A 66,978-nucleotide genomic window follows, 5' to 3' on the forward strand; every position below is an offset into this window, starting at 1 on the left:
TGAAGTTCATTTCTGATTAGGGCCAGTTCTGTTCTTTTCAGGATCCGTTTGGTGGCTGCAGAGTTGGAGTGGAATTTCAGTTGGAAAAATGTGGGGATTAGATTTTGATCTCGGCAGTTGCGTAGGAATGCAAGGTCGCATAAAATGGAAGCTCTTTGGACTTCAAGTTTTTCATAGGTCCTGGTCAGATGGCGGATTTCCTCCCCGTAGAGGTTTGATATTTGTTTTCTGAGGTTTTCGCAGGTATTTGTATGTAGGTCTTTGGTTGTTTGGGTTTTCTCCCGCGTAAAATTGGAAGTGTCTTGGCGACGTTTCGACGAAGTCCCATTCATCATCTTCAGGTGGTGTTTTCAGCTTCGTGCTTTGAGCAGCAATGTGTGGTCTTAGCTGTTTCTTCCTTTTAACTGCCAGGAGGGGTAGAAAATGATTGGATGGAGCTTGGCGTGTTCGATTGGGTGGAGGTGTGTTCTGAATGGTAGGGAGCTTGGCTTGTGCTTGATTGGAGGGGGAGTGTTCTGTTTGAGTGTGATCAGGTTAGTCTTGAGTTGCAGAGGGGTTTAAGATTTTGGGTTTAGGAGTCGTTTGTCAATAAGGGCGGGTTTCCAAATGGCTGGTAGGCGGGAGGTATCATCTCGCTTGTTCATGCTGTGTGGGCGTTTTTCTATCTCGATGGCTTCTCTGATTATTCTGTTATTAAAATGTTCACTTTGGCAATGGTTCTGGTATTTTTAAAGTCAATTTCATGTCCTGTGGCTTTAAGGTGTTGGACCAGGGAAGATGTTGGTTCCCCTTTTTTGACTGAGTTCTTATGTTCTTCAATGCGTGCACTTATTCTTCTGTTGGTTTGTCCGATGTATGTGGTGGGACAAGTGGTGCATGGGATTTCGTATACTCCTTGATTTTCTAATTCAATTTTATCTTTGGGGTTTCTAAGGATGGTGGATATTTTTCTGTTTGTGCAGAAAGCTGTTTTGATGTTGTGTTTATGGAGGATCTTACTGATTCTGTCTGTGATGCCTTTTATGTATGGGAGGATGGCTTTGCCATTTTCTTGTTCTTTGTCTTGGATTTTAGTGGGGGTTTCTTTTTGGATTAGGTTTGTAATCTTATTTCTTTGGAATCCATTGGATGTTAGTACATTGGTGAGAGTGGGTAGTTCGGTTTTTAGGTGTTGTTCGTCAGCTAAGCGTTTTGTTCTGGAGATGAGTGTCTTGGCTACAGAGTTGATCTGTGCTGGGTGGTGGTGTGAGAGAGCGTGCAGATAGCGGTTTGTGTGTGTTTTCTTCTGGTAGATGGTGTGTCCTAGTGAGCCATTGGATTTCTTGTAGACTAAGACATCCAGGAAGGGAAGTTGGTTGTTAGCTTCTGTTTCCATGGTGAACTGTATTTTGGGGTGTAGGCTGTTGAGGTGTGTGAGGAAGTTGTCCAGTTTTTCTTTCCCATGTGGCCAGATTCTGAAGGTGTCGTCTACGTATCTGAGCCAGAGTTTGGGTTTGTGATCCGATTTTTCTAGAGCTTGGGTTTCAAAGTGTTCCATGTAGAGGTTGGCAATGACAGGTGAGAGGGGTGATCCCATGGGTGCTCCTTCTGTTTGTTTGTATTTTTGTCCATTATAGATGAAGTATGTTTTGGATAGGCAGTGGTTGGTCAGATCTAAGATGTGTTTGGGGGGGTTATATTTGTTTTGAATAGCTGTCAAGGCTTCTTTGATAGGCACTTGGGTGAAGAGGGATATGACATCGAAGCTCACTAGTAGGTCGCTGGGTTGTAAGTTTTGTTTCTTTATTATCTCTATAAAGTGAATGAGTTTTTAACGTGTGGGTGATGGCTCTGCATAGGCGTAGTTGTTTGGCGAGAAATTTGCTAGGTTTGTAGAGGGAGCCTATGGAGCTGACTATAGGTAGAGTGGGGTTCTTCCTTGTGTATCCTTGGGGGAAGGAGACATAGAGTTTGGGGCATCGGAGATTTCTCTCTGGGAATGATTCTTTGCTGGATCTCTTCGCTAATGGGGGAGGCTTTTATTTTGGATCTGGTGGTTTTTTCCAGGTAGGTGGGGGGATCTGTATTTAGGGGTTTGTATGTGGAGTCTTGGAGTAGGTTGGTTAATTTGGTTTGGTAGTCAGATGTGTTCATAACCACCGTGGCGTTGCCCTTGTCTGCTGGTAGGATTATTATGCTGGTGTATTCTTTCAGGTTACGTAGTGCTGTCTGTTCCTCTTTGGGTAAGTTGCTTTTGGGTGGCTTGCTGGTACAGAGGATGTTGGTGATTTCGAGTCTGATTCTGTTAGCATCGTCGGGGTTGATTTTGGTCAAGCTGGTTTCAACTCCACATATAATGGTTTCAGTGGGGATGTGTTTGGGAGTGACTGCAAAGTTGAATCCTTTGGAAAGGACATTGGTTTCGGCTTTGGTGAGGATCCTATCTGAGATGTTATGCACTGTTTGTTTAATGTGTGGCTGTGAGGGAGGAGGGGTTTGTTTCTGGCGTTCTTGTAGTCTTCGGAGTTTGTTGGTGTGTGTATCTGTCTTGAGGGTGGTCTGTGTTTCGGCTCTCCAGACGGCGAGTTGTTGGGATTTGTCCCAAAGTGCGGGGTGGATCTTGGTGCTGAGTTTGAGGTGGAGTGTGAGGAGATCTTTGTTAATTCGGTCTAGGAGGAATCTTTTTGTGTGAAGTTCATTTCTGATTAGGGCCAATTCTGTTCTTTTCAGGATCCGTTTTGGTTGCTGCAGAGTTGAAAAAAAAAAAAAAAAGTTTGGAATTGGATTGTGGGATTTTGGTGTGTGGAATTGTGGATATGGTGGAATTTCAGTTGGAAACATGTGGGGATTAGATTTTGATCTCGGCAGTTGCGTAGGAATGTGATGTCGCATAAAATGGAAGCTCTTTGGACTTCAAGTTTTTCATAGGTCCTGGTCAGATGGTGGATTTCCTCCCCGTAGAGGTTCAATATTTGTTTTCTGAGGTTTTCACGGGTGTTTGTATGTAGGTCTTTGGTTGTTCGGGTTTTCTCCCGCGTAAAATTGGAAGTGTCTTGGCGACGTTTCGACGAAGTCCCATTCGTCATCTTCAGGCGGGTGTTTTCAGCTTCGTGCTTTGAGCAGCAATGTGTGGTCTTAGCTGTTTCTTCCTTTTAACTGCCAGTGGGGGTATGAACTGATTGGGTGGGAGCTTGGCTGTGTTCTGATTGGGTGGAGGTGTGTTCTGAATGGTTAGGGGCTTGGCTGTGCTCTGCTTGGCTGGGGGAGTGTTCTGTTTGGTTGTGCTCAGGTTAGTCTGAGTTGCAGAGGGGTTTAAGATTTTGGGCTGCCTTGCTATTTTTTGGCTTCGCGTTTGTGGTCGTGCCTCATTTTCATGGAGGGTGTCAGTTTGCTTCGTGTATGGATTGGAGGGCTTTGAAGTGGTTAATGATGCAGCTGTGGTCTGGCTTCTGGTTTGTGGTCGTGCCTCATCATCGGTGTGGCTTTGGGTTTGCTTTTTGCGTGGATGTGTGGTGGTGACATCCTGTGTGGTTTTTGTGAGTGTGGGTCTGGTATCATTTTTTGTGTTAGGGAGTCGTTTGTCAATAAGGGCGGGTTTCCAAATGGCTGGTAGGCGGGAGGTATCATCTCGCTTGTTCATGCTGTGTGGGCGTTTTTCTATCTCGATGGCTTCTCTGATTATTCTGTTATTAAAATGTTCACTTTTGGCAATGGTTCTGGTATTTTTAAAGTCAGAAACAAACCCCTCCTCCCTCACAGCCACACATGGACCAGTGCATAACATCTCAGATAGGATCCTCACCAAAGCCGAAACCAATGTCCTTTCCAAAGGATTCAACTTTGCAGTCGCTCCCAAACACATCCCCACTGAAACCATTATATGTGGAGTTGAAACCAGCCTGACCAAAATCAACCCCGACGACGCTAACAGAATCAGACTCGAAATCACCAACATCCTCTGCACCAGCAAGCCACCCAAAAGCAACTTACCCAAAGAGGAACAGACAGCACTACGTAACCTGAAAGAAGACACCAGCATAATAATCCTACCAGCAGACAAGGGCAACGCCACGGTGGTTATGAACACATCTGACTACCAAACCAAATTAACCAACCTACTCCAAGACTCCACATACAAACCCCTAAATACAGATCCCACCACCTACCTGGAAAAAACCACCAGATCCAAATAAAAGCCTCCCCCATTAGCGAAGAGATCCAGCAAAGAATCATTCCCAGAGAGAAATCATCCAGATGCCCCAAACTCTATGGTCTCCCCAAGATACACAAAGAAGGAACCCCACTCAGACCTATAGTCAGCTCCATAGGCTCACCTCTACAAAACCTAGCCAAATTTCTCGCCAAACAACTACAGCCCTATGCAGAATCCATCACCTCACACGTAAAAAACTCATTCCAGTTTATAGAGATCATAAAGAAACAAAACTTACAGCCCAGCGACCTACTAGTGAGCTTCGATGTCATATCCCTCTTCACCCAAGTGCCTATCAAAGAAGCCTTGACAGCTATCCAAAACAAATATAACCCCCCCAAACACATCTTAGATCTGACCAACCACTGCCTATCCAACACATACTTCATCTATAATGGACAAAAATACAAACAAACAGAAGGAGCACCCATGGGATCACCCCTCTCACCTGTCATTGCCAACCTCTACATGGAACACTTTGAAACCCAAGCTCTAGAAAAATCGGATCACAAACCCAAACTCTGGCTCAGATACGTAGACGACACCTTCATAATCTGGCCACATGGGAAAGAAAAACTGGACAACTTCCTCACACACCTCAACAGCCTACACCCCAAAATACAGTTCACCATGGAAACAGAAGCTAACAACCAACTTCCCTTCCTGGATGTCTTAGTCTACAAGAAATCCAATGGCTCCCTAGGACACACCATCTACCAGAAGAAAACACACACAAACCGCTATCTGCACGCTCTCTCACACCACCACCCAGCACAGATCAACTCTGTAGCCAAGACACTCATCTCCAGAACAAAACGCTTAGCTGACGAACAACACCTAAAACCCGAACTACACACTCTCACCAATGTACTAACATCCAATGGATTCCATAGAAATAAGATTACAAACCTAATCCAAAAAGAAACCCCCACTAAAATCCAAGACAAAGAACAAGAAAACGGCAAAGCCCTCCTCCCATACATAAAAGGCACCACAGACAGAATCAGTAAGATCCTCCATAAACACAACATCAAAACAGCATTCTGCACAAACAGAAAAATATCCACCATCCTTAGAAACCCCAAAGATAAAATTGAATTAGAAAATCAAGGAGTATACGAAATCCCATGCACCACTTGTCCCACCACATACATCGGACAAACCAACAGAAGAATAAGTGCACGCATTGAAGAACATAAGAACTCAGTCAAAAAAGAGGAACCAACATCTTCCCTGGTCCAACACCTTAAAGCCACAGGACATGAAATTGACTTTAAAAATACCAGAACCATTGCCAAAAGTGAACATTTTAATAACAGAATAATCAGAGAAGCCATCGAGATAGAAAAACGCCCACACAGCATGAACAAGCGAGATGATACCTCCCGCCTACCAGCCATTTGGAAACCCGCCCTTATTGACAAACGACTCCCTAATACAAAAAATGATACCAGACCCACACTCACAAAAACCACACAGGATGTCACCACCACACATCCACGCAAAAAGCAAACCCAAAGCCACACCGATGATGAGGCACGACCACAAACCAGAAGCCAGACCAGAGCTGCATCATTAGCCACTTTAAACCCCTCCAATCCATACACGAAGCAAACTGACACCCTCCATGAAAATGAGGCACGACCACAAACGCGAAGCCAAAAAATAGCAAGGCAGCCCAAAATCTTAAACCCCTCTGCAACTCAGACTAACCTGAGCACAACCAAACATAACACTCCCCCAGCCAATCAGAGCACAGCCAACCCCCCAGCCAATCAGAGCACAGCCACGCCCCTAACCAATCAGAACACACCTCCACCCAATCAGAACACAGCTAAGCTCCCACCCAATCAGTTCATACCCCCACTGGCAGTTAAAAGGAAGAAACAGCTAAGACCACACATTGCTGCTCGAAGCACGAAGCTGAAACACCAGCCTGAAGATGACGAATGGGACTTCGTCGAAACGTCGCCAAGACACTTCCAATTTTACGTGGGAGAAAACCCGAACAACCAAAGACCTACATATATATATATATATATATATATATATATATATATATATATATATATATATATACACACACACACACACACATACACATACACATATATAGTACACTATATATAGTACATCTCTTAATTTTTAAATTGAATTTTATTGTTATAAATTGCCACAAATCTGAGAAGATTTAGCAACATATAGACCTAGTAAATAAGGTGTTTATTCATTTTCTCAGGTCCCCGTCCCCCGGCATTCTGTTGGTGTGGTCATTGGGCGGAGTGGAGAGATGATTAAGAAAATACAGAATGATGCTGGGGTTCGAATCCAGTTCAAGCAAGGTGAGAAACCCAAATCTCTCCGTTACCTTCAGAGCCTGTATTTCAAATTGCAGGGTTAAATGTCAGGCTTATGCTTGTGTGCCTTTTCTGTCCACATTCCTTCAGTACAAATTCTTATTTGGTTATCATTATTGTTGCTAATTCAAATTTGTTTTTGTTCCTGTTTGTGTAAAATTATTTTCCCCAATGCTCTTTTCTGAAAATTGAGTGGGGGAGATGTAGTTTTCTCAGCTGTGATTTAAGGCAAAAATCTCTTAAGAGACATTTTAGATAGCTGAAAATCTATAAAACATTTTATTATTTGTTCAAACTGGGTACAATCCAGGTTTTTCAGGAAGTTGTGACTGAAACTTTGCAAGTTCCCATGTAAAAACTTGGGTCTATCAAGTTGTAGTTTCACTGCCTTGGATTGGGTCTTCTGAATTTTGGACAGAAGTTTTTCCTTGCCTGGAATTGCATACATCCCATCTCTACTTTTCTTCTATTGATTGCGTCTGTGAACTATACATGTTCTCCATGAAATCAGAGGGCCTTTTAGCTGCTGAGGAGGAAATCATTAATTAGACCGATGGCTGTTGAATGTGAATGTTGTTTGGTGTCTACACACACACACACACCAGTTCACAGATAAGGGTCCTAATTTTTAAACTCCAGTTGAATGTACAACTTGTTTTGGTTGTCATTTCAGATGATGGGACAGGTCCTGAAAAAATTGCCCATATCATGGGCCCACCTGACAGATGTGAACATGCTGCCAGGATTATCAATGACCTTCTCCAGAGTCTTCGGGTATGACATTCCTTGGGAGTTTACCTCATCCATCAGAGTGCTGGAATTGCCATTTAGTTGCGCTGATCTTGGAAACAAGAATTGCAAAGAATTAATTAAGCGACTGTATTATAGCTTTTGTAGATTTTGTAGATAAATTGTTACATTTATATATATATAAAACATATATATTGTTTAAAATATATAAGTTATATACAGGTAGTCCTCGACCTAACAGCCTTTTGTTTAGTGTCCATTCAAATTTATAATGGCAATGAAAAAAAAGTGATTTAAGACTATTTTCCACACTTAACAACCATTGCAGCATCTTCATTTTTTTTTATTGAAAAAGTTTTATTAACAATTAACAAAAAATTTTAACCCCCAAACCCACCCACCCCCCTACCCCCCCCCCACCTCCCAGAGCCGAATACAGGGTTATTACAAACATATTAAACAAAATCTAATTAACTTTAACAAATTATACAGTAACCAAATTCATACTTAACCCTTAACTCCCTTTAAACTTTAACATCATAATATTATAAACAAATCCATTTTAAAAAAATTATTATAAAGTACCATAATAACAGTAAATAAATTAAATAATTGCCATTATAAAATGCTATTAATAATAATTATTTAAAATTTAATCGTAAAATAAATGGAACTTTTTAGTTCCATACTTAATCTGAATATAATCTATCCATCTTCTCCATACAATAATATATTTTTCTTGTGTATGATCCTTTAAATAAGCAGAAATTTTTGCCATTTCTGCTAAATTAGAAACCTTGTGTCCATTCTTCTATAGTAGGCAACGAATCTTTCTTCCAATATTGACCTACCGATAACCTTGCTGCTGTTACTAAATTCAACATTAAAATAGTTTCTTTAACATCAAAATCCATAAAAATCCCTAGTAAAAATAGTTGAGGAGTAAACTTTATCTTCCTTTTAAAAATCTTTTGAATGTTCCACCAAATCATAATCCAAAAAGCTTTAATATTTTTACAAGTCCACCAAACATGAAAATAAGTTGCATCAGAACTACCGCATCTCCAACATTTAGGCTGTAAATAGGATACATACAAGACAACTTTTTAGGATCCAAAACATTTTGTAAAAATTTTCCCTTAAATTTTGAGCCTGTGTAAATTTAACATTTCTAATCCAAATTATCTCCCATAAATCCAATGGGATCGGTTCCTGGATATTCTGAGCCCATTTAACCATACAATCTTTAACCAAATCCATTTCTGAGTCCAATTCTATTAACGCATTATAAATTCTTTTTATGTGGGCCTGATTCTGATCTTTAATCTGAATTACCAAATTTTCATCTCCTAATGTTATTCCAACTTTCTTATCTAAAGTCCACCTATCCACTATTTGTAAATACTGAAACCATGACTGTAAAATATTTTCTTGCCTTAATACATCTAAAGATTTTAGTTGCCAGTCAGTACCTGACCAAATAAGTAATTCTTTATACGATTTTTTTTCAAAATTCATCCCCTTAGAAATCCCCTCAATTGCATGTCCAGGAATCCCCCAAATAGGTATTTTGTAATTTAACCTGTAATAATACTTCTTCCAGACTCAAAGTAAGGCATTTCTTAAAATAGCAGCATCTTCATTATGTGATCAAAATTCAGACACTTGACAACTGGGTCATATTTATGATGGTTGCAGTGGCCGGGGGACATATCACCTTTTGCAACCTTTTGACAAGCAAAGTTAAAGGGAAAGCCAGATTCACTTTACAACCTTATTACCAACTTACCAACTGTAATGATTCACTTAGCAACTGTGACAAGAAAGATCATAAAGTGGAGCAAAACTCAATTAACACCTGTCTCACTTACCGACAGAAATTTTGGACTTAATTAAGTCCAAAGGACTACTTGTATATAACTTGTATTGGGGGGGATTTGGTTTTAAGTTTTGTATGCCACCTACAAGTCACCTCAATGAAATTCATGACTTTATAAGTTTAAGTAAAAAACAATTTTAAGACATTTTCACTCACATTTGACTAAAGAGATACTAAAACATCTTAAGAAGCATAATCAAAATTCAATAGTACATTTGATAACCTCTGGAATTTAATTTGAACTTGGTTATTAGCAGTTTTTTCCATTATATTTTAATTCTGTCACATATAACCGAGAAAGGTATATCTCATCAGATTTTCAAACATAATTACTTCAAGGGTTTTCATTTTTCTGTGGTATGGAATTTCTATCCCATTGCATTTTCATTTGATTCAGCATACCAGGTAGCTTTTGTTGTCTCACAAACTAACAGTGCACCATAGAATAATAATTCTTTAGTGGAAATTAATATTTGGCGTTTTGGATCAGTTTCGGGATCTTGCTGTCAGTGAGGCTTACTTGAAAAGTGGGTGGAGTTGTGTTGGTACAAATATAAATAGAATTACATTCTTTCAAATGGAAGCCCAAATGGACTTAGTGTTATCATTACTGAAATTGTATCAGAAGATGAAATTTATTATTGCCGAGATAATGCAAAGTATTCTGATTCAAAACCACTGTTTTGAGCTCAAAACAAAGTATTGATCCATAGATTTGGTGGTGATTTTGAGAGAAAGCATGTTGGTTTTGCTCTGCTTTTAGAATAAGACAGGTGTTTGGTCATTTTGAGTGTTGTGATTATTGTGTTGCCAATTGTAATTGTTTTGTTTTCTAAAAAGTTTTCAGATTAAGTAGTACAGCAGTAGAGACCAGGGGAGAGAGCAGGGACTTACTCCAAATTCCTATATTTTCAAATGTCTGAAATACTCAAAATGTTTCCAGTTTTTGCAGAATACACTGCAGGAGAAATATCAAGCTGCCTTTCAAGGCAGTTTGAGCACTCTGGTGATTCTCATTCAGGAAAACACCTTTAGTGTAATTCTTAAATGCAACATTGACAACATAGTGAGAGCTCTCCCTTCTGGAAATGCAGGTGCAATGTTTTATTCTGTTTTCCCCATGTCATTCAAGTTGATTGGATTCTTGTCTTGTAGAGTGGCCCTCCAGGCCCTCCAGGTTCGGGAATGCCTCCCGGAGGCAGAGGTAGGGGCAGAGGACAGGGCAACTGGGGGCCTCCAGGAGGAGAGATGACCTTTTCTATACCTACGCACAAATGTGGTCTGGTCATTGGCAGAGGTGAGCATCTCCTGTTTTCTTTAGTCGTCCCAAGCAGGTGTGCATCAAGCATCTTGTTGCTACCTTTTCTTTGTTTTTTAGGTGGGGAAAATGTAAAGGCCATAAACCAGCAGACAGGAGCCTTTGTAGAAATATCTCGGCAGCTACCACCCAACGGAGACCCCAATTTCAAATTATTCATTATTCGTGGCTCACCTCAACAGATTGATCATGCCAAACAACTGATTGAGGAGAAGATTGAGGTAACTACCACCTTTAGTTACACAAGAAATCTGATTTGATATGGTAGTTCTGACTAACAGATTACATGTTTCTTTCTTAGGGTCCCCTCTGCCCAGTTGGGCCAGGGCCTGGACCTGGTGGCCCTCCTGGACCAGCACCCATGGGTCCCTTCAACCCTGGGCCGTTCAATCAAGGACCACCCAGTGCACCCCCTCAGTAAGTACAACTTCCTTCTGTTTGGGGAGTCTTTTGGCTGCAGTCAAGATGCTGACATCAGAACCTAGAAAAGCCTCTGTGGTGAACTGAAACAGGAAACCCCTTTTGACAAAACCTTCATGAAAAGCCCTTTCCCTGTTTGAAGGATTTTTCAAGGATTATGTGAATGGAGAAAAAAAGAATTGCATCCAAAGAGTTATGTAATAATGCTGTTAAGGGAAAGAAGCATGGTTTATACTGTGCATCCCAATTTTGATGTTTGGTATCTGTACCAAAGTTTTCACAAAGTGATTTGGCTTTTGGCTAATTGTGCCAGCAAACCATTCTGGCCATGGCCTACTCTAGAGAGAAATAGAAAGAACCATTGATGCGGAAACATAAAAACAAGCTGCCACTTCATATGGCTTTGTTGTCATGGTCTATTGTTAGTACCTTGATTGTAGCTATTGTAGCTAAACGTTCTCAAACAGTAATTTCCCAGTTTCCTTCTAGAAACTTAATTATCTTTAATGTTTATGTATTGCTAGATTTCTATCTTAATTTTATTTTGTATAATTCAAGGTACCACGTACAGTGCTTCTGCCTATTTTCCTTACAAAGGGAAGGGAATTGGGCTGAGGGAGAAGGGTTGACCCAGAGTCCCCCAGTCAGCTTTCATGCCCAAGGGAGGACTAGAATTCTCATTCTCTACCTAGCAACTTCACCACTATGCCAGACTGGCTCTCTCTTGGCCACTGGCAATTTGTTTTAATCAGTGATAGGCAAATTGGATGAATGATGATCCAGCACCCTATTCAGCAAGGGAAGTTGGCTTGAAATCCTGTACTATATAGGGCAGGAAGGAGAGCTCTCCAGTTTCTGCAAGCAGTAGTACTGTTTCTCTAGAGTAACTTCTTGGGCCATTTGCTACTTAGAAATCTCTATTGTACATCCTTATATTTGATCAATTATGCCAATTTCTCCCCCTCCCCCCTTTCAGCCCTGGGGGACCACCACCACCTCAATATCCACCTCAAGGCTGGGGAAATACATACCCACAGTGGCAACCTCCAGCTCCTCATGATCCAAGTAAGGTTTTGTTAAAATTTGTTGCTATTTTTTTTTAATGAACTCTACTGTTAGTCATCATCAGAGTGGATTACAAACTACAGTTATGTATTCAGACTGTCATCTGATTCCAGATAAAGCAGCAGCAGCAGCAGCAGACCCCAATGCTGCCTGGGCAGCATATTACTCGCACTACTACCAGCAGCCTCCTGGCCCAGTTCCAGGAGCACCACCAGCCCCCACTGCACCACCGGTGCAAGGAGAGCCCCCCCAGCCGCCCCCCAGCGGACAGTCAGACTACACGAAAGCATGGGAAGAGTACTATAAAAAACTAGGTAACTCTACAGGTGCTTCTCTTTTACTGGAAAAGAGCATTAATGGAATGATTGCTAGGCTTATAGGTAATGACTTGATTTAGAACACTTCAGGTCTTTTCTCTACCTAGTAACCTTTTCATTTTCTTTATCAATATTCTGGATATTGGGTACTTTGGGTTTAAGCTGATGAAACAAGCAAAGTTTTGGTAAAGTACACATTAGAAAACAAAGCAAAATAATTTGGTCTTAATAATTTGGGTATCTTGATCATAATTGATTTTATTCCCAAATATTCGTTTTTTATTTATTCCATATTTGTTGGAATATCTTTCATGATAATTCTGTCTTGCCTGCTGATTCCTCAACATTTTTGTCTTTGGCTGGGCATGTGAAAACTCCTATTTATGAGTTCATAAATTATGAGCATAACTCCCATAGTTCCAAAAGTATGATAAAATATAGCTCTCTTGGATTATTTAAAAAAATGCTGATCACAAAACAAAACCATTCAAGGCTTCAGCCTTTACTGTTTGGTTCTTGCACCTATAATTTTTGGCTGACTGCTAGGAACTAATGCCATCAGTAACTGAGACCCCCCTCCTTTTAAAGTTCTGGAGGGAATTGGCCTCTTGGGTGGTCAAAATGCTTTTCGGGTGCAACCAAGTCCTGTTATCCTTTGTTGTCCTACAGGCCAGCAGCCCCAGCAGCCTGGAGCTCCTCCCCAGCAGGACTACACAAAAGCCTGGGAGGAGTATTATAAGAAGCAAGGTGAGCTAACATACCACAGGCTTTCTAAGGCAAATTGGATTGGCTTTGGAATGCCAAACATTTTTTGTTGCTCTGTGCATTCTTATATAGGAGTAAATTGCACTGAATCAAAGTGGTGTGTGTGCGTGTGCGTGTGCGCGCATGCGTGAGTGTCCGAATAGTCATGGACGGGATAGACTAGAGACGCTCTTTTCTTTTTGGAAGCAGCTCAAGTAGCGACTGGGGCAGGGCCAGCAGCACCACCAGGACCTCAACCAGACTATAGTGCAGCGTGGGCAGAATACTACAGACAACAAGCTGCCTATTATGGACAGACACCTGGTGCTGGCGGACCAGTGCCACCCCCCACACAGCAGGGACAGCAGGTGAGTGAAGAAGGGGCTTGATTTAGCAGCTGATTCCTGTGATGTAATCTCTTCCATCTGGGTGTTTGTTATGCATATACTTTTAAGTTTAGCTTTGTATTTTGGCACTCTTGCTTCATCTGTGATACAGGGCACCCAGTTTTCTATTAGCACCTGCAAGATAGTAGGATGTAATACTCTTGCCATCAAGAATATTACAATGCATCAGGAAAAGAGTGACCCTATGCATCGTTTCTGACATTTGCTCATGGATGATATTAATGAGAAGGAGCCTGTTTGGTCTAGTGGCTAAGGCTCCAGGTTAGAAACCAGTAGATTGTGATTTCTAATCACATTTTAGGCATGAAAGCCAGCTGGGTGACTTTGGGTCAGTCATTCAGCCTAACACACTTCGTAGGTTTATTCTGACAGGGAAAATAGGAGGAGGGAGGAGTATTATATATATTCACCACCTTGAGTCACTTATAGAATAATAAAAGTGAGATAAAAATCAAATAAATACAATGTTGGTTAAATCAGAACCATAAGTTGTCTCTCTCCCCACCCCACCCCAGTGTAGTCTGTACAAATTGCACATCAAACTGGTATATCCTTGCTGGCTATTGATACAAAGGTTCCAAGAAGCCTGGCCTTCCTCTTGTTCAAAATATCAGTGTTTTACAAATGTATTTTTTGCAACCATGAAAACCTGATGGTTATTTTCATAATAGAAAACAGGAGCTTTCAGGTATGCTAATTTTTTTCTCCAGTACTAAATTCTGTGACTATGCTTCTGGTGCATCAGACCATTGCTAGGCTAGTGGCAATAGCATATTCTGTAAGGAAAGTCACTGACAGATGAGCAAAAAAGTCAAGTTGAAGGTCCTTTCTTCAAGCAACGGTTCTGCGATGACCTAGAAACAAGTAAAACTATTACTAAAAGCCAACATGGGTTTGTCAAACAGATCATCCCAGATAAATCTAATTGCATTCTTTGACTGAATTAGTGGATCACGGAAATACTGTGGTCGTAGTTTACTTAGAATTCAGGAAGGCATTTGAAAAAGGTGGACCTTCTTGGTAAAATAGAAAAGTGTGGGATAGGCAACATCATCACCAGATGGCTTTGTAACTGGTTGACCAGCCACACTCAACATGTAGTCCTCAATGGAACTAGACTGATATGCAGGGAAACCTGCAGTGGGGTACCCCAAGATTCTACCCTAGGCCCAGTACCTTTCAACAGCTTCATAAATGATTTAGAGTTAGACAAAAAACTTGAAGGGTAACTCATCAAATTTGCAAACACCAAGCCAGGAGGAATACTGAAGAATCTTGACAGACTTGAACTTTGTTCAAGTTAGTTCAAACTAACTTTATGGGTCCTATCCAACAAAATGCAATTCCATGATGAAAGTCTTACACTTAGGCAAAAAAAATAAAATAAAAAAAATCACAGGTATAAAATAGGTGGTCTCTGGCTTCACAGCAGTAACAATAAGAGGGATCTAGATGTGGTAGTGGACAACCACTTAAGTATGAGTCCAGCAATGTGCTGCAACTGGCTGCCAAAAAAGCCAATTCATCAACAGAGGGATAGTATTAAGATCAAGTGAAGTGATAACACTGCTTTGTACTGCTCTGATGAGACCACACTTGGATACTGCATGCAGTTCTAGCCACCATGGTACAAAAAAGATATTGAGACTCTAGAAAGAGTGCAGAAAAGTGCAACAAAGGTCAGTCTGGAAGCTAAGCTGTATGAGGAATAGTTGAAGGAATTAGGTATACCTAGTCTACAAAGAGAAGGACTAAGGCTGACATGATAGCCATCTCCCAGTACTGGAAGGACTGTCACAGAGGAGTCTGACCTATTCTCCAAAGCACCAGAGGGCAGAACAAGAAATAACAGATGAAGGATCCAATCTAGAATTAAAGAGCAATTTCCTGACAGTGAGAAAAATTAATCAGTGGAATGGCTTGCCATCAGAAGTTATGGGTTCTCCATTACTGGAGGTTTTCAAGAAGAGATTGGACAACGATTTGTCTGGAATGGTATAGGGTCTCCTACTCAAACGGGGTTGGAACATGAAGACCTTCAAGGTCCCTTCCCATTGTTATTTCGTGTTCTATGAAAGTCATTGGAAGATGAGCAAAACTGTAAAGTGGAAAGCCTTTTCTTATTCATTTTCTGCACGGCATTTCTTCAGGATGAGAGATGCTGTTGCCTCAATGACTGGCCAGGGAAAAAAAGGTTCTATGAAATACAAGAGAACTGAAGCATTCCACAGACTCCCTAATAAACAATGGAATTGGTGATGAACAGGAAGTTCTATCGGACACTGGGCTCATTTTGTTCCCATGCTGTTGAACTGATTGCTAAATGGAATGGTGGTGACATTTGGAACGAGACCAAATGATGAGCCAGAAAAAAGACAGAATTGCATGAATATTAAGCATATATTGCCTGTTTTATTGTCTACTGTTTGTGTTTATAGTACTCTATCGCATTACTGTATTGTGTTATGTTGTATTACCGTATTTTCTGGCGTATAAGGCGACCCAGCGTATAAGACATCCCCCGACTTCGGCGCCGATTTCAACGCTTTAGAAAGTCGTCTTATACGCCGGAAAATACGGTACAATAATGTTCAAGGGTGCTCCGAGCTTTAGCAAATGAGGTTCCCTACCTGAAACGGTGGGGTAAATACCTTGTCTTATTTCCTTTCTCGGTGACAGACTCCTTTGTGTTTTCTCCTTCCACAGGCTCAGTGAGCTGAATGTGACCCACCCCATCTCCGAGAACCTTTTGTTTTGGAGAGAGCTAGTGGCTGCTACTGCCACTGCAGGAAGTGGCAGGGTGGGAAGGGAACTGGCCTGTTGCTCTGATTGCTGGGTTTCTTCTGGGAATCTTGGCCATGCCGCCTTCATATCTCTCTTAAAATAAATCCAGATCTCCAAACCTAATGTTGAGCCAGCAGCCGTAGAAGATAGCCGACTAAAACCGTCTCCACCAGATCCCATCCTGCCTGACACGCACCTCAGTTTTTTCAGGGTAACACTTCTTTTTCTTTTCTGTTTTGTTTTAAAAATAAACTTTACAAGGAAAAGTCACTCTGCTTTTTAGTTAGAGTTGGAACATTCCTCGGACAAAGGTGTTGGTGTTTCAGACAACCCCATCCCTGCCCTTCCATTTTCTCCACTGCTGGGACTGATCGTGTTTTTGTCTGTTCAAGAGGAAATTGGAACAAACAATTATATGCTCAAATTTTTACTTTTTACCGCTCGTTTTTAACTTCACAAATAAATGATAACAAAACATCCCCCTGTGTCTGCTGGGTGGTGTCTTTCTCTCTCTGTCTATAGGGTTTTTTGAAGCTGATGTTTGTTCACGATATAGCTGTTGTAAAAGCCTGATAATGGTCATGAATTAAGAGCTTCCTGTGTTTTTATAGTTTGAGCAGGCATTTGTGCATTTTTGTTGAATAAAATGCTTTTTTGTTTTAAAGTCTCTGATGCAAATTGTGTATGTTTCCAAAAACAGGACCCAGAAGGTTTGAATGTTGCCAGGGCAGTGGGAACAGATATTTGATGTGAGCAGCGGCAGGCTTATTTCTTCATGAGGTTCCATAGACTGAACTGTGATTTGACTTGTGATAATCTTGAAATTCAACGTATGTAGAGTTTTGAAACAGCTTCGTTCTTAGGTATCAGCATATAGGAGTGGTACATCATAAAAGTGAATTTTCCAGCTTCTTGCACCAATGGCTGGAACCCCCTAGCAGATTATTCATCATTAAATCTATTTGGATAATTTGGTCTAAAATGCTTTGCAGGATCTGAGAAGATATTTGGAAATATACATGAGGGTACTCTTTCCACTAAAGAATAATTTTCTTCAGCATTTGGTCTCCCTTTGCTGCCTCCCATCTCCACCCGTTGTTACAGGCTGGGATAAATTACTTTGAGTCTGAGCTGGTATTACAGAGAGATTTTAAAAACAGACCAAGGACTATATATACAACTAAGGACTGAGGCCTACAAGATACTTTTTATTTTGAGTTGAAAGGGAAGGAAGTATGAAGGATGATGCAAGGCATTCACAAATCTATTGACATGGGCAATACAGATGGTCCCCAATTTACAACCACAATTGGGTCCAGAATTTCAGTCAGTAAGAGGTACAGTCATTAAGTGAATGTGACCAGACTTGATTTTACAATTACTTTTACTGCTATCTTTAAGCAAATCTGATTTCCCCAGTTGAGGTTGTTTGTTGGAAACCTATCAGAAAATGTCTGGGAAAGTCACATATTGCAATCACATGACTGTAGGATGTTGCAGCAGGTAAATGTGAGCCAGTTGCTAATTGCCTGACTTGCGATCAGTTGACTTTCGGGGTGGTGTGGCAGTCGTAACTTTTAGGGACAGGACATAAATCACTTCTGAGACCCATAATTTTGATCCATTGTTAACTGAATAGTTATTAATCAAGGACTATCTGTAGTCATAACTTAATGGAAGTGATGGGTAAATATGCAGTTGTTTTTAAAATGTCACCATACCTCCTGCTGATACTCATTTGTGATTTAGATCTATGAAAAGTATATATTAGAGTTCAAAAGTGTTGTGTTGGAAAAGTGCCCAATTATAATTATATCCATGTTCCTGATATGTACCATCACCAGCTGAAAATCCTTATGGCTTAGTAATTCCCAGAATGTCTTACCTTAGAATTTTGCTACCTCAGACATGATTTGGAGATATGATACTCTTTGAAAGTACAAACTTAATTCCAGAGATAAATTAAACAAGTGGGAATGTATCCTTGACTGAGGAATTTCAGAAAGAGCATCTCAATTAATAGAATGACCTAAGACTACTCTGTAGATCACAGCTTGCTTATATGCTGCAACAGTAATTCCCCTTTATTCTATGATTGCTTACTGTGAAAGTGATCTTTCATTCTTGTTTTGGCCAGCAGTTAACTTTGCTCACAGAAAACCATTTGCAAACATGGCTTTTCTTGGAGATTGCAGGATATAATTTAATCTAGATTTCTGAATACATTGTCATAGACAGGACCATTCTCTGTGCTTCAGATTATTAGATTATTGGGTGAGGTTGATGCAGTTCTGAATCAAGATCTTTTTTAAAAGGGGGGGGAGGGGTCTGAGGAAGGCATGCTAATAGACCAGAGCTTAAAATCTTTTATTTTTCTGTAGAACTAAATAGCTATACCACAGAGGTAGCTGCTTTTATCACATCATCAACAACACTGCAGCACTTGGTAAAGACTATTTCTGGGGGTTCCTCCCCAAGGATCTGCAAATACAAAAAACAGTGATGGACTCTTAGATGCCTCTTTTAGAATAATCTAGCCTCTTTAAGCTCTTTGAATAACACCCAAGTTTAGAAATAGGATTGCCTTAACTCATAGGGTTACAGTTATGGGGATGTCTAAACAAGCCTAAATAAAGTAAAATTTTCTTCTTGAATAAACTACTGCTATCTATTCAGATGCTGCTGGGAAGTATGGAAATAATCCATTAAACAGCTTCTCACCATTATGGGATACTGATATATATGTTCCTCTGAACACTGAGATCATCCAGAGATGTTATAGCCAAATTAAAACAACACCTAAATGGTCTTTTTTTTTCATCTTATGACAGTTAATTTACTATGCAAAATGTGATTTCAGTGAAGAAATGTTTTATGCACTTTATTTATTGTGAAGCTATTTTCTGTCAATGCTGTTGGGTGACTTTGAGAGGAATAAAAACATAAAATGAAAATTGTAAAAGCTAGTTAACCTGCAATATCAATTCATTTTTCCATATTTCATTTTATGCTAAAATATCCTTTTAGGGTATAGTATGATAATTTTTGCTTAAGAAATAATGAAATTAATTGATATTGGGATATATTCATGTGGAATGCTATGCTCTCAAGACAGCAATATGAGACTGGATAGATTATTTTAGCTATTCCAAGGGAAAAAATAAATACTCTTTTCATACTTTTAAGAATTCTATATAGAGCTTTTCTTTTACTGGCTCAAACGCAACATGTTAAACAAATAGAATGTGATTTGAACATTTAGGATTCTTATGAAATGCCTGCTGGTGAATAGAGGGAGCCAAAATACAAGATAAATATCTACGATACCACAAGTTTTAATACACAGTATTAAAAAGAGTAAATTAGGTAATGCTTCTAATACAATATCCCCACCAAGTTTCCCCTAAGTAATGTTCTCTCTCATTTCTGTTGTGTATGTGTGTGGGAAGGAGTATTTTGTGAGCTTTACTCCAACCAAATACAAATTTGTGTGACTTAATGTGAGTGTAAGAGTAACTTGCAAATCTATGTGATAGCAACATGTTAAAACATTTTCCTAATATAATTTCTACTTTTTGTATTTTAATTATGTCACATACTTCCCCCCTTTTACCGCTATCATTATATATCATTTATATTTATCATCGGCTTAATGGGAAAGAGAGAGCATCTTTGCTGAAAAGTGTTGCTTTAGTCCCAAACAGAATCAAACTGAGCATAGTCCGCCTATCCCAAGCAGCTAGGCTTTCTTTGCCCAGCATCGGGGGGGGAAGGGCAAAGGATAAGAGACCTACATTCCGGAGTATGCTTTTCTGCAGGTAGTAAGTGAGGACAGGGTCACACAGTGTATAGTGAGTCTCAAGCCGTTGCCGGATAATTCTCTCATGGTCATTCATTCTTTGGCCCAGCTGGCTTCTGATCATCAGCCGCTGGATCATAGTCTCTGTAGAACAGTCGAATACTATAACAATGTTGGGCAAACGTCCCACCTGCAATGGGAATGGCACAGGTTGGTTGGTTCACCCTTAGCTTTTTCATTAATATCTAACATATATTTGTTTTGGTCTAAATTAGCCATTTTAAGTTCTTTCCTAGAGTTAAAACAGAACAGTCCTAGGTTGAGCCAACCAATATATTACCAGTATTTACTTCCATATTCTCATCCAGTGACTCCTGTTGCAATTCACGACATCCTACGGAGAGTACCCATCTCATGAGGCCAGGTATAGGCAAGATAGTGTCAGTTTCTCAATCTACAAACATGACCGACAGTGAGGAATGATGCAGACTGAAGTCTAAACACTGGAAAGGCTACAGGTTGCCTGCATCTGCTGTAAACTAAGCCATCTTTTCATGCATGCACGCACAGACTGTACTTACAACTTCCTCAAACAGCCTGGCTTGATTGATTTCTCGGGGAAAGCCTTCAATAAAGAATCCTTTGAAATTTTCAGCTTTTAACATCCTGTCAGTCAGCAGTTCTAAGACGTAGCCCTAGAGAAAAAAGTGCAATGAATCTCAAAAGACTCAAAGATTTTGCAAATCGTACTGCTCTGTCTTCCTTTCAGGATAGGTATGGCTGTTTAATCCATTATCTTGATATCCAAAATTTTATGGTAACAAGTCAGGGAAAAAAAGTTCAGCCCTTTTATTCAAAATGGTAAACAGAGTTCACCTTTCTTGAACTTTGAGAATCAGCAAAGGGAAGATTAAAAATAAATTCCGAGAAAGGTCTGTCGTTGTCTCTAAAGCAGTGGTTCTCAACCTTTCTAATGCCGTGACCCCATAATACAGTTCCCCATGTTGTGGTGAGCCCCAACCACTTATACATCACCGGGTGCCAGGGGCGTGGCCAAAGAAAAGGGGAAAAAATGGCGGACAGCCTTGTTTCGCGACCCCCGTGAAATGGTCATTCGACCCCAAATTGGGTCCTGACCCACAGGTTGAGAACCACTGCTCTAAAGGCTATTGCCTGAAAAATGCAATGTTCATATCAATTTCCTTCCAGTATAGTCCTAGGAAACCAGAAGCAAAGTGGTTATAATCACAGAACCACATCCTTATCATCTTGCAGGGTGCCTACATACATGACCCCCCTCCCCAAAAAAACCATAGAACTGGCTTATAAATCTCTAGTTAGCCTTTTTGCAAAATTATAACAATTTAAGGAAAAAACTGAAAGTTTGATTGAAATTTATTTTCAGCAATAGTCCCATTGTAAGCAGCTAAATCTTTCCAAGAAATCCATAAGCTATCCATAAGCTATTTCCAGTATTGTTCCACAATGGCTTTATACCCAACCATGTATTTCTGATTCTAGAAGTTCCACTTGCCTATTGTCTTTCTGAACAGCTGCAGGGGATGGAACTGTCTACGTCTTAAAATCTGTTTTGATTTTTGAGTGAAGTCAATGAGATCTTAAATACATATGATTGTGTCATATCTTGCATCTTACAGTTCGGTGATTATTACAGCAAGAACTGGCAATGCTGGGCTCATGTCTCTTTGTAGCATTTCTCCAAAGTTTGCACCTCTTAAATCTAATAAAAAGTTACCCAATCACAGCACAATGCTCTGCCATTCTTCAAACCAAACTGCACATAGGTCATCAGTGTGGCTTTCCACAGTTAAAAAGAAGCCTTTAAAAACCTTCTGCCATTATAACCTATTTGCCCGTTTGTGACAGCATTGTCTCAGTCGCAGTCATGGTCCTTATATAAGACTGGAATGTTAAATGCTTCCATTTAATAACAAAACTGAGGGAGACCCACCTGGTATCTTAACTAAGAAAAGATAGCAGGTGGCTGCAAAGAAATTTATTGATAACTATTGCTGAACAGATCTCAAAAAAATAAAGAAAATAAAAAGATAATCAGCCATCCTTCACTAACCAAAATTCTGCCACAAAATATGCAGACTTCTGAATTTTAGAGGTTATATCTAACTCAAAATCTGACATGTTGGATGGTAAATGGTCTAAATAATCTGAGTTAACATCCAAATAGAAGTAAACTCTCAATGGCAATAATAGAACTGAAGAAGTTTAGATGAGAAGCGAAATGTCTTCAAGGAAAAACAAAATCCAGTTCCCCTTTTTGGGGGGGGGGGGAAAGCACCTTTGGGATAACCATGACCTGATTGACTGAGAAACTCCATAAAATCTCAATGGCATATTAATTGACAGTGAAATTAACATACACGGATAAATTCACTGAAGACGTCAAACACATTTCCATCTTCAGGATGAGAGTGAAAGGGATGAACTGAATATTAGCTCAGATAATATTGCTTATGTAATTATAATCATGCTGTCAGTTATTACAGAAATCCTTTTCTTCCTTGAAAGTACTGAGCTTTAAAATGCAACATACACAGTGGACTGAATCCACGCTATATTAGTCTCATTAAAATCAGTAGCCCTTAATTTAATAATGAGTCGTTTGTATTCATTTCAGTAGGAAGAAAGCACAGCCTACATCTAGTCCAGGTTTTTTTAAATGTTCTTAATAAAAATGGATTCTGCCCAGAATAGATATACTGTAGTAGGGCCTTACCGAGGGCACCAGAGCCCCTTTCATCAGGATCTCCCTAATGGCTTTGCCCTTACTAGTACTCCTGCTGGCTTCTTCCCGCAGCAGTTCTCCAATAGCCACATGGGAGAAGTCGTATTTGCTAGCTAGCCGGATACTCTGCACATCTTTACCAGAGCCAGGACCTCCTATCATAAAGATGATGATAGAGTCTTTCAACTTTTCTGCAGCAAAAGAAAAGACAGTCATGGAAGGATGCACTACTCAGGCAGTTTCTACCAAACAACAATTGCACTTTGCAAAGTGGGACCCCTAACAGCTTATCCAGAAAGAAAGGAGGTCTTACAGATTTTGAATACAATTAAGATACTGCTAGTCAGAATGAACAATCCAGCAGAATGTCTTTTTGCGCATAAAGCTACCTTAGAGTAAGGTAATCTGTCAGTCACTCTCATCCAGTAATTTATATTCCCACAATAGCAGTTCTTCAAGGTGCTGATACTGGTTGTGCAAGGCATGTGTTCTACTGTTGATGGTCCTGAGCAAGATATATCAGTTTTCCTTTACCTGAATGCTAAGTGAAATCTTACTAACCTCTGACAAGTATGTTCACCCTACCGGTCTTATATTAGGACTTAAATTTCAACTCCAAATCTCAAGAGGGGAATATCTAGTCTAATGTTAGGGCTCTGTTGCTTCTTCCTCTATTCTGCATTTCAGAAGCTTTCTGACACAATGAAGAATTCTGAAGAGTCTGAATATATGCACTCTGGTGTCATTTCAAGAAGTTGACCATAAAGTTGATCTAAAAGCTTCAAGGGAGGGGAGAATTCCTGCTGTTTACAGGCTTTTATATTTTCTTCTTTGTTCACCTGTCATTAAGCAGATGGAACAGGACTATTCCAAAACAGCCTTTGTGATAATGGCTGGGAATGATCCCAGTCCTTCTCTAACAAATCTGGATTGAATCCAGTCAGAGAAATTCGGATCCAGCCCTCTCCCTAAATATACTGTCACACTCCACCATGCCATTTTATTTTAAATCAGAAATGACACATGGGCAGCTACTATAGTTTGTAAACTAGAGCATGTAAATGTGAAGTTTGCCAAAGAACCCCTGCTGGAGAGGCAGCAGCATCAAGTGGCAGGCAGAAGAGCCAAATGGGAAACAGACCAACATCCCTTATGTAGTGCATGATTCCCTGGAAAATTTTCTTTATCAAGCCCTACTGAATGAACTAGAATTTGCATATTTGTTCTGCTGAAGCTTATAGAAACTCCTTGTGTATTGGGTATTGGGAAGGTTTCAAGCTAATAACCCTCCTCATCCTAGAGCTAGGAAACAGAATCAAAAGAAGCTTGATGACCAGAAGCTTGCTGAAATACTACTCTAAATATTACAGCATATGTAGAAGGGAAGAAACTGAGTACCTTTTAGTTCATGCTTCAAGGGTTTGGTGGATTTTGGAATACTGCCCTGGCAAATCCCCATTCTGAAGACTCATCCCAAGATCTCCAGGCACTGGTCCAGCAGACTGCAAACTGATGTACAAAACTAATTTGGCCATTTCAGCTTAGCTGACATTCTGATGTCACAGACATCTGATGTCAAGACTCACCAAACCTGGATCAAGCAAAACTGGGAGGGGCAGGTCGCTTTCATGGTTGGTAATCTGTTGCAACTAGTCTAAACTGTTCACAAAGAAGTGCTTCTCTCTACTCAGCTCAACTCTCTCAACAAATAAATGATGTCGTTCAATTTCTATTTGCAGGTCTTTGTTATTTTGTGGTTTTCTCCAGTTCCTGCACTACATGCTGTCCACAGGTAGTACCACACCACTATACAGTACAGGTTTTTTTTTTTTTGCCTTGAACAGTTAAATCCGAGATGTTGTGTGTGCTTATCTGTTTGAAATCACAGAGCACTTTAGCTTCATTTTCTATTACCGTCTATTTTCTGGTCCCACCAGTACTTATATATGAACTATTTTGTATATGTCTGTAACAGATTAGGAGATATATCTAGAAGCCTGGATGGTGTAATAGTTAAAATGTAAGCCCCGAGTTCAATTCTCTACTGGCATTGAATAGATCAGATTCAGTGGAGTCTAAACATGTCTATTCACCCCCTATGCTCCTTTGAAAGGGAGCTGTTCTTCATGAATTCCTATTGCAAAGCATGAAATTACAACGCCATTTTAAATACATTAAATTACTCTTTCCCATCTCCCCACCCTGCTTGCCAAACGAAGCTACCGCACGCTAACTCAGAGTTCATAAGACCCACCCCGCAACTTCCGCTGAAAAGAACAGGCGTTTCCGCTCATACTCCGGCAATAGGTGGAAACCAAAGAGATTTTCCTTTCAAACCGGAAAACTGCAACTTCAGGTTAAGCTGCAAGCCCCCAGGGAACAAGAGCAGAGTGGAAGCAGAAATAAATCAGAAGGAGTGTTTACGTAGAATGGGCAAAACTGCAGGTTCTCGTTCTCTAAAGCGAACCGTAAATGAACTGTGTGGCTGATCTGAAAACCTTTGTATAAAATCTCAATTACACTGTTAGCCAAAACACGTTACAAGAAAAGACCACGTTAAAAGAAATAGTGTTAGAAGCAAGGATTGAATGCCACCCCGTGGTATTTATTTAAGAGGCCCTTCCTCTTACACTAGGCTAGAAAAGGAGACCGTGAGTTATGCCTTGGGCATAAAGCCAAGCTGGGCAACCTTGGGACAGTCACTCTCAGCTCTAGGAAGAGGGCAAGATCAAACCACTGCAAACTGCGAAGACTGAGAATCAACATTGACTTGAAGCTCCTTAAACCTAGGTTGCATTCCTGGGGAGGCTGTTTAATATCAATCTGACATGAAAGTTTTCTTTGAAAGCTGTGAAGACTCACACGGCATTTCTTTGACTTTAACCCTTATGTTTACATTCTCCCTTTAACCCTTATGTTTACATTCTCCCACCAAACACCATCTTGCAACAAGCTCATCTTGGTAACTATAGTGATTTAAGAATGCCAAGGTTCCTTTGGCGCAGTATCTCTGACTTCTGCCCGAGAAGTATAGGGATTCCCAATCAACGTCCCTTCCAAAGAGAAGGCTCTGCCATTTCCCACTTTTTCTTTAATCGGATCTGATCTTTCCGGAGCCGCCAGTTCTTAGGAGCCGCTTTGCAAGCCAAACTTTCTTCCCAACCGGGCCAGAGCCATTTTCTCGCACTGTTCTGGCCAAGTATCCAGAAAGCTGGATATGACTGGAGGGGTCCAGAAAATCCAAAGGGATACATTTTCTGCACTTCTGGCTCAACTTGCCGAACATATAACAACAATGCAGTCTAGTCCTTTCGTAAACCAGGCTGGGCAGCGCAGCGCCGTCTCCAGCTTCCGGTCCAGGTACTACCTGCAATAGCTCGGGCTTCACCTGGAGAAACCTGAGCCTTGTAGCCTCGCCCCTTGTGTTTCCGCGTCCTCGCCTTTCTCACCGCCCTTAAAGGGACTGACGCGCCTACCCAGCACGTTTCTTTCGCAAAGGACGGGAAAGAGACGCTTTTTCTAATCCTTGCGTTCTCCCTGCCCGCCATAGGTCTGTTTGCTCCCTGGCGTGTCAGACCTCGGTAGACCCTCCCTTGGCTAGCTTCGCTGACAGTCGCTTTAACAGTGGGTCTCCGCAGACCATTATCAAAACGAAAATAACTCAGCCAGCCTTTTGAGCTTCTCACAGGCAGGCTAGTACCGTAACCACGATGCGATGCCGGAAGTTTATTAACAACCACAACGTCTACTTCCTTTTCAGCGGCCGCCAGGGTTTGCGCATGCGAGTTTGAGGATCTGGCTGACACTGTTTAGGTGAGAACGAGGGAGCCGCGGAGAAGAGAAGGGAAGGTTGCTGCTGGGAAAAAGAACCCGGCCAAAACTGTCCTCGGCTGCCATCACCTTGCCGATCGAGCGAGACATTCTGAATCCTGGATGTCTTTTCCCCTCTGGGATGGATCCCATCATCCTTCCAGTGCCCGCTTTCTGTCTCTAGCCGCTCCGGCATCGAGCCGGCTTAGCTGGGGCTTAGGCGTCCCGGCTCGGAGGTCTCCACAACTTCTCTTGCTCACCTTCCTGTAATTGCCAGCTAGGTTTTGGCATCATAGTTCCCAGCTCCTCTCAGGAGGAAAGATCTTAGCCAGAAAGGAGAGGAAGGGGTGTCCCAGAGCTGGGTTTGGTTCGTATAACTTATTTTAAGTTATCTGCTTCCTAACAAAATGTTCCTTAAAAAGAAAAACAGAGATGTTATCTTTCAGTGCAAGAAGCTTCCTACAAATGATCACCGGCCATCTGCCATATGTAGCCTTTGAGGAAAAAAAGAAAAACCAGCAGCTCTGTGCTGCTTTGCTTTTTTTTTTTCAGAGCTTTTTTGTGCGTGAACGCAGTCGGCCTCTATTTAAAGGGGCTCTCAGCTAATGCATCCTTTGGCTTTTCTCGCTCACTTGGCATTTCCCTCATACTGCAGCTAACTTGTTCTCCTAAGCTTTTATGAAATTGACTGTGCCTCCCTTTTCTTCTATAGAATCTGCCATTGCAGAAACGTGGTTGAATACCAGTTCAGACATCAGAAATGACTTCTTTGGTGAGTTATTTTCAAGAGTCAGATATGGCTAAACTACATTTGAGGCTATTTGAGAAGCCAAATAGGCCACTCATAATTAGAATGCCACTGTCCAAAATTCCACTTGGAACTTCATCTGGCTTTAGCCTTCCACAGCCAGTTGTCCTCAGATTTTTTTACTGCAGTGCCCCTGATCCTCAGCATTTGACCATTTTATTGAGAAATTATGGGGAACATTGCTCAAAGCATCTGGAGGACATTAGGACAGGGAAACTGAGCAAATCTTTTACCCATCTATCTGATATGTCTTGGGAGGTAAGAAGCAGCTGTCTATGTGATTCCTGTTATTTGTTGTTTTTATTTGTTTTATTTGTTTTATCATAGATAATGAACTGGGTGCTGAAAGAAAAGAAAAATCTCTCTCTCTCTCTCTCTCTCTCTCTCTCTCTCTCTCTGTGTGTGTGTGTGTGTGTGTGTGTGTGTGTAAAAGAGGTTGTTTTGATTTCTTGATTTGATGGCAGCCTTCATTTTCTTATATTGTTGATGTGGAGAAAATAGGAGAGGAGGAAGATGTGTTGGATATGTTCACCACTTTGAGTTATTTGTAAATAATAATAAATGTGGGATACAAATAAATAAGTAAATAGTATTTCATGATGAATCCAAATCTATTGTCTATGGGGTGGGCCCCAGACCTTCCTTGGCACAACTCTGTTTCTCCTTCCATGCATTTCTGAGATTGTCAAAACCTACCATCAGGTCAGTCTTAGTCATTGATAAGTGGGTGGGCTTGTTGTTGGGATGGGAATATATTTTTGAATCAGGATCTTCCATGCAGTGAAGATGCTGTTTACTTTCTATAGGACAGAATATATTGATTAAATAACCACATATCTTATACTCAGAATGCTAAACTTTCTAATACCCATGTATCAGTCCTACTGACATGCACTGAAGTAACTTGGCCAGCCACTTTATCTGCTTCCTCTTGTATTTATGTAGTTTCTTTCCTTTCTCTTTCCTAGGGGACCAGCAACCAGGGAGTAACTGAATATGTCGTCCGGGTTCCCAAGTCAGTACGCTTTTTTTCTCTCTCTCGGCATCTCATCCCATTTCCATTCTTTTAACTTTTTTTTTATAATTTTAATACTTTCTTGTCATCCAATCAGATATAACTTAATATTAAACAAGTAATGGAAGAATTATTTGCTACTTTTGCCATTCCAGATATAAATGTATTGGTCTCACCGGCCAATTAATTAAGCAAATCTGAACGAACAGCACTACTTGCAGCTCTGAAATGATGAGGGGTTGGGGTGATGAAATGTCAGGACAGAAGAGGATTCTGCAATGTGGAGCAGTTAAATGAACTGGAAGGCCTGCATCATAGAACAGCTTCTGATAAAGGGATGGCTCTGAAACTCATATGTGGCAGTGAGGGGCATACAGGTGTACTAAGAGGTTTCCTCTGACTGACATTTTAGCTAGTAGCTGTGACTTGTATGCTGTGGTCAGAAAAACAACATCGACAAGCCATATTATTAGTTCTGAAAGGCTTTCTTTGTTACAGTTTTTTAGCCAGTCTGCAACATTATTTTGTAACACATTTGGGACTCAGAGTCTTTGATGATCTTTTATACTCTGTCTTGCAACAGAACAGAATAGAATAGAATGGAATAGGAATAAGAATAAACTTCCCGACAATTAGAACAATTAATCAGTGGAACAACCTGTCTCCAGAAGTTTTGAATGCTCCAACACTGGAAGTTTTTAAGAAGACTTCCATTTGTCCAAAATGGTATAGGGCAGTGGTGGTGAACTTATGGCACGCGTGCCATCGCCCCAGCCCTGCCTCCCTCCACGGCCCTCTCCTCACCAGCAGCCCACCCGAAGAGCTGTCCCTTGGCGTGGCCTGCACAGAGCAGTGCAGCCAAGGATATGGCTGTCAGGTAGTGGGGATAAGACTCTGCCCTCACGCTCTGTCATGCGCAGATGATGCTACAAGTGTGGGTGGAGGGTGTGGCTGCCATGGCACTGCTGGGCAACCTGGGCGATCTGCTGTGGCAGGCCGTGGAGACAATGGATGGCCCTGCGGGCAGGCGGAGCACAGGGTGGCGGGCGGGGGTGGGTGGGTTTTGGGCACTCAGTCTCTAAAAGGTTCGCCATTACTGGTATAGGGTTTCCTGCCTGAGCAGGGGGTTGGACTAGATGACCTCCAAGGTCCCTTCCAACATCATCATCATCATCATTATTGATCATCACACAGTCAGCCAGATGTTCAGACTGGATTTGGCATTTTGTCTACCTATTGAGTCCTTACCCAGGACCTGGGATAGGCAGATGTGGATGTTTGATGGTATTACAGATATCGTCACAGGATGGAAGCAGTATTATTATTATTATTATTATTATTATTATTATTATTATTATACCTTGGAGGTCTTCTAGTTCAGCCCCCTGCTCAAGCAGGAGAACCTATATCGGGTAGGCAACCTTGGCTCTTTTATGACTCGTGGACTTCAACTCCCAGAATTCCTGAGCCAGCATGGCTCAGCTTGGAAACCTCTCCCTTTCCCTCAGCATGGCTAGCTCAGAAATTCTGGGAGTTGAAGTCCACGAGTCATAAAAGAGCCGAGGTTGCCTACCCCTGACCTATACCATCTCAGACAGTGATTGTCTAGTCCAGTGGTGGCAAACCTATGGCACAGGTGCCAGAGGCGATATTCAGAGCCCTCTCTGTGGGCACGTGTGCCGTCAGCCCAGTCCTAGGCCTTCAGCTGGGTTTTACAAAACCTTTTCGCTTTAGGCCTCTGCCACCGTGTACAAAAAAAAAAAAAAAGGTTCAATCAATCAGTCAATTTCAACTTCTCGCGGAAAAAAAAGATCTTGCAAAGTTGGAATTGATTGATTGAACTTTTTAGTCCCACCCAGTCTGCCGTTACCACCATAGCCACGCCCACCCAATGGGCCACACCCACCCGGCACCCGATGATGCATAAGTGGGTTTTGGGTTGCAGTTTGGGCACTCGGTCTCTAAAGGGTTCGCCATCACTGGTCTAGTCTCTTCTTTAAAATCTCCAGTGATGGAGGAAGTTAGGAAGTTTCTCCTTAATTCCAGGTTGCTTCTCTCTTTGCTCAGTTTTCAACCATTGTTTCTTGTTTTTTCCTCTGGTGCTTTAGATATAAGTAGTCCTCAACTTACAACAGTTCATTTAGTAACCTTTCGAAGTTATAGTGGTACTGAAAAAAGTAACATATGACCGTTTTTTTACAATTACAATTGTTGAAGCAACCTCATGGTTATATGACCAAAATGCAGATGCTTGCCAACTGACTCATGATGACTGCAGTATCCTAGGGTCATGTGATCACCTTTTGTGGCAAGCAAAGTCAATGAGAAAGCCAGATCCAGTTAACAACTGCAGTGATTCACTTAACAGCTGTGTCAAAAAAAGTAAAATGGGGCAAAACTTATTTAACTGTCTCACCAACAGAAATTTTGCACTCAATTGTGTGAGGTGCACCTATACTAAAAAGTCTGTATCTTCAATACATGGCATGCAGGAACAATATGTCCTCAGCAATCTGCTGATCATTATGACTGGACAAGACTCTCCTTCACTATAGGATGTCCTGTGACACATTTATTTGACATACTAAAACCCCTCCAGGACCAGCTCTGCTTAGCTTCTGGGAGATAAACCATGATCTGCTCAGTACAAAGACCACCAGGCAAATCTCTGCCCAAAGCAGCTTTTTAGAGAAGTAGAACATAGATAAGTATCTTACATGTGGTGAATGCCCTGCAAAGGCCAGATCCAGTGGCTTTTATATGTTACAATTGGGCTGCTAAGAAGTGTTGGGTTGGATAAGACCAAAGATTAATTAATCCATATTTGCCCTGAATGATAAGCTGGATGCCTTTGGGAAACCCATAACCAAGACATAAATGCAACAGCAAGAGATCTCCCATAGATTATCAGAGATAATATATAACTATCAAAACTAACCATAGCTCTTGATAGTCTTATTGTCTATTGATTTAAATCTTAGCCCATTATTTACCCCTATAGCCTGTTGGAGGAAATCCATCAATTCTGTACTCTGTGTCTAAACTGAAAGATCTGCTATTAGGGTTTTTTTTAGTTTCTTTCCTTCAAGAGGTCAGAGAAAATTATGTAGCATTTCCTTCTATGGTTCTGTCCCCATAACAATTTTGTTAGATGGGCTGGGCTAAGAGATCATTATTGACCCAAAGTCACCAAGTGAGCTCATGTGGCTGAATGAAGGAGTTGCATTTGGATGCTGCCAATTCATTTTCCTCTTCTGTTTCCACAGAAGCACCTCCAAGAAATATAATATTATGGCATTCAATGCTGCCGACAAGGTCAACTTTGCCACCTGGCACCAGGTAGGATCCTGCCTGAAGTTTTTACAATAAGAAACTGTATCTTGCATGCTACAAATCCAGCATTAAGATTTTGGTCACGATTACCTGTCTTTACCGGTGTTACGTCATGCTTGCTTCTACATGGCTTGCAGCCTCAGAAACTTTGTTGGTTGAAAAGATCAGACTCTGTACTAGAGAAGACGCTCTTTTAGTAGTGGCTCTCCCCTCTTGTGATTATTTTAATGATTGTAAATGACAAGTTGAGGGCTTTATATATTTAATTCTTGTAAGTAATAGATTGCTTGACAATCTGTTATTTGATCTTGAGAGCCAGTTTGGTGTAGTGGTTAAGGCAGTGCTTCCCAAACCTGGACAAATGACCCAAAATTAGGTAAAAATGGTTTTTCTTTGGGTATTGACATGTAATCACATCAGAGACATTTAAATAAGGACTCTCTGATAAAAGGTAAAAGAACTTTCCAATACACCAATTTGGGTAACCGAAGAAAAGGTTTGGGAAGCACTGGGTTAAGACATCTTGCTAGAAACCAGAAGAGAGAGAGAGTTGTGATCCTGCCTAGGGCACAAAGCAAACTGGGTGATCTTTTAACCCTAGGAAGAAGGCACAGGAAAACCACTTCTGAAAATCTTGCCAAGAAAACTGCACTGACTAAACCAAACCAAAACAAAAAAAGTCTTATTTGCATATATTATTTTCTGAGTTTGGCATGTCTACTGTGGAAGAATGACAGAGGCCTGTCTGGTGCTGCTACATTATGCAGTTGTTATGTGTGCATTTAGAAATCTTTGCTGTAATCAAGATTACAGATTGTGATAGGGGTGAAAGAAGATATTTGGAAGACATATAAGTCTTAAATTGGAGCATCAGGCAAAAACATGTTAGATTCATTAGCAAACATTTCATTAGGATAGGTCCTTGGCCTTCATAGCCATGGAGATTCCCGTTGCACATACATGTTCCTTTAGTAGAATATTCATCATTTTCAAAATTATCTGATTGAAGCTAAATTGACGTAAGATACAATGTACTTTAAAGTGTGTGTTTGTATGTATGTGTGTGTGTGTATATATATGTATATATATGTATGTATATATATATGTATGTGAGTATATATGTATGTGTATATATATATACACACATATATATATATACACCTCAGAAAACGTGTGTATATATATATATGTATATGTGTGTGTGAATGTGTATATATATGATACATATATATATGATATATATATCAGGGAAGTAGTTTTTGAAAATCCATACGTTGTGGAAAAAGGCTATGTGCTGAGGAACAGCTTTATCCTTCCATTTTCTTTGAGGGAATGGTGCTTTCCTTGTCCCTTTACTTCCTGATCTTCTTCAGGCAAAGATGGAGCGAGATCTCAGCAATAAGAAGATCTACCAGGAAGAAGAGATGCCAGAATCTGGAGCTGGCAGTGAGTTCAACCGCAAGCTGCGTGAGGAAGCCAGGCGCAAGAAATATGGCATTGTCCTGAAGGAATTCAAACTTGAGGATCAGCCTTGGATTTTGAAAGTCAATGGCAAGGCTGGGCGCAAGTGAGTGGTTAATGTTACTAGTCTTGGCCTTGGCTTTAGAATGTGGGCTAATTTCTTCCCCACTTTTTCTTGCTGGGAAAATGGTTAGGACCACTCCAGATTGTAAATAGGGAAAAAAAAGATTAGTCGGGGAAGATGGAAGTTGTCTGTACAAAACAATTGTCTGCCCCTCTTCCTGGCCTTCTCATATTTTTTCAGCTTTAAATTCTGAAATTACCTTGTGTGGATTTTTTTCACCCAGGTTCAAAGGAGTGAAAAAGGGTGGTGTGACTGAAAACACATCCTATTACATCTTTACTCAGTGTCCAGATGGTGCTTTTGAAGCCTTTCCAGTCAACAATTGGTATAATTTTACCCCTATGGCCAAGCATCGCACCTTAACTGCAGAAGAAGCTGAGGAGGAATGGGAAAGGTGAGAGTTGAAAGATGATATTCCTGCCCCTGCTCCATCAGGAACTAATCCCAGAAAGGCCTGCAAGGCTAGTACAGCCTTCCTCAACCTGATTTCCACCTGTAAAATAGGCCTTCTTGTTCTAGCAAGGAATTGTTGAAGTGCAAAACCTTACTTAAAGTTAAGTACTTAAGTGATTATGGCAGGTAAATTTAAATCAGAGCTTTTGCTTTTAGCTGTTATGCAACACCAGCTCTTTGCAATGCAGTTTTTTGTTGCCTGGCCTTTAGACAATCACCCCGAGAATGCTGGGATGCTGGGAGTTGCATTTTCAGAATATCTGGAGAGTAGCATGTAAAGAAAGGCTACTTTTAAACAAATTGTTATACTCCAAAACCAAGGCTACATAGGATACCTTTGTATAGATTTTATGGTTTATATTTGTAAATCAGAGTCACTTAAATAGTGAGATGGGAAGTGTATATATTTGATTAATAAATTTTTAAAAGAATAACTGCTACTAGAGATCCTTCTTCTATGGCACAGAGTAATATCAAGGTATTTGAGGCTGTCAGTTTCATTTTTCATCCTGTACCACAATTTTATTTATTCTTAAAAAGCTAAAACAAAACCCAGTTCCCTCACACTCAGGCTGCCCTATAACTAGCCAGAGTCTTAAAGCTTCAAACAAGTTTTTTCGCAAGAGCTTTTTGCAAGTAGTTCTTATCTCCCGAGTAGGTTTTAATAGGCCATCTGGTTGACCCTCCTCATCTGCAGGAGAAACAAAGTCCTAAATCACTTCACCATCATGCAACAACGGCGGCTAAAGGACCAGGGTGAGGAAGAAGAGGAGGAGAAAGAGAAGAAAGGCAAAAAGAAAGGCAGCGATCTAAAAATCCATGACCTGGAGGATGACCTGGAGATGAGTTCGGATGACAGCGAGTTCAGTGACACTGATGGTACGGCGGGGGGGGGGGGGAGGTTGGGATTGAAAACAGTCATCCCTAGCACAGTTGAGTGCCCTCCAGATGAGTGGATCATTTCCCAGAATTCATAGTCAATACAGCCAAAATGTACTGAGAAGAGGCCCAGACCCAATTGCTGTTGAGATCCAGGAGGAGAGAGTCCTAGTTTGCTTAAAGCCATAGATTTTGGCTCTGAGATATTCATCATAAGAAAATAAATAGATCATGTGACATCCTTCCATAGGCGAAAAGCCTGCCAAAACCAAGAAGAAAGCGCCACCCACCAAAAAAAAGAAAAAGAAGAAAGGATCAGATGACGAAGCCTTTGAAGATAGTGATGATGGAGATTTTGAGGGCCAGGAAGTGGACTACATGTCTGATGGATCAAGGTACATGCCACTAAGAGGGACAACAATTACTGCCCAATTGCATGATTATTCTTCACATGGCTTAGCTGCTGCTCCTCCAATATCTGCTGTTGCTGTGTTGGGAGTCCCATCCGTCTGGAGCAGCGGTTCTCAACCTGTGGGTCGGGACCCCATTTGGGGTCGAACGACCATTTCACGGGGGTCGCCAAACAACGCAGTTCGCCATTTTTCCCCCCTTTCCCTTAGCTGTGCGACTCCCTTTTATTCTATTGGCTTTTGAAAGCCAATAGAATAGACTCTCTTGAATAGAGTCTAATTCTATTGGCTTTCAAAAGCCAATAGGAATTGTCCAGGCTGTCTCTGCCCTGCTGAGCCCGCCAAAAGCCCCAGTCTGCAAACAGTGCTGCACCAGTTGAGTAGTCCTCGACTTACGACTGGTTGAGTAGTCCTCGACTTACGATTGGTTGGGGGGTCGCGACATTAAAAAGGTTAAGAACCACTGGTCTGGAGGATACCTTATTGGGTCTGCTGCTAATTCACAGTCTTTTTCTGAGAATAGATTGTGTTCCCCAATGCCAATTTATAGAGTGTATTGCTTTGCTCAGACTTGGGAGTTTTTTTCTGTCATTTTACAGCAGCTCAGCAGAGGAAGCGGTCAGCAAGCCCAAAGTCACCAAAGAAGACATCCCGAAAGGTAAATGGCTGAATCAGACCAGCAGCAGTTATAGAAATGAGCAAAATTAATGACATGGTCATGATTTTCAAGGCATTTTATCTTGATAATCACTCTGTGGGCGCATTGTTAGCTCTTTGTAGTTATTGTGCAGTTTGCATATGTGCCTGTTATACGTACTAGGTTAGCTGATGATTCACATTTTTTTCCGGAAAAGAGCTTGAGGATTGAATAAAAGCTGCCCAAGATCCTTTATTTAAAGATCCTGAGATCTCCACTTCTATGCATCAAATTACATTTCCCTAGAAAATCTCAGGGAAGTAACAGCATCCCCATTAGGCTTATGTTTAGAGTGAATGTTGGCCAGAGATGTGGTTGAGAGCTGCTCTGTTGCCAAAAGAGGCCACACATACTAATGAAACCAATGGGGGGGGGGGCATGTGCTCAAGTTCAATGAAAAGCTGAAGTCAAGAAAAATCTGATTCCTCCATGATCTAAGCCATGTTGTCTTTCAGGCATAGATGAAGCAAGTGAGAGCAGTGAAGAAAGTGAGGAGGAAAAGCCTGCAGAGGAGAAAGAAGAGGAGGAGGAGGAGAAGAAGGTCCCTACTCCACAGGACAAAAAGAAAAAGAAAGGTGATGCAGCCTGAAGCTGGATGGGATAGAAGCTCAGGAAAGGGAAGTATAAATCAAGCTTGGGAAAGTGAAAATACAATTGTTTGTGGTGTGACTTGATAGAAATCAAAACCCACTCTATGAAGCATACAGTTCAACTTCCCAAGAGCCCTATGCTTTGACAAGAAAAAGAAGCTGGCTTGCAAAGTAGAGCAAATTATAGCAATGAGTTTTTAAAATTGCCTGATTTTATGTCAGTTGCCAAATTCTGTTTTTCTTGTTGTGGAATTTCAGCTCTTTTACTGCACAGGGCCACTGAAATAAACCTTAGCAACATTTGCATTGGGATTGGAGCAGCCGTATGGTTTCCCTGGTCTTGTCAGCTTGAGGAAAAGTTGAATATTTTGGAGCAGTGCAGTTTTGCAGCAGCTATGAACGTTTCTTGAGACAGGCTTGATGAGCCAATAGCAGCTCAGCACTCTCAAATCAATGTGGCTAGTGGCCTTGCGGATAGGAGAGAAAGCTCCCACTGATTTCTTGACTGTGCTTTGCAGACAGCAGTGACGAATCGGAGACATCAGAGGATAGTGATATTGACAGTGAAGCGTCTTCAGCTCTCTTCATGACGGTAATTCCAGAGGCAGCTTCTTTTGCCTGGAGAACGGGGTAGCTAGCATTGAGCCTGCCTCCTGTAGCAAGGCTAGCTACTGTTCCTGACATCTCCAGGAACCCATCCCATCCCATCTCTGATTCTCTTACTTGGTTTGTGAACCCCAGAATACTTCCAGTATGATTGCAGTTAGAAAAATGCTTTTGTCAAGGCCAAAGGCCAAAGTGAAAGTCCTCTTTCTGTTTCTACCACTGCAGCTCAGCTGGATGGGCAAATATATTTGCATATTGTGAACTAGCACATACCCTATCTTCACTGAATAGTTGGTAACTTTACAAATTATTGCCCCAGCTTTAGACTTCCAGTCATTTGCCTGGTTTGTTTGATAGCTTTGCAAATTAATGGATAGGAGCAACTCCCCTATAAAAAAAAATTGTCTGGCTTATATTTTTGACTTTGAAGTTAAAAAAAATGTGTCCTTGTAGTAGCTATTTCACAAACATGAATTGGCACTCTGGATTCCACACCACAAGTTTGGTTATTTTGCTGCTGCTTCCTTCCTTGTCTGAGGTGAAGTGCTTCTTCCAGCATCAACTTCATTTTGCTCCTCACAGAGTAGTCCTTGCTGACATTCTGTCTACTCAGGAGGCTTTTTAGCACAGCATGAGGCTCAGGCTCAGGAACGTCTGGGTAGAACAATGGAGCATAACTGAGCCCATGCTCCTGACACCTTCACAGAAAAAGAAGACCCCTCCTAAGAAGGAGCGCAAGGGCTCAGCCAGCAGCTCACAAGGGAACAGCCGCCCAGGGACCCCCGTGGTAGATGCCGGCAGCACCTCATCCATGCTGCGGGCTGCAGCCAACAAGCTGGAACAAGGTACGGCTGATGTAGGAATTTCACCTTAACTGTCCCTTTGCTGGTGTCTGTACCCTCTAAACTCAGCATGTTTTGGGGAAGCCATGGCGAAGGATTCCTTTTCAAGGCAAGTATTTCAAATGCTTGCCTGCAGAGATGCAGTTTGAAAATGCGCAGGCCATCCACTTCAACCAAGCACGTGTTCAGCAAAGTCTCTAAGCCTGCTTAACTATCTGCCTCTTTTTCTGCGGCTTTTAGTTTTGTCATTCTTTGTATTTCATCTAGCCACTGTTCCACTAGTGAGGGAAATAGTGCATTTCCTGAAAATGATTTGGAAGATGTGCTTTGGAATTCTTGTGAATATAACACCTTTGTGCTACACATGAAAATAGTCTGGATTTGTTTACGGTTTGATGTAAGCCTGAAAAGAGTGGGTTTTTAAAAAAATTAAAGATATTAAAATTAACATAACAACATTGCCAGCCACTTTTTATTTGTGTGGAAGCTTTTTTATTTTATTGAATATCACAAGGTGCTTCACTTCTATGAGGTCCAAAGTATTCCTTCAGAATGACTTTCAGAGCATGGATAATTGAACTAAAGTTTAAAAATCTTAATTCTGTAAAGGTTCAGATACTGGAGTAGGAAAACAAATTTGTTTCTGGCTGCAAAATTTCTTCTACGGGAATGAGTTTTCAAGAGCTCTGGCATTGAACTGAATCGTATCTTGCAACTGAATTAAAGCTAGCAGAAGAATCCAGGTGGTTTGTTCCTTCTACAGCAACTCTCGCATGGGCCAGGTTCCTTGCAATGGTTTGCCAGGAGAGAAAGGACCAGAAGGTGCTTCTGAATTATAGCTCTGAAGTTTACTAACTTTGTTTGCCTTGGACAGGGAAGCGACAGGCAGGGTCCAGTGAACTCCCAGCAGCTAAGAGGTTAAAAATGGATGCTGGAGCCCAGGCTGCCACCACATCTGGGAAATCTACCCCACAGCCACAGTCAGGCAAATCAACGCCCAGTAGTGGGTAAGTATATGAATAGCTACTAGGGAGCAGAAATAGAAAGCAAGGCTACTGTGTGGTGGATTGGGTTGGAATATAACAACAAAAGAAAAAAATAAATATATACACCCATGTGTGTGAAATGTTAAAAAGGGCTTCGAACACCTATGCATCATTAAATGTAAGTTAGGCATTTATAGTATTTAAATCTTGCTTATAATATTATTTGATGATTTAAAAATATGCATTGTTTTAAAACATGATTCATAAATGGTAGGGATAATACATAGCACTTTGCTCAAACCAAATAATTCATACTAGGATGAAGTCTAAGAAAAGCAAAGAGAAATCCTGTTTGAATCCTAACTTAGTGGCTGACATAGACAAGGCACAAATTTGGTTGGTTCCCCCATCTACTTTCCAGCACCATGACTAGTCTATTTCCCTGGAATTCTTTTCACTATAACTTCTAAAGATTTGTTTGTACATGATTGCTGAAAATTAACATATTGAAACAAGAAAGATAAACTGATGTGTAAACTTTCCCAAAAATTCTCGGTAAAACAAATCCTCCAATATTCATTGCAGGGAATAAAACAAAATCCCAGTTTTGTCCATTTCTGTGATACAGAACTATCTGCTTTATATCAAAACGTGTGGCATCTGGTCATCAATTACCTATTAATGTTTCCTAAGTGAAATAGTATCAGTAGTGAAAATATGCATATTTTAAATATTAAAAACGTGAGCAGACATGTCACATTCAGAAATAAACTTTCTCTTTTTTAAAAAAAAATCCAATAATATTTTTAAGGAAAAAAAATGAAAAAAAATATTAGCAGTGGTACTGAATGATGTGCTATTGCCTCCTTTCAGGATCTTTTTCCAATTTCTCAGTCTTGTCTAGAGCTCCGGCATTCCATAGTCTTCCATCCAAGTGTAATTACGTTCAGTTTGGTGAGAAATGAATAGGCTGGCTTGGTCGCTCAGTAGTGAGACACTAGTGAAGTAGACACAGCAGGGCCTGTATTTTCTGCATCACATGAGAAAAACACATCTTCCTTCCCCTTCCTTACCACTTTCTACAGAGGGACAATTGAGAGCATCCTGTCATACTGCATTATAGTCTGGTTTGGAAGCGTCACTGCTTCAGATGGGAAGGTAGTGCAGAGAGTGGTGAGGATGACTGAAAAGATTAGTAGCAGTTCCCTCCCTTCCACCCAGGACATAGCATATAAGGGTTGCTTGAGCAGGGTCCACAGGATTGTCTGGGATGCTACACATCCTCTTCACGACCTGTTTTCCTTCTTACCTTCTGGGAGGAGGCTTTGTGATATCTGAAGCAGAACATCTAGATTCAGTCACAGTTTTCTTCCATATAGCATCAATCTTGTAAACTCTCAAGTTTCCTCTTTCCGCTATGTATTCAAAATGGACAGTGAAAATAACCATTATCTGAAATATTTTTATAATTTGTGTAAAGCCAGAGCAATTTGTCACCTTTTTAAATACTGTCATTCTAAACAAAGATGTACTTTAGTTTTCCAGTGTTTCACAATGTGTCCTATTGGTATTTTGTCACCGCCATCAAAAGACTACTTAAACCTAGTTTACTGATGTGCAGGTATATGAAACACCAATAATATTTAAATGGTAATTGTTTGATTTCTTTGTGCAACATTTAGCATAAAGCCACATGAAAGCATTTAATAAAGTTTAGAATAAGTTTTCCTAACCTGGTGCCTTCCTGATATCTGCAACTCGGAACTATGCACAAATTGCCATATATAGCTCTTTGCTCAATACGGTGTTGACTTCCCAAAGTAAGCGGTAACACGGAAATGACCTTCTGTGAATTTCTTTTCAAAATTAGAACTATAGCTGGTGTCTGGATTGGTCCATTAACCTGCTTCCTTTTCGCAGTGATGTACAGCTGACGGAAGATGCTGTGCGCCGATATCTCACTCGCAAGCCCATGACCACTAAGGACCTTCTGAAGAAATTCCAAACCAAGAAGACGGGACTAAGCAGTGAACAGACAGTCAATGTACTGGCACAAATTCTTAAGCGCCTCAACCCTGAGCGCAAGAACATCAATGACAAGATGCACTTCTTCCTTAAGGAATGAACAGGGCCAGGCTCAGGCGATCTTTGGGTACTTGCCAGCTGGCTTTGAGCTTCTTGTGGTTACCCACTGGCTCTGGTGTCTGGAAGCTGAAACCACGGGATTGGCATCTGACCTTCTGGGGAAAGGGAAAAGCTACTGCTCTGCTTTCACCTGGAAGTCCTCTTGAAATTGGGAGTGGTAGATGTGGGGGAAGAGTTTGGCATAATCTGTTGCAGGATATGGAAAGGTGACATTTTTCTGTATATGAGACGTAGGGAGAGAGTTAACCAGACACTGCCATTTTTGGAAATAAACCTGGATATCTTTTATGCTCTGTTCCCCGTATTTATTTTTTTCTGGAAAACCTAGAAATTGCAATCTGTGTCCTGCACGCCTTACTCATTGTTCACCACAGAACTTGGTTGGTATGGCATGATATCAACCACTTAAAGCTTCCTGAGGATATCTCCTCACAAAGACATTTCCAGTTGGTAGGAACCCCATTGCTAAGGAAGGCTGAAGCCAGTCCAAGATACCTCAGCATTATAGTACAGGCAGTCCTCAACTTACAACAGTTCATTTAGTGACCGTTCAAAATTACAACGGCAATAAAAAAGGAACTTTTTCACACTTATGACTGTTGTAGCATTCCCATGGTCACATGATCAAAATTCAGATACTTGGCAACTGGCTCATATTTATGATGGTTGCAGTGTCTTGGGGTCATTTGTGACCTGGCAAGCAAAGTCAATGTGGAAGCTAGGGTCACATAACAACCATGTTACTAACTTAAAAAAATGCAATGATTCCCTTAACAACTGGGGCAAGAAAAGTTGTAAAATGGGGCAAACTCACTTAACAAATGTTTCACTTAGCAACTTAAATTTTGGGCTCAGTTGGAAATCTAGTGGTTTTCCTGGAAAACAAGACAACTACCAATCTGAAAAATGGGAACAGGCAATTCAGAAGAAGGCAGACGCATGAAGGGGTTTGGCTAACTTGCAGTTATTCAAGATAGAAGCTGCTAAATAATCTGGGGCAATTTTCTTGGGCTGTTTTCTGTTGCCATTGCAATTTTGTGCATTTCCATTGAACATTTGGTGGAAACAGGAATGATGTATTAGATTGCATCTAGTATAAGCCACCATGGAACAGAAGGAGAGTTTGTCTTTCTGTCCTCAGCTTTAGGTCCAATAATTTATTCTAAGGTGCCTAAACTTATTCTCTTGTAGTGAAGAGGGAGAGAGGAAGGACTGGTCTCTGGGGCTGGCAGCATGCAGGGTAGAATCATGGAAATTAAAAGCTGCTCAGAAGAGTGAGGGTGCAGGACAGAGAGTCTGTGTCCTCATTCATATTCTACGATTATCAAGAAATAGTCTTTTAGCCATAGAAACAATAACTACTTAATAGAACCTTTCAAAAATATTCTTTAAGTATTAACCTCAGCTCTTGTTGAGCCATCCCTCTCTGGGTTTCAAGAGTGCAATCATGGGGATGCAAGACGAAGGAGAAAGGGTGGCGGAGAACCCACTATTCTTTGCCTTGAAATTACCACACATTGAACTGTGTGCAGAAAACAGCACTGAACCATCTGAATGCCAAGCTGTAGTTAAGGTTAGCTTGTGGGGGCACTATATGATATTGCAGTGGTTCTCGATCGACCATTTTTCAGGGGTCGCCAAAGAAGGCGATCCGCCATTTTCTCCCTCAGGGGGCGGCACCGCGCATGTGCGCCGCCGCCCCATGCGCGCGGTGCCGCGCATGCGCAGAACGGTTGTGTGATAGGGGTCGCCGTTACACAAACGTTGAGAACCGTTGTGATATTGGCATTGATGAGCCTTAAGAATCTCTCCTGCCGATCTCCTTGCCTCTTCTAAAAGCAAGTGACTTGGAGAAAAAGTCATTAGGTTAAAAACATACTTTTCCATTTGATATTTTTGGCAGGGTCTAAAATTATATACTCAGGCAACTGGAGACAGGACTTTGCACATAACACACCCTGCTGTGATCGGTTTCCTCCTGCATGATTGTTTTCAGTCTGTAGCAGAAAAAAAACAGCTTAAATTTCAAAGACTAGAGCAGATGAGAATAAGTGCTGCAGATTGTACACATATATTCTAGTTTTATATTTTAAAGGAATTTATAATTTCTTAGATCATTATAATTTCTTCCTTTTGGAAGAAAGTAAGTATAAAAATAAAAAAATCTTAATTAATAGAGGATTTGTGACGAGGGAAAATAATTTGTAGAGGCATCTCAAAATGCTTTTTCTACTTGGTCTACCAGACTGTCATATAATTTGATTTGAAAAGCAAATATAGTAGAATTATTTCTGTGCGCTCTTCTAGACTGCACTTTTCAAGTGTGATAAATATGAATGCAGTTAAGATGGAATCATTCGGCATGACTGCATATTGAAGGTCAAATGGGCATAAATGTATGGATTGCTAGGCTGGGAGGCAGTATCGGTTTTTTTTGCTGGCTCTCCCACATCCCATGGAGCAGTTGCAATCCAAATGGAGTCAGGGCATATCCCATGTACATGCAGCCCTCTATATCCTGTAGCCTATCCAGATCTGAAGATGTTAGGCTCATCTGCACGTAAGTGCTTATTTAATCAGAACTGGGAGGAGTGAAGATGAAAGGCTAAACTGAACCCTCTCTACATATATTTGAATTCAAACACTGTTTAGATGTCTTTTTCCTTTCTGTAAAGACCAGGTCTCTAGGCAAATACTTAACTGGAGGCACTTCTTTTGTAGGGAATTGCCTCAGCAAAGCAACTGCCTGGACATCTATTTATGTCAAAAAGTCACACTTTTGCCGCCATTTAGATGGCTCTGTCTTGTATCATTATTTGCTGCAATCTAAGGTAATAGTTTCTAGGATGATTGGCCTATTGTGATATATCTGTTAAAAAGGTTCTGTGCTAAACATTCCAGCTTATGTGTATGCTCTTGAAGGAGGAAAGAATGACAGTTGAATGGGAACCTTCCCCCCCCCCCACATACAACTTCCACTGATGTGCAGAGGCCTTGTGCCATAGTCAGGGTCACATCGCCAAAGTGGATGGGGATAGAATCATTTTGGGGAGTTCAAAAAGATGACAATCCATATCTCAAACCCCTGAAAATTTTTACTGACCCATTTTGCCTAGCAAAAAGGGCTGAAAATTCTGAGCCTATCCACTCTGGGGAGATTCAGGTCCACAAAGGCTATAAGGGACCACTTGCTTCTCCCAGTTTTGTGAAACGTATACCAAAAGCAATTAGAGACAACTGTGCATTTCCTTTTGCTGCTACCATATTGCTATTCTGCCCTTTAGTCCAGTCACAAATATCAGTCCCTGGCCTCTCTAATGCTTTAGCAATGAAAAACCATCAGTAGGAAGGTCGTGGACCTAAGTCCCATTCTTAGAGCAATTCAAGCTAGCTTTCCATTTATATGTACCCAGCATAGCCAGAGGACACGAAGTTGGAGAAATGCTAAAATAGTATATGCTGTACTAAATAGCATATTGTAGGAGTAAGGAGTATTATTTAATTTAACCAATAATTATAGAATAAATTGCCACATCAAGCCAGCAAGCGTTTGTTTTTTTCATCCTTTTCATGACCCCTTAAACTGTTAATAGCAGTAACTTGGTTTACAGAAGCATAGGGCACAGAAGATGAAGGGCCTCTTACATGAATTGCATCTTGGCTTCCCCCCCCCCCAAAAAAAACCTTTAAAATGCTGCTACTTAAGAAATTCTGTACATCTAAAATTATACTTCTACAGCATTATTTGGCAGTTGGTACAGCTACTGCTGGAGAGCAATTATTTTGATTCCGGCCGATTGCTGTTCTGTGTCTATGCACAATGGGCCTAAGGTGAATCACTGAAGTTAACAGCTTCCCAAATTGACCTGATGCCATTTTTCAGCTGTGGTTTTTCTTTCCTCCTTTTTTTTCTTTCTTTCATATAAACAGCAGTGGTGATTTCTCTAAAATAGTTTCCTGCCATTTTAATATCATGTCTTCATCCATCATCACTTCAGGAGCATCAAGTGTCCCAAGTTTAATTTATGTTAGGAAATCACTATTTCCCAGCCTGGAACAACAGCGGCATTCCTGACATTGTTCCTTACATGCCAGTACCTACTGCAGTCTCCACTGGCAGTAGAACAACTTTATAGATGTCCAGGCTAAAAATAACTGGCTTGGGATAATACCTGCATAAAGACAAAAGTTTCTCGTTGCTTCAGGCTTAGGGATGAGTGCCAGCCAGTGGGTTACCATGCCTACAAATAGAGTAGTTTTCATCGTCTTTCAGAGACAGAATTTGTACTAACTTTCCTTCTGTACTGAAGTCAGTAGAATTAACTGGCATGCAGTCATCTTAGCATTTTCTAGGACAAAAGCAACAACTGGAATAGACCAACCCTGCAAAGATTCTTTCAAAATTTAAGCTGAACTTCACTGACTTTTTTAAGTGAGCCTTTTTTTTGTGGATCTTAGTACTCAGAGCACCTGAATCAAGCTTCTTTTTTGTATAAAGTGCAGTTTATATTGTTAGAAAGATCTAAATGTCAAATAAATAAGACCTGCCACAGCAATGAAAAGGAATGTGAGGCTCTATGCATAGTGAACTCTTAACTGGATAATAATGGTGGTGAGTTATTAAGTAACGCTTGTTCTAGTTTCCCACTACACACTATAATTACTTGGACCTATATGCAGATGACATATATTATGCCACACTTAGTTTTCAGTGATGAAACTAAGAGCTTCTCAAATTCATAAAAGCAATTTATAAAATATTGCATGTTCCTTAAGATCAATTCATTCATTCATTCATTCATTTATTCATTCATATCAATTCAGCACATGTAAATCATAGTCAAGGTAAAAGCAAACTCACCAAAACCAATTCAACAAAATCACTGTAGAGGTTCAGTCATACCTTCTGATTCCCAAGCATATTGATGGTAATTGCAGTGGTCTCGAGGCTGAGCAATAAATCTTTTGTGCCAGGCCCTACTCATGAATGCTGAAAGAACCATCCACCTGCCCCTCAGCCACTCTTCTGGAATTGAGAATAATTCCCTAAATCAATATTTTAAGAGGATTCAGAAAACAACATGATTTGCATTTGGCACTGGATAAATATAAAGGGAAATATTATGTTTTATGTTATAATATACTATAAATATAAAGGGAAATATCAGTTAAAATCTTCTGCTGAATTTGAATGCTTTGATCAACACCTTTGTTTCTACAACAACCATTCACTGAACTTCAGAAGATCTGCGCACTTAAAGAATGCCTTGCTTTGAGCTGATACCTGTGGGAAAACAGCCTTACAATTTACAGATAGTCCTTGACTTACGATCATTCATTTAGTCCTCGACTTACAACTATTCACGTAACAACTGTGGCAAAAAAGGTTGTAAAATGGGCCAGAACTTAGCAAGAGAAATTTTGGGCTCAATTGTGGTCGTATGATGAGGACTATCAGTACAGCAGCATATCATATGGTGACAGCATCTTCAGACATCCTTGTCTGCAAAGTTCCCTTGACCTTAAGGAAAGAAAAGGACACTAAAAAGCAAGCCATTGTCTTTAAGAAGCATATACAATATTTCTGGGTTCACACCAACACTTAGAAACAGCTACCTCCTTATAGCCAAGTGCCAAGAAGAAGCAAGAAAAAGGAACTTTTCATGCAAATCTATTTGATGCAACTCATTCTTCTGAAAATGAGGAGTGGATGAATGGAAATAAAACCAGGATATGTTGTTCAGAAACTAAAGAGGCCAAGCACATACAATGGAAAATAATTTTTCATTTTTAAAAACAAAAGGCTTTCCTTCTTTTAAGCATTCCTTCATACTCTATTTATGGGTTTCCAAGAAACCTGCTGGAAATAGGTTCAATTTTTTTTATGCATGCACACACACATACACACACATATTTGCCTGATCTAAAAAATATTTTTATTATAAAATATTAGAATTTCAGTACCTTCAGATGTGTTGAATTCCAATGGAGAGCATCAGAAAGTTGAATTAGATAAAATCAGGCAGAATAGAATAGAATAGAATAGAATAGAATAGAATAGAATAGAATAGAATAGAATAGAATAGAATAGAATAGAATAGAATAGCCTTGGAGATCATCTAGTCCAACAAGTTATTAACTATAATAAATAATTAGAGTAATATATATCCCTCATACCAAATGGAACAGCCGATCAGAAAAAGGTGAAAGGTGCAACATAATGAGAGACTTGTGATCCAAGATGTCTGTTGTGAGCACTGTGGGCCAAAACAAAAACACTAAGATAATTATTGTAATTTGATGTAGGCTAAAGAGATGCAGGGCAAGTTGTAAACCACTATTAAGAGGATTAATAAAACTGCAAATCAATGAGATGTTGCTTGGGCAAGTAGCTGCTTATCACAACTCCTTTTTTTACCAGATTGCTTTAAAACAGTCAGGTCCACTCTGGAAGCTGTAGACTGTCCACTCTAGACTTCAGCTAGCCTTCAACCAGCACAGTCAATCACTGCCCAAGGTAATAGAATTTATAACACAAAATGTAAAGGCAACATTTAATTCAAATGTCTGGCTCTAAACCTGGGGAAATAGTCTTCCTCGTTCCCATTTAATCAACCCACCTACCAAAACAACAGAGTGGCAAGAACTGAAGAATATAATCCCTCTCTCTTCATCCTCTGAATATGTACATTACATGGGAATATAAAAAAATGCTAGGTCCAGCACAAACTGCTATGCTGCATTTCAAGGATCTTCACCTGCTTCCTAGAGCATAAAAATCTGTTTGATAGCTTGACCGACATTTTGTGTGTACATGTAATGTGAAACCTCTGAAGATTGTGGCATGGGATAGGTGGGGAGTCTCTAAATCATATTCAGTCCTTACAAGATAGCATGAAGGTTTGCTGGACCTCACATACAGCCTGTACAAAAACATATAATCTAGAACATAGCTGCACATTGAAGAGGATGCTCAACAAGGCGAGAGGCTGTCATTCAAATTATTATTGAGAATGACTCTCAATGTTGTGTCTTTAGCAAAAGTTTGAGAAAAGTCAGGATTTTTTAGACACTTTTGAAAAACTGTCTTGTAGATCCTGATTTTCCAATAAAGTCAAGGTTATCCTTTGTTTTCCACAAAAGAGGGTGGAATCTGTCTTTCCTTTTACAAGTATAGAAAGTGGAAAGAGGGACACACAACTAAGTCAGAATATCAGCAAATAGCCCGAGCCTGCAAAGATGAAGTGAGGAAAGCTAAGGCTCAAAATGAACTAAGGCTTGCGACCAAAGTCAAAAATAACAAAAAAAAAGCTTCTTTCAACATGTAAGAAACAAGAAAAAAAGTGAAGGAAACGATTGGTCCATTGGTGGGTGAAAGTGGCAAGAAGGTGACAAGCAACAGGAGAAAGCAGAACTATTTAACTCATTTTTTGCATCTGTCTTTATACAAAGGAAAAAAAACAGACCAACCTATCAAAAACAGTGCCATAAAGAACAGAATAGAAATACAAGTTAAGATAGGCAAGAAAATGGTAAGTGAGCACCTCTCCAGCCTAGACAAGTTCAAATCACCAGGACCAGATGGATTACACCCCAAGGTTCTCAAGGAACTGGCAGATGTGATCTCAAAACCACTGAACTATATTTTTCAAAGATCCTGGAGCACTGGGGACCTACCAGAGGACTGGAAAAGAGCTGATGTAGTTCCCATCTTCAAAAAGGGAAAAAATGGATCCAGGAAATTACAGACCTATTAGCCTGACCTCAATACCTGGGAAGATTCTGGAAAAGATAATCAAACAATGAATCAGCGAACACCTACAGGCAAACAAAGTCATTACTAAAAGCCAACATGGGTTTGTCAGAAACAGATCATGCCAGACAAATCTTATTGCATTCTTTGACCAAGTGACAAAATTAGTGGACCAGAGGAATGCTGTGGATATAATTTACTTGGACTTCAGTAAGGCATTTGACAAAGTAGATCACAACCTACTACTTGATAAGATAGAAAAATGTGGGTTAGACAGCATCACCACCAGATGGATCCGTAGCTGGCTGACTGGCCGTAACTCAGCGTGTGGTCCTCAATGGAACCGCATCTACATGGAGGGAAGTGTGTAGTGGGGTGCCCCAGGGCTCTGTTCTGGGTCCAGTGCTCTTCAACACCTTCATCAATGATTTGGACAAGGGGAGAGGTGGGGAACTCATCAAATTTGTAGACAACACTCCAGAAGACAGGCTTAGGATACAGGAGGATCTGGACAGACTTGAAACTGGGCGCTATCTAACAAAATGAAATTCAATGATGAAAAAAATAAGGTTCTACATTTAGGCAAGAAAAACCAAATGTACAGATATAGTATAGGGGGTACCTTTCTCAATAGTAGTAACTGTGAGAGGGATCTCGGAGTCCTAGTGGACAATCATTTAAATATGAGCCAGCAGTGTGCTGCAGCTGCCAAAAAAGCCAACACAGTGCTAGGCTGCATTAACAGAGGGATAGAATCAAGATCACGTGAAGTATTAATACCAGTTTACAATGCCTTGGTAAGGCCACATTTGGAATACTGCATCCAGTTTTGGTCACCACGATGTAAAAAAGATGTTGAGACTCTAGAAAGAGTATAAAGAAGAGCAACAAAGATGATTAGGGGACTGGAAGCTAAAAATATAAGGAACCGTTGCTGGAATTGGGTATGTCTAGTTTAATGAAGAGAAGGACAAGGGGGGACATGATAGCAGTGTTCCAATATCTCGGGCTGCCACAAAGAAGAGGGAGTCAAGCTATTTACCAAAGCGCCTGAAGGTAGGACAAGAAGCAATAGATGGAAACTAACCAAAGAGAGAAGCAACCTAGAACTAAGGAGAAACTTTTTGACAGTTAGAACAATTAACCAGTGGAACAACCTGCCTCCAGAAGCGGTGAATGCTCCAACATTGGAAGTTTTTAAGAAGAAACTGGACAGCCATTTGTCCAAAATGATATAGGGTTACCTGCCTGAGCAGGGGGTTGATGACCTCCAAGGTCCCTTCCAACTTTATTATTACTATTATTATTATTATTATTATTATTATTATATTATTATTATTATTATTATTATTATTGATCATCGCACAGTCAGCCAGATGTTCAGACTGGATTTGGCATTTTGTCTACCTATCGAGTCCTTACCCAGGACCTGGATAGGCAGATGTGGATGTTTGATGGTATTACAGATATCGTCGCAGGATGGAAGCAGTTCCTAATAAGGCCGCCTTTTGCAATTGACTAATAGCGAATTTGTCAATGCCAATGGTGTTCAAGTGGTGCTCCAGTTGTTTTGGGATTGCACCCAAGGAGCCTATACTATTGGTACTACCCTTGCTTGCTTTTGCCACAGTCTTTCTATTTCTATTTGTAGGTCTTTGTATTTTGTTATCTTCTCCAGTTCTTTCTCTTCTATTCTGCTATCTCCAGGCACTGCCACGTCCACTATCCAGACTTTTTTGTCTTTCTTATCGACAATTGTTAAGTCTGGGGTGTTATGTTGCAGGTGCTTGTCTGTTTGAATTCTGAAGTCCCAGAGCAGTTTAATTTTATCATTTTCTATGACTTTCTCTATTTTATGATCCCACCAGTTTTTGCTTACAGGCAAATGATATTTTTTGCAGATCTTCCAATGCACCATTGTTGCTACTTTGTCATGCCGCTGCTTGTAATCAGTTTGTGCAATCTTCTTGCAACAGCTTACCAAGTGGTCCACTGTTTCTTCAGCTTCTTTGCATAGGCGGCACTTACTGTCTGTTGCTGTCTTCTCAATTTTGACTTTGTATGCATTTGTCCTTAAGGCTTGGTCTTGTGCAGCCAGAATTAGTCCCTCGGTCTCTTTCTTCAATTTTCCTGCTCTTAGCCATTGCCAGGTTTTATTATTATCTGCTTTCCCAGCTATTTTTTTCATGTATTGGCCATGTAGTGCTTTGTCTTCCCATGCCTCTATTCTGTTCTTCATTTGGTCTTTCTTGTAGGCCAGTTTGGTCTCTCCAGTAGTTAGTAAGCCTTCCTGATATACTAATTTCAGTGCATCTTCATCATTGTTCTTCAGATATTCTTCCAAAGCCATTTTTTCTTCTTCAACCATCTGATGTACTTGTAGCATTCCACGCCCACCTATTTGCCTTGGTAGATAAAGTCTATCAATGTCACTGCGTGGATGAAGGGCATGATTCATTGTCATTATTTTTCTGGTCTGCCTATCCATTGCTTTTAGTTCTGCTTGAGTCCAGTCCACTATTCCAGCTGTGTACCTAATGACTGGACTTGCGCAGGTGTTGATTGCCTTTATGGTATTTCCTCCATTGAGTTTGGACTTATTTTAAGATCTTCTTCACTCTCTTGATGTATTCACCTCTAATCTTTTTCTTGACTTCAGTGTGCTTGATGTTGTCAGCTTGAAGGATACCCAAAGTATTTGTAGTACTCTTTCTCATCCAGACTTTTAATGTTATTTTCGTGGGGCATCTTGATTCCTTCAGTTTTCACTATTTTTCCTTTTTTGATAGTAAGTGTGGCACATTTGTCCAAGCCAAACTCCATTACAATATCTTGGCTATATATACGGACCGTGTTGAGCAGCGATTCTATTTCAGATGATGTTTTTCCATACAGCTTCAGATCATCCATGTAAAGGAGATGGGATAGTCTGGTAGATGTTTTTGATGTTTGATAGCCATGTCCTGAGTCATTCAGTATTAATTATTATTATTATTATTATGGATCATCGCACAGTCAGCCAGATGTTCAGACTGGATTTGGCATTTTGTATACCTATCGAGTCCTTACCCAGGACCTGGGATAGGCAGATGTGGATGTTTGATGGTATTACAGATCTCGTAGCAGGATGGAAGCAGTCCTATAAGGCCGCCTTTTGCAATTGACCCCTCTTCGGATTACTTCCCTCTTCACTGGCATTACTGCCTTGTCGTGGCAAAGGGGCTTGCGTAACTCACTGAAGCTATAAGCTATGCCGTGCAGGGCCACCCAAGACGGACAGGTTATAGCAGAGAGTCTGACAAAATGTGATCCACTGGAGAAGGAAATGGCAAACCACTCCAGTATCTTTGCCATGAAAACCCCATGGACAGTACTAAAAGGAAAAAACATATGACGCTGGAAGATGAGCCCCTCAGGTCGGAAGGTGTCCAATATGCTACTGGGGAAGAGCAGAGGGCTAGTACTAGTAGTGCCAGAAAGAGTGAAGCAACTGGGCCAAAGCCAAAAGGACATTCAGCTATGGATGCATCTGGTGGTGAAAGGAAAGTCCGATGCTGTAAAGATCTTTTCTCCATAGGACCCTGGAATGTAAGATCCATGAATCAAGGAAGCTACGCCGTAGGCAAAAAAGAGATTGACAAGATGAACTTGACATCTTAGGGAATCAGCGAACTAGAAATGGACCGGAATGGGTTAATTTAAACTCAGAGTTGCCATCGGTATACTACTGTGGGCAAGAATCCCTCAGAAGAAATGGAGTAGCCTTCATAGTCAATAAAAGAATAGGAAAAGCAATACTGGGATACAATCCCCAAAATGACAGAATGATCTCAATTCGAATCCAAGGCAACCCATTCAATATCACAGTAGTCCAAATCTATGCCCCAACCACTGGTGCTGAAGAGGATGAAATTGACCGGTTCTATGAAGCCCTACAGCACCTTATAGAATTAACACCAAAAAATGATGTCCTTATCATCATGGGGGATTGGAATGCTAAGGTAGGAAGCCAAAAGATAACCGGAATAACAGGCAAGTTTGGCCTTGGAGTACAAAATGAAGCAGGGCACAGGCTAATAGAATTTTGTCAAGAGAATCCGATGGTCATAACAAACACTCTTTTCCAACAACCCAAGAGACGGCTCTACACATGGACATCACCAGACGGTCAACATAGAAATCAGATTGACTATGTGCTCTGCAGCCAAAGATGGAGAAGCTCTATACAGTCAGTAAAAACAAGACAGGAGCTGACTGTGGCTCAGATCATGAGCTTCTCATTGCAAAATTTAGGCTTAAATTGAAGAAAGTAGGGAAAAACACTAGGCCACTCAGGTATGAACTAAATCATATTCCTGATGAATATACAGTAGAGGTGACAAATAGATTTAAGGAACTGGATCTGATAGACAGAGTGCCTGACGAACTATGGATGGAAGTTCGCAACATTGTACAAGAGGTAGCAACTAAAACCATCCCAAAGAAAAAAAAATGCAAGAAAGCAAAATGGCTGTCTGAGGAAGCTTTGCAAATAGCTGAGGAAAGAAGGGAAGCGAAAGGCAAAGGAGAAAGAGAAAGATACACCCAAATGAATGCAGAATTCCAGAGAATAGCTAGAAGAGATAAGAATGCCTTCTTAAATGAACAGTGCAAAGAAATAGAAGAAAAAAACAGAATAGGGAGGACCAGAGATCTCTTCAAGAAAATTGGAGATATGAAGCGAACGTTTCATGCAAAGATGGGCCACACATGTGCCATGCCATCAATATGACATCATGCCCATGATGATCCACACACAGCTATGCTACCATGACATGGACCATCATCACATGATAAAGGACCAAAATGGCAGAGACCTAACAGAGGCCGAAGAGATTAAGAAGAGATGGCAAAACTACACAGAAGAACTATACAAGAATGAGCTTAACGTCCCAGATAACCACAATGAGATGGTCACTGACCTCGAACCAGACATCCTAGAATGTGAAGTGAAATGGGCCTTAGAAAATCTGAGCAACAACAAAGCTAGTGGAGGTGACAGTATTCCAGCTGAGCTATTCAAAATCTTAAAAGACGATGCAATAAAAGTGCTACACTCAATTTGCCAGCAAATTTGAAAAACTCAACAGTGGCCACAGGATTGGAAAAGGTCAGTTTACATTCCAATTCCAAAGAAAGGCAATGCCAAAGAATGTTCAAACTATCGCACCATTGCACTCATTTCACATGCTAGTAAAGTTATGCTTAAAATCCTACAAGATAGACTCCAGCAGTATGTAGATCGAGAACTACCAGAAGTACAGGCAGGATTTCGAAGAGGCAGAGGAACTAGAGATCAAATTGCCAACATACGCTGGATCATGGAGAAAGCTAGGGCAGTGGTTCTCAACCTGTGGGTCGGGACCCCATTTGGGGTCGAATGACCATTTCACGGGGGCCGCCAAACCACGCTGTCCGCCATTTTTTCCCTTTTCCCTAGCTGTCCTATTCCCTCTTATTGGTGGCCACACCCACGTGGGGGTCACCACAACATGGGGAACTGTATTATGGGGTCACGCATTAGAAAGGTTGAGAAACCACTGAGTAGGGAGTTCCAGAAAAAACATCTACTTCTGCTTCATTGACTATGCAAAAGCCTTTGATTGTGTGGATCACAACAAATTGTGGCAAGTTCTTAAAGAGATGGGAGTACCAGACCATCTCATTTGTCTCTTGAGAAGCCTATATGCGGGTCAAGAAGCAACAGTGAGAACCGAACACGGAACCACTGATTGGTTCAAACTTGGAAAAGGAGTCCGGCAAGGCTGTATACTGTCGCCCTGCCTATTTAACTTATATGCAGAGCACATCATGAGAAAGGCAGGGCTAGATGAATCAAAAGTTGGAATTAAGATTGCCGGGAGAAATATCAACAACCTAAGATATGCAGATGATACCACTCTAATGGCAGAAAGTGAAGAGGAACTAAAGAGCCTCTTGATGCGGGTGAAGAAGGAGAGTGCAAAAGTTGGCTTGAAACTCAACATTAAGAAAACCAAAATCATGGCATCCGGCCCTCTCAATTCCTGGCAAATAGATGGGGAAGAAATGGAGGTAGTGACAGATTTTATTTTTCTGGGCTCCAAGATCACCTCAGATGGGGACTGTAGCCAAGAAATTAAAAGACGCTTGCTCCTGGGGAGGAAAGCTATGGCAAATCTAGACAGCATACTAAAAAGCAGAGACATCACCCTGCCAACAAAAGTGCGTATAGTCCAGGCCATGGTTTTCCCAGTTGCAATGTATGGCTGTGAAAGTTGGACCATAAGAAAGGCTGAGCGCCAAAGAATTGAGGCCTTTGAACTATGGTGCTGGAGAAGACTCCTGCAGTCCCTTGGACTGCAAGGCGTTCAAACGGTCAGTCCTAGAAGAGATCAACCCCGACTGCTCTTTAGAAGGCCAGATCCTGAAGTTGAAACTCAAGTACTTTGGCCACCTAATGAGAAGGAAGGACTCACTGGAGAAGAGCCTAATGCTGGGAAAGATTGAGGGCAATAGAAGAAGGGGACGACAGAGAATGAGATGGCTGGATGGAGTCACTGAAGCAGTAGGTGTGAACTTAAATGGAATCCAGAAGATGGTAGAGGACAGGAAGACCTGGAGGAACGTTGTCCATGGGGTCGCGATGGGTCGGACACGACTTCACAATTAACAACAACAACAATAGCGAATTTGTCAATGCCAGTGGTGTTCAAGTGGTGCTCCAGTTGTTTTGGGATTACACCCAAGGCGCCTATGACTATTGGTACTACCCTTGCTTGCTTTTGCCACAGTCTTTCTATTTCTATTTGTAGGTCTTTGTATGTTGTTATCTTTTCCAGTTCTTTCTCGTCTATTCTGCTGTCTCCAGGCACTGCCACGTCCACTATCCAGACTTTTTTGTCTTTCTTATCGACAATTGTTAAGTCTGGGGTGTTATGTTGCAGGTGCTTGTCTCTTTGAGTTCTGAAGTCCCAGAGCAGTTTAATTTTATTATTTTCTATGACTTTCTCTATTTTATGCTGTTGTTGTTGTTGTTGTTGTTGTTATGGATCATTGCACAGTCAGCCAGATGTTCAGACTGGATTTGGCATTTTGTCTACCTATCGAGTCCTTACCCAGGACCTGGGATAGGCAGATGTGGATGTTTGATGGTATTATAGATATCGTCGCAGGATGGAAGCAGTTCCTAGTAAGGCCGCCTTTTGCAATTGACTAATAGCAAATTTGTCAATGCCAATGGTGTTCAAGTGGTGCTCCATTTGTTTTGGGATTGCACCCAAGGCGCTTATGACTATTGGTACTATCCTTGCTTGCTTTTGCCACAGTCTTTCTATTTCTATTTGTAGGTCTTTGTATTTTGTTATCTTTTCCAGTTCTTTCTTGTCTATTCTGCTGTCTCCAGGCACTGCCACGTCTACTATCCAGACTTTTTTGTCTTTCTTATCGACAATTGTTAAGTCTGGGGTGTTATGTTGTTATTATTATTATTATTACTACTACTACTACTACTACTACTACTACTAATACTACTAATACTACTACTATTATTACACCAGACTAAACCTCAGGATCCCAAAAGGCCACATTTCCTGGCAGCTAACAGGTGTATATAACTTATATATCCAAAATTACATCTGGATCTCATACAGACCCAAGAGGAATCTTTGCCGGGGGGGTGGGGAATGATAATGGTTTGTTATAAAGTGTACCCTTCTGTCATTTTCTCTAAAGAAAAACAAATGTGAACTGTATGGGTAGGAAGCATTTTGAGAGGATAAAAGGGTACGATCTCATGATAAATATGTTGTTATAATTGGTAACATGCACAATAGCAGACATTTTATGGAACATCCATAACATATTTTCAAAATTCCGAATGAACCCATTGGCCTAAAAGATTGGGGTCCCTTGGCCCAGCCATAAGAATCCACCTTATTTCTACTCTGTTCTTCCGTTCTTATGATCCTCCAGACTGTTTCCATTCCTGCTAAGCCTCCATTGGGTCCTATTGTGGTATGTGCAATGCCAAGTGAAAGGAATGTACTGTTTGGAGAGACCAAATGCAGACAGGAGAGATCTCTCTTGTGTCAGCCTGATGATGATTTATTGGCTCTATCATGCCACATACAAGCCCTCCCAGCCTCACTAAGGCTCAAGGAGAGATGTTCCATACACCACAGGGCTAAGCCGACAACCAGACGATGGCTCGCCTACCCCAAATTCCTCTTCTTCCTTTGCTGACCTTTACCTCGGCATCTCAGGAACGCTAGCAGCCACGGGGGCAGCAGATTCAGAATGTAAAAGAAACCCAAACAATATCAAAGACATCAAGGAGAAGCTCTTGAAGGTACAGCAACCACTGCTAAGTCACAGACAATGGTGGGTCAGTTCTTTAGCAACTGGAGAATTTCAGCTCATAGCAGGACAAACGCCATAGAACACCACTAGCTTCAGTATCTGCCTTTTAATTGTGATCATGTCTCTCTTTCCCTCTCTGGGCATACTATATGGTAGGATATCTCCAAGAACACTGAGGAAAGATACCATCACCATTCATCTAGTCTTTATTTGCATGGCACAAATTGAACGTTCTGAATAGAAAACAGTAAGATAAATCATAAAAAGAGAAAATCTTCAAAAAGTAATACCTACTCTAAAAATATCAAAAATCCCAACAGATCACCAAAACAAGAATATGACAAGAACAAATTATACAGTCATGTACCTGCTAGTTCACCCAATAATCACAAATGCTTTTGTCCTAAGTAAAATAGTCAGGTTTTCATTGCTTTCCTGAAATTCAGGAGATTAGACCCAATCTCCATAGGGAGGTGGTTCCAAATCATCAGGGTAGCAGTTGAGAATGTTCTTAATGTCTCTCAGATTATTTTCTCAGTTAAATAGGACCTGAAGGATGTTGATCCTATTAATCTGATCAACAGTTATAAAAATACAGGAAAATGTGGTCCTGTAATTTACTAGGTCTAGAGCCATGTAGAGCCTTAACTACTAGCATTTTGGCATCAGAACTCTTTCTATAACCTTCTCTAAAAATAAATATTAGAAATCAGACTAAAGTTGTCCAAAATAATTGGACTTAGTGAAGGCTTCTTGAGCAAGAGGCATAGAAGAGAGACATAGACCCCCACCTTAATTGCTGCTCATATCCAATCTCCTGTCACCTCATGAGAAGCCTTAACTAGCCATGAGGGACAGGGATCTACCTGGGAAGTGGTGAAGTCAACACCATAGAGAGTTCTATTGACTTCCTTAGAATCCTTCTGGAATCCGAGAAGGAGCCCTTCTATTTTACCCCCTCTTATTATATTTGACAGCAAGGTATCAGCAATAGAGTCCTTCAGGTTTTGGGACTGTATAATTTCCCAGGACTTGAAACAGAGAGATTAGAACCATCATTAAAAAAGGTACAAGAAGAAATGTTCCTCCTGCATCAACTCAGAAAGTTTAGACTGTCCCAAGAGCTGCTGATCCTGTTTTACAGAGAAATTACTAGGTTTGTTATTTGTACTACTATAAACTGTCTGGTTTGGTACAACAGCCAAATAGGGCAAGTACAGACTCCAATGGATAATCAAGCCTGCAGAAAGAATAACTGCAACCACCATGCCTTCCATAGAAGAACTGTATATTGTGTGGATCAGAAAGAGAGCTGAGAAGATATCTGCAGATGCCCTCACATCCTGGAGATAAACTGTTTCAACTCCTTCCCTTGGGATGGCGCTATAGGGCATTGTATGCCAAGACAGCTAGACACTGGGACAGTTTTCCCTACTTAATTCTCACTGTTCTGTATAAGGTGTATATATATTAACCCATATAGTATGGCTATAGTATTACTATTTATCCTTTTTTATTTTCTTTACTTCCTCTCTTTATATTATTATTCTCTCTGTTGCTTTGCAAGTACACTGAGTGCTTCCGTACCAGAGACAAATTCGTTGTGTGTCTAATCACACTTGACGAAATAAAGTATTCAATTCAGTTCAATTCAGATCACTTAACTTACTATCCAAAATTACTTCATTTAGATCTAGATGGTTTTATCTTCCAAATGCTGCAAGAATTCTTCACAATCAAATTGACCATCCACTACTGCCCACCATCTTTTTAGGGAGAAGAACTGAGGACAAGAAGGAAGCACCTCTGTGCTGTAGGAGGCCCTAATCCAAGCCAGGCATCTGAGCAGAGGAGCCTTCATATATTAAGTATATTACATATATTAAGCCTGTGTTACTTCACCAAGGGATAGGCATCATCTTACTCCAGCATCCCTGAGTATTGTACCTCAGTACTTTCAGGTTAGGAGAACTGAATTTAGGGCCTCCATCCCTCCCCAATAAAAAACAGCTTGTCTTTCTTTACCCATGGACTGGAAGAGATGTCAGCTTGCAATGCCTCTGCAGACTGTTCCTCACTCTTCTTAGTCTGGTCTGACAGATCTGTTGAATCAGGCATGGAAACAACACTAATGGACTCTACAATCGCAACATCATAATTAGTGAAATCCACATCTTCCAGGCTGCTGACCCTGGAAGCCCCTTTAACTTCCATAGAATCCTACAAGCGACAGTTGTTCATATCAAGGCATAAATACAAAGCTTTCTGCATACCATGTTGGCCTCCAATGCCCCTGAGAGCTATTCCTTGCTCTTCTGGGTATGATCTGAGATATCCAAAATGGACTCCACTTCTGTTGAATCAGCCATGGAGTCCATATCATAAAAATCACTGATGGACTCCATATCCACAACATATTAATTAGCCAATCATTAGTGATTTTTCCAAGGTGGAATCCATTCATGATTTTTCTGATCTCAATCCCATAGCTGATTATTATGATGTGGATATGGAAACAATTAGTGTTTCTTCCAATGTGAACTCCATGTCTGATTATTTTGTTTTGGATATGGAGTCTGTTAGTGATTTTTCCAATGTGGACTGTTAAGGACATTCAGAATATATAAAAAGAGCAACAAAGTATTTTATTTTGCAGCCCTCACTTGAAGAAAGAAGAACCATTTGTCTGTTTCATCCTATTCACTATGCAGTGTGCAGTCTGCAAACTCAGAGACACCGTATCTGATACATTGCTCCAAATCACTTATCAGAGAGCTGAAAGAATATGTATATTGCCCTTAATGATCTAAAGATGAAAGAATTAATATGCAAATTTGTATATGATGTTAGGCAGTGCCCGCAACAGGCTGTTTCTATTAAGTTGTAGCCAGGGAAGTGTTAATAGCAGAGTAATGAATAGAATAGCTGCACTCAAGGCTTGAGATAAGGGTACATAGTTCCAATTGCTCTAGCCTCAAAATGAGCAAAAATATTCAGCATGCATATATCTGCCCAAAACATAAACTCTAAGGCACAGGTTTTGAGAAATGTCATGAATGAATGAAATGGTGCACAGTGGGATTCACTGGTATGCTCCTATTCAGCTGCCTAAACGATATATCAGATTCTAAAAGGGCGTATAACAGAGGTGAAGAGGATGGCATTTGCTTATTTATTTGAAACATTCTTTATACAGTGTACTACTCATTAAATGAAACCTTATAGCTCTGAATACATTTTAGATGTATATAATACTGAAATCTAGAACCCTTCTTTTAAATAAGTAGAAAGACAGCAGAGATTTCCAGAAAGCTACCACATACCTAATTCATCTAATTCCTAGAATCTATTGAAAGGATACGGGATGTGCTATATTTTGTCCAAAATGATTTAAATATCTCTGGAATGAAACCTGGACTGTAATATATATTCAAAATGGAATGGAAGCTATTTTTGCTTTTTGTCTATGCATCAAAGAATTGTGGCATCTATAGAGATTATTACTGTCAGAGACCTATACTGCAAAGTATTGCCACATGGCATCTCTCAGTGATCAGCAATGCCATGCTAACTGGAGTTGGAATCGAAGGCATCTGAAAGTTATATTTTTCAATGGTGTTATAACTGTACAAAGAGTCAAGGAACATCACAACTGCTCTGCAACTTATTTAACAGCTGGATACATTTTTCTCCCAAACCATGTGCTGCCCATCATTGTTCCTTCAGTTCAGTGTCCCATCATGTGCACACCAGGAAGTGTAACAATGCTTTCCAAACAGAAGCAAAAATCATTGCTACAGTATATCGTCAAATTTGCTGAAGAGGAAGGTCTAGAGCCATCTGTTTATCAGGAAAGGGAGTCTTTCTTTCAGGACATCTCACAAAAGCTATACCTCTAAAGCCAGGGCCAAGACAGTCAGTTCAGCATGTTCCATATATGCATAATTTATGGAGTAGCCTTTCTTTCCTTCACAAGTACCCCAACTCCTGTCAAAGGCATTTCACCACAGCAGGTCTGGGCATAATCAGATTCAGGAATTTCCATTCAAGGATTCAGGTGTTGTTTTTTTTAAAGATTTAACTGTTTCAGAATGGAATCTGTTTGACAAAAACTCAAGAGTTCCAACATGTGAAAAAACCACTATTCATGGACAGGATTGGGCAAAGATGTTTCATCGCCACAAGCAAAAAACAACACCTGAACTGCAACTGGAATATCTGGTGAAGACATGAAAGACTGTATAAAACTTGAAACTGGTGTAACATTACAAAGGACATTACTTATTTTAGCATGCCTCAGGATATTGCTGATGTCAGCATTACCAGATCAACCAGTGATGGCGAACCTTTTGGCCTCAGCATGTCAAATATTCAGAAAACATTTAATCTGTCTTTGCTGGCATGTTACATACTCCACTCCATGAACAAAAGAGAAACAATTCTTTACATATTCATTTTAAAAAAACCATAATCATATGTGGTACTATGTATTATATAAAGAAACATCAAATAATTATAAAAATGAAATACATGTAAGGCAAACGTAAAAGAAACTTATTTTCGGAGGAAGCACGATAGCATGGTCCTCTTGCGCAACTTCAGGAGGGTCCAGAGCCTGTAAGAAACAAGCCCCATTCTTGCAGATTTCAACAGTCGTGTGAGAATGTGGCTGCCAGGTGTTGGTGAACACTGGCATGTCATCCAAAATACTGTAGCATGTCACTTTTGTCATGTGTGTCATAAATTAGCAATCACTGGGGAAGATCACACAGAAAACATGGCCAAGTAAGCTAATAATTGCAAAGCTACATTAACAGAATCTTGCAAGTCTGAAAGTAGCATTCTCCTACAGCCACCTTTACAGCCTGATAATTTAGGGAGCGTCCCTCCTGAGCCTCTTGTTCTCTCTTATCTGACCATACCCTAGGCAGCATCTCTTCGATGGGATACCATTAAATCTGCTGGCGCTCCAGGTGACCACTTGGGTTTTGCACATTGTCAGGCTGGCTCAATCTTTTTCTTGGCAAGGACACTGCAGTGGATGTCTGCCATGTTCAAGCATTTCTATCAATTGTTTCTTGGTTGAAAGGCTCTCACAGCGATCTAGAGGAAAGGTTAACAGGCTCTTGGAAAGCCTGTCCTGCATACAGATCTCATCAAAGCCATTATGATTTATGTATTGAGCGTCTAAGCCTGCTGTGGAGGAACCCTGTCTTGTATGATCTGCAACAGTTTAAAGATGGAAGGGTTAATACTTTTCTTCCAACCAGTCTATGGACAATTCCCCCTCCCGCCCACTCTTTCAAAGAAGATATAAAGGAAGGGAAAGATTTATCTTCCCTATAGAATTTGGCCATGCTCACTGGGGAAGGGATGGGCACACCTCAGCTTGTCTACGGCCTGTCTCTCATCCTGTTGATCCAAACAACTCCTTCCCAACTCACTGACGGCAACATGATGCAAAAGTCAGGCACCTGGATCAGAGACGTATTACAGAGACAACTAGGTATGACAACAACTGTTTGGAAATTGGTTAAAGACTCCTACTATTGCTGACTTGATTTGCCAAGACATGGATTTGCCATGCAGTAGGGTACCAGCAAGAGTGATAAAAGGCTATTCAGTTGACAGGCTACAGTTCGCTAACCCTATATTTAAGCAGCCTGGGTTTAAATACCTCCTCTTCTACAAACTTCCAGGCTGGGTTGACACATCATATTAAATTAGGTCAGAAGATGACAAAGAGGCTGCATTTCCCTAATTTACAGCTTGCTATTTTTTTACCTTTACTATACTTTTCTGTGGTATAATATATTGGGCAAATTCTGCTTACAATGTATTTAACATATTGCATGAACATGGAAATGGGTTAATTTAGTAACCAAGGTAAGTACATTATGTAAACTCAAACCCTATAATGTTCCAGAACATTGCTAAGTTTTACAGAAGTCTGTCTACATCAGCAGTTGCATAGAAGATTTTCAAAGTCCTAATATAAGAATATAAAATCCAAAAGTGCACTCTATCATCAATTTATAAGTCACAGAAGATGCTGAAATGTTTCTGGAAAAAGAGAATGGCATGGGGAGGTAAACAGTGGGCACAGATGGTAATAGCAACAATCTAAACACTACATTAAATGAAAGCAGAAGGATGTTTCACAAAAGGTAGGTGAAGGAAGAAGGAAGGCCAAGTAAGAATGAAATAGAGTCAAGAAAATCAAAGGGGTCAGGAACATGGTGAGTGGCTAGGTGTGTGGGGATAATGTAAATGGAACAGGAAATAGCATGAATTAAAGGAAAGGTTATCAATTGCCAAATGAACTTTCAACATCAGAATATCAGTAGCCAGCATTTATAAAGCAAAACTATTGAATTGTTTTAGGCATCTAACAGGATAACTGACAGGATAACTGACAGCTTTTGATAAAGTGGACTACAGCTAAAATGATAGAAAAGTAGACCAAATGTAGATGTGAAAACAGAGCTGGTGTAGATTTTCAAAGCAACAAAAGCTTGCTGTCTACCACCATCCTTTTCTTCCAGAACCTATTCTTCTAGACCCTTTCTATTGGAAACAAGGCTGAGAAATCTATGCTTTTCCTTTTTACAAAACTGGATCCACTTATGTCCCTTGTTTTATATATTTGAATAGCTTCTTTTTTAAATACCTGGAATTACTGATGGCATACCAGTATGAGGTTTACATTCCTTGTTTCAATCTTACCTTATCCATAACTCTCTAAGTGGCCTAAACTACATGACAAAAGAAACAAAAAATATTTTAAAGAAATAATATAATTATAGAGATACAAAATTGAAAGAAGATATTTTGAAAACTTCAAACTATACAAACGTTGCAATGACAGCCTATTATTAGACAATCTGTTTTGTATGTTTTTTGTTGATTACAGAAATTGATAGCCATGCTACGAGACTGAGGATTCAATAATGAATATCCCAAAAAGATGAGAGAACTATTCAAATAACAATGTTAAAAAGAAATGCAAATCATTTCCCTTTCATCGGTACCATTTTTTGTTGATTAAATCCATTCCTAGAAGTCTAATCTACGCTCATTACTTTATTTTAGCCTTGTAAGGATGGCTTTTTTAGCTGTCTTGACCCAACTCCTCACTTTGCCTTTCTTAGATAGGCAAAAAAAAATGAACATTATTTTCTTGATAGCCTGCTTAATAATATGACTTGATATAATGATAACATAATAATGACACTGAAAGAGCAGCATGTGCAATTTTTTTTTTACAAATTTTATTAAATGTACATTTTAAAAACAAAAATGGACATGATTCAACTTCCCTGGCTTCAACAGTGCTATTAGTATTACCTTATATTACAGAAAGAAAAACAGAAACTTAAAATACATTCTATAACAGGACAGAGTATAACAAACTGTGCGTATAACATCTGTAAATTTTTGATAAACCATCTTTCAATCGTCAACGTTGTATTTACATATCTTTCTGTTGTGTCCTAATATAGGTACTAATGAGAAGTCCTTATGATATCAACTAGTCAATCGATAATCATCTCAGCGATCCTCCTTATCTCTAACCAATCGTACAAATTTTTCCACATTTCATAATACTCTGTTTCAGTTTTATTTTTAATCTCTAGAGTTAATCTGTCCATTTCAGCGCAGGATAAAATTTTATTTATTATTTCTTCCTCAGTGGGGGTTTCTTTTCTTTTCCATTTTTGGGCGTATGCCAATCTTGCTGCGGTTAAAATATGCAATAGTAAGTAAAAAGATGCTTTGCTGAGTTTATCATTAATAATTCCTAATAAGAAGATTTCTGGTTTTAAATCAATTTTTTGTAATAGTATTTCTTCCAGCCAATTTTTTTATCCGATTCCAAAAATTTTGCGCTTTTGAACATTCCCACCACACAGCATATGCAATTTTGATTGACTGATTTATGTGACATCAAGTTGGTGTCAAATCAGCAAGTACATGGGTAGATTTTTTTTCCATAATGATATCTACTTGCCTGGTCTTTCAGGTCTTCCAATGGTATACCATCACCACTTGAACTGAATCCATTCATCATCTTTCTCTTTCATTCCACCTATCCCAATAATACAGCCTTATCCAAAAAACAAACCTTTTTGATTTGTTTGATAACTTTTTGTTTCTTTGGCTGTATTGTCAGAAATCTTTTCCAACAACACAGTTCAAAAGCATTAATACTCGTTCAATCCTGCTTCTTCAAAGTCCAATTTTCACTTCCATAAATTGTGATAGGGAACACTATTACTTGAACTATTCTAATCTTTGTACATCATGTCATCCAAGTATTTTCTCCAACCCTTCATTGCTACACTACCAAGTTATAGTTTCCAGCATATTTCTTGACTGTTTGTTCCTTTACTGTTAACGGTTGGTCCTAAAAGGCAAAAACTAATCAACTAATCAACTCGTTCCACTGATTAATTGTCCTAACTGTCAGGAAATTTCTCCTTAGTTCTAGGTTGCTTCTCTCTTTGGTTAGTTTCCATCCGTTGCTTCTTTTCCTGCCTTCAGGCGCTTTGGAGAATAGCTTCACTCCCTCTTCTTTGTGGCAACCCCTGAGATATTGGAGCACTGGTATCATGTCCCCACTCGTCCTTCTCTTCATTAAACTAGATATACCCAATTCCAGTAACCGTTCCTTATATGTTTTAGCCTCCAGTCCCCTAATCATCTTTGTTGCTCTTTTCTGTTCTCTTTCTAGAGTCTCAACATCTTTTTTACAGTGTGTTGACCAAAACTGGATGCAGTATTCCAAGTGTGGCCTTACCAAGGCATTGTAAAGTGGCATTAACACTTCACATGATCTTGATTCTATCCCTCTGTTAATGCAGCCTAGGACTGCTTTGGCTTTTATGGCAGGTGCAGCACACTGCTGGCTCATATTTAAGTGATTATCCACTAGGACTCCAAGATCCCTCTCACAGTTGCTACTATTAAGCAAGGTACCACCTATACTATACTTGTGCATTTGGGTTTTCTTGCCTAAATGTAGAACATTACTTTTTTCACCATTGAATTTCATTTTGCTAGATAGCGCCTAATGTTCAAGTCTGTTAAGATCCTTCTGTATCTTAAGCCAGTTGTCCCCCGTCAGCAGGCCATGGAAATGGCTGGCCAGTATGCACACGCGTGGGCGCACATTTCCCACTTGTGCTAGTGCCCGCCGCCCCATTTGCACATGGATGCGAACGGGGACACCCGCGCAGGGCAAGTGTCCATGGCCCGTTTGCGCTTGTGCAATGGGCCACTAGCTGCCACGTGGGGGTACGTGGCTGTTCGTGCATGCACATGGCACCAGCGCATACATGAACAGGGCCGGTAGTGCTGCGGCAGTGTATGTGGCCCCGTGCGTGCACATGCACCAATTTTGAAGCTGCTCTCCTTCCGGACTGCAAGCCCGGAAAGGTTGAAGAGCCCTGTCTTAAGCCTATCTTCTGGAGTGTTGGCTATTCCTGCCAGCTTGGTGCTGTCTGCAAATTGGATAAGTTCCCCATCTATCTCCTCATCCAAATCACTGATGAGGATGTCGAAGACTATTGGGCCCAGAATGGCAGCCTCTACATATGGATTAATCCACTGAATATTTCTACTTTGGGGCATGTAAACTGCATTACCCTAGGTCAGATAATTGGACCACCCAGACTACTACTAGGCATCAGCTCTTCATAATCTTTTTCTATTACTTTCTATGGTGTTTTCTGTTTTATTCAGAGATATCAGATATTAACAGTAATTCATCACAGATTGAGAAAGCACTAACTATATTAAGATATGACTACACTAACATTAATAGAAAAATGTCTGAAGGTGTTGCCAAATGTTATTTATTATACACTCACACTGCTTTATTTTGTTCCT

At 40.5% G+C, this 66,978-nt stretch overlaps 3 protein-coding genes across 9 annotated transcripts; 2 read left to right on the forward strand and 1 right to left on the reverse strand.

Annotated features, from left to right (window-relative positions):
* Positions 1 to 6,411: 6,411 nt before the first annotated feature.
* LOC120301912 (far upstream element-binding protein 2-like) lies at positions 6,412 to 16,897 on the forward strand (the record flags this gene model as incomplete). Its single annotated transcript, XM_039329695.1, has 10 exons — positions 6,412 to 6,534; positions 7,223 to 7,323; positions 10,334 to 10,475; positions 10,557 to 10,717; positions 10,798 to 10,913; positions 11,893 to 11,981; positions 12,095 to 12,295; positions 12,968 to 13,045; positions 13,253 to 13,410; positions 16,156 to 16,897. Coding segments are annotated over 10 exons (1,178 nt in total), but the record flags the coding sequence as incomplete, so codon positions are not given.
* LOC120301903 (adenylate kinase isoenzyme 1-like) lies at positions 16,774 to 26,511 on the reverse strand. Of its 4 annotated transcripts, XM_039329669.1 has the most exons (7): positions 26,273 to 26,343; positions 25,051 to 25,158; positions 24,195 to 24,305; positions 22,788 to 22,987; positions 20,614 to 20,727; positions 20,028 to 20,222; positions 16,774 to 18,714 (listed from the first exon to the last, which is right to left on the reverse strand). In XM_039329669.1, exons 3-7 carry the CDS (start codon positions 24,253 to 24,255, stop codon positions 18,625 to 18,627), a joined length of 660 nt encoding a protein of 219 aa, XP_039185603.1. In that variant the 5' UTR covers positions 24,256 to 24,305; positions 25,051 to 25,158; positions 26,273 to 26,343; the 3' UTR covers positions 16,774 to 18,624. The 4 variants fall into 4 exon arrangements, with proteins under 4 accessions (XP_039185603.1, XP_039185606.1, XP_039185605.1 ...); XM_039329672.1 differs by lacking the exons at positions 25,051 to 25,158; positions 26,273 to 26,343 and adding an exon at positions 26,483 to 26,511; XM_039329671.1 differs by lacking the exon at positions 26,273 to 26,343 and having other exon boundaries at positions 25,051 to 26,154.
* GTF2F1 (general transcription factor IIF subunit 1) lies at positions 26,474 to 41,243 on the forward strand. Of its 4 annotated transcripts, none has more exons than XM_039329666.1 (14): positions 26,474 to 26,609; positions 27,319 to 27,378; positions 28,383 to 28,429; positions 31,696 to 31,768; positions 33,136 to 33,329; positions 33,571 to 33,741; positions 34,498 to 34,679; positions 34,930 to 35,074; positions 35,689 to 35,747; positions 36,242 to 36,361; positions 36,895 to 36,968; positions 37,689 to 37,827; positions 38,699 to 38,831; positions 40,731 to 41,243. In XM_039329666.1, the coding sequence occupies exons 2-14, from the start codon at positions 27,367 to 27,369 to the stop codon at positions 40,933 to 40,935; spliced, it is 1,554 nt and encodes a 517-aa protein (XP_039185600.1). In that variant the 5' UTR covers positions 26,474 to 26,609; positions 27,319 to 27,366; the 3' UTR covers positions 40,936 to 41,243. The 4 variants fall into 4 exon arrangements, with proteins under 4 accessions (XP_039185600.1, XP_039185598.1, XP_039185602.1 ...); XM_039329664.1 differs by lacking the exon at positions 26,474 to 26,609 and adding an exon at positions 26,616 to 26,973; XM_039329668.1 differs by lacking the exon at positions 26,474 to 26,609 and adding an exon at positions 26,616 to 26,973 and having other exon boundaries at positions 35,692 to 35,747.
* The last annotated feature ends 25,735 nt before the right edge of the window (positions 41,244 to 66,978 follow it).

This window comes from Crotalus tigris, unplaced genomic scaffold, assembly GCF_016545835.1.
Source record: "Crotalus tigris isolate CLP2741 ecotype Arizona unplaced genomic scaffold, ASM1654583v1 scf7180000024407.359931, whole genome shotgun sequence".
NCBI classification, from domain to species: Eukaryota; Metazoa; Chordata; class Lepidosauria; order Squamata; family Viperidae; genus Crotalus; species Crotalus tigris.

Coding starts and splice junctions, on each gene's coding strand:
- GTF2F1 (XM_039329666.1), top strand. Junction 36,362..36,894: donor GGACAAAAAGAAAAAGAAAG/GTGATGCAGCCT, acceptor TGTGCTTTGCAG/ACAGCAGTGACGAATCGGAG. Junction 36,969..37,688: donor CTTCAGCTCTCTTCATGACG/GTAATTCCAGAG, acceptor ACACCTTCACAG/AAAAAGAAGACCCCTCCTAA.
- LOC120301903 (XM_039329672.1), bottom strand. CDS start 24,255: ATGGGGATTTGCCAGGGCAGTATTCCAAAATCCACCAAACCCTTGAAG. Junction 22,988..24,194: donor CTTGAAGCATGAACTAAAAG/GTACTCAGTTTC, acceptor CTTTTGCTGCAG/AAAAGTTGAAAGACTCTATC. Junction 18,715..20,027: donor AGAAAAGCATACTCCGGAAT/GTAGGTCTCTTA, acceptor TTGTATTTGCAG/ATCCTTGGGGAGGAACCCCC.